Source organism: Chroicocephalus ridibundus, chromosome 12 (assembly GCF_963924245.1).
Source record: "Chroicocephalus ridibundus chromosome 12, bChrRid1.1, whole genome shotgun sequence".
NCBI lineage: Eukaryota > Metazoa > Chordata > Aves > Charadriiformes > Laridae > Chroicocephalus > Chroicocephalus ridibundus.
In genome coordinates, this window is record NC_086295.1 from 14827922 (window position 1) to 14888869 (window position 60948).

At 54.5% G+C, this 60948-nt stretch overlaps 1 protein-coding gene across 2 annotated transcripts; it reads left to right on the forward strand.

Annotated features, from left to right (window-relative positions):
- Positions 1 to 29115: 29115 nt before the first annotated feature.
- Positions 29116 to 58774, forward strand: MTCL2 (microtubule crosslinking factor 2). 2 transcript variants are annotated; one of them, XM_063349680.1, is made up of 16 exons: positions 29116 to 29635; positions 38359 to 38583; positions 40982 to 41140; positions 43820 to 43882; positions 46777 to 48009; positions 49017 to 49136; positions 49322 to 49447; positions 49804 to 50034; positions 50210 to 50317; positions 50596 to 50763; positions 51858 to 52109; positions 52284 to 52355; positions 52718 to 52788; positions 53043 to 54492; positions 54588 to 54729; positions 55738 to 58774. In XM_063349680.1, the coding sequence occupies exons 2-16, from the start codon at positions 38386 to 38388 to the stop codon at positions 55764 to 55766; spliced, it is 4422 nt and encodes a 1473-aa protein (XP_063205750.1). In that variant the 5' UTR covers positions 29116 to 29635; positions 38359 to 38385; the 3' UTR covers positions 55767 to 58774. The 2 variants fall into 2 exon arrangements, with proteins under 2 accessions (XP_063205750.1, XP_063205752.1); XM_063349682.1 differs by having other exon boundaries at positions 49020 to 49136.
- The last annotated feature ends 2174 nt before the right edge of the window (positions 58775 to 60948 follow it).

Here is a 60948-nt window from a genome sequence, read left to right on the forward strand (position 1 = left end):
TTTTTATAGGAATTTCTTAGATGAGAGATCCCTCTCCAAGATGCCATGGTCAGAAACCTATGAGATTGGCATAGCACCAATGGGGTTAGCTGACGTGTTTAATCACTGCCACCTGTACAGGCAGAGCTGAAGTAGCCAAGGTCTACCCTGAAATAAAGAAGAGCTGAAGCTCCATCCACTCTCCACTCATTTTCATTGAATGCAAAACCAGGTGAATACAGACATCGCTATTCACCTTATCTTTCTGTGTCATTTGCGTCTGATTCATTCCTGGCTGCCAGCCTGGACCCGACTCCAAACGGCACTACACATGAAGGCAAGTATAGAGGTAGGAATAAGACAATTGTGACCTCTTTATAAAAAGGATAAGATAAGAAATAGAAGTGTTATTACATTGCTTTTGTGTACCTACAGATGACAAGTAACTTTAAAAACCCAGACGCTTTACAAACGCAGAGATGAGAAGTTTCGGCCCTGGTCTCCTCTCCCAGTGCTAACTCCAGCGACACTGATGGGAATTCCTCTGCAATTACACATCGATGCCCGTCTGCAAGAATGGAGCTGCTGTTCTGAAACTTTGGGGTAGAGAAATCAAATGAGGGAGGCCAAAAGCAGTGCTCAAGTATGATCTGACTTTAACAGATAAAAATCAGAGCGGCTCCAGCCAAGCCAGGAGCAACGCACTGAAATCAGATTAGCAAGTCGGAGAGCAGAGAGTGCAGAAAGCATCCCTAGAGGACATTTCACACCACGCCCGATGCTACTTCCCCATCATTAGCCTCAAAAGCACTGCAGGAACGTCCTTTCTGGCATCGGCAGAGGTATTAGACAGCCAAGTGAACGCGGTTAGCTAACACTGTCTGGTCTTCATATTCCCCCCTCATTCGGTGGCCTCAGAGGACAGCTGATAACAGCACATGATTAGGCATGACAAGCTGAACCTCAGAGATGAACAAGCTTGTTGATAAGGACAAGCAAGCATTATATTTTAATGATGCTAGGAATTAGCATATCAAAATCTTGTTCGTTCTTTCCGCAGCCCATATTTCTGGAGAGGGAGGAAGGAGCTGCAAAACAGAGGGCTCTTTTGCATCGTAACATATGTTTGTGTCTCCGTTCGGTCAGTCAAAGTTCTTCATCAGAAAACTTTATTTGAATCCATAAGTAGCTGCAGTGGAAGAATGATTAACAGGGACGCACGGCAGCGCTTTAAGTTTGAGGATACAAACTTCATACAAGGTCTCTCCTTTCCCTTTTAATTGCAAGGTATACACAACAGAGGCCTCTCACTGTCAAGATGAAAAAAAAAATATATTAGCAATTCCTCCTCAACGTTACTGCTGAAACACCTTAGGCATGTTTCACGGTGGCTATTTCAGGGGAAGCGCAGTCTCTGCTATTTGAGTCCTCTGGCATAAAACAAAGGCTGCTGCAAAGGAACCAATCCTGCCAGCAAATATTTTTGTAACTATCACCTTTGCTTTCAAATCCTGTGTGGCATTAATTATTTGCCCATAAAAATGACACGTACAGAAGCAAAGCAGCTCTGATGAGGATTTGCTCTTTGTCTTACAAATCCAGATGGCTTCGCAGCTCCAGGTAAGTTGTCAAGGACAGGGAGAAAGAAAAATTCTTGCTTCTGTGACTTCTGCCCGCAAGAGCCTGAAGGGAGGGGAGGAGTAGGTGGAGGGAAGTTATTGGTCCCATTAACTAATCTGCCAAAACGACCTTTATTATACTTATTTTTTTACCCTCTCACCTACTCCACACACAAAACTACAAAGCTCATGTCTCACCAGCCTATGTTGACAACAGGCAACCTTGACATCCTACAAGTAATTTTAAAAACTGTTTAGAGTCAAGATTGGGGTTTATTTATTTTTAGGTTACCCATTTAAAAGAAAAAAAACCTGTGAATGTGTTGTGTTCTCCATGAAAGGAAGCTATCTGTTTCCAAGGTTAGGTTTCTGAGAACTCGGCACTAGTTGTATCCTAATGATATTTTTTAATAAGAAATGGGCGCTTTAAAGCCTGAGATCAATTCATTGTTTGAGCTAAAGCCCAGCAGCTATTGCTACCGAAAAGGAATTAATTCCATCCACTTTCAGAGGGAAGAGGTATGCCCACCCCTGTAGCGTGTTAGGAAATTTGCATTGTATGCCCAGTTGCTCCCTACCTAAAGGTAGCTTGATATATTTTATTCCTGTTTATTTAGAGGAACATCTCAAGACAGATATTAAGAAAGAGAACTGACGCACAAAGTCTGAATGTCTGTTTGGGTTGCGGTGATCCGGTGGCACCTCTTGCTGTCTGAAGGAGAGGCATGTTTTTCAGGGAGGTATACTACATCTCCTGTTAGACAAACATACATACATTGATATAAGCAAACCAGAAACACAAACCTCAAACAAAAAGTGCTATGCACAAGCCATGTACATCCCTTTCTAGCAAATTTACAAAGGCAAATGAACACACAGACTTTACGTTGTTTTATTCTAACATGGCCCTTTTCTTACCTTTTTTTTTTTAAGCAAAGGATCCAGTAAGCTTATTTACTACTGGATGCTTTAGCCTGCTGCCTGCTCCTAGCAGAGCTGGGGTGTCTGGGACTTGAACTTTAAAGCATTAATATTGCTCTCTGATATGCTGACAGGGTTCCAAAAATGTATTCTGGTGAAGGCTAACTGTTATCTGCTCAGAATTTAAACGTGGGAATCAAATGCACAGTGGGATGCACCAGCCATAAGAACTGTAGACAAATCTTTGAGGTCTTCCCCTAGACATGCTGGGAACATTTTTCCTCTCAGCCTTGAAAGAGTCAGGATTGTTCCAAGTCATCCAGTAAAGCTAAATTGTTGATCAGCATCCAGAGCAGACCTGCCTGCTCGAGGTTGCAAGAGAAAAATGGCTTTATTAGGGCCCGTCAAAGCATAAACCTGATCCCATGCTGAAGACACTGCTCACTGTCTGTGATAAAGAACCTCTGCGTAATGATAGGTTCAACCCCAGCAGTAAGATAAATGGGCAGCAGAGCTCGTCTGGGTGCTCATCTCTGTCGGTTTGCACAGGATGCGTCCTCATCAGGGAGCTGCTGCAGGGGACGCAGCGGTTTCAGCTCTCAAAGCAGCATCTCAGCTAGGGTTTTAAGCTTCTGTGGACTCCTACAGTGTGAATCTTCCCTTTGTGAACCAACACTGTGTCTTAACCTGATGTGCATGCAGCATCTAGAGGCCGCTTCAGCATACAGGAGAGGTGCACCCACTGAGTCCTCCCACAGGGAAGGCGGGCATAGGGCAAGCATCTCCCGGACTCGACCACATTGTACTCGGGAGCACGGGCAGCTCCGTCAGACTCCTGAGAATAAACGAGTCTGGGTAAGCCAGGAACCTCTTCACTTCAGAGGGGAAACATACACAAAAACCCCTGGAAACACCGCTGCCCTGCGGAGAGCAAGCTGCACTTCCCAGAACTGCTTCTTTTTCCTTCCATAAATTCCTCCGAGTAGCTTTTCTACAATTAAATGAAGCACTTCACAGCACAGTCAAGTGCTGTCTTAGAAACACATCAACTTCTGCTATTCTTCTGACTCATCAAGAAGGGAAAATTAGAAGAGCACAAACTTAGAGTTGAGAGAAATGCAAATATAACTATCAAAGCCTTGTCTTACTTCTACTGTCCATTGAGACTGGGTAAGGCAAGATGAGAGCTGTAACAGCAACCTCAGTCTTGCTTCTACCTACTGGGATGTTTGGATGGAGTCCAGACAGAGGACATCAGATCTGTAGTCTTCTTAACAGAGCAGAAATAGAGTTCAGACCATCCTCAGTCCAATTCTGCAAAATTGAGAGTCAGGAATGTTTTGCTCAGTGTCAGGTGTGCCCAAGAAACAAACTGCATGACATGCATCTATCAAACCAAAACCAGAGTTTCAAAATCAGGTCACCAAAAGGTAACCGCGTGTCATATCCCCTGCTGTTGGTGCTTCATCAGGGCATATTCTCCAGTTTTGGCAGGGAGGAATCCTTCAGCCTGGTACTTCAGGACCCAAAGGGGTGTCGAGGATGCTGTGGTGCTCAAAGTCCATCAGCATGGACAGACACAGAGATCTGCCTGCTGTCACCCTCTCTTCTGCAAAGCAGACAGATACGAGACAACTCTAGACCGGATAATCCTAATAGTCGTGTTAGCATGGCACGCAGCCCGAGGTAATATGCCAAGCCTCTCCATTTGTTCATACATTGTTTATATGCGTGTCCATAATCTTTGAATCACACCTCTCCCCCATAGCTAAAAGATCCCAAAACAGATGCAACAATAAACTGAAATTCAAGACAAACAGATTGCGAGGCAGAGAGACAAAGCAGAAAATAGTACTGGTGAATCACAAATACTGAAACAAAATAAATGAATCAGTCCTAAATAGTCTAATTAATAAAGGTTAATTTATTTATCATCCTGGCTAACCTGATATCTCTGAACTCATCTAAACTAATGCAAAAGGAACAAAGCACAAAGAGGGCAGCAGTAATTGGAAATCCTCAGTAGATACATTTTCCAGAAGCTTCTTTTTCCACTACATAAAAAGCATCCCAGGTTCATTAGTACGTGAGTTTGGTCCAGGTGCACAGACATGCTCACTCACATCCTGATTGGCAGCAGCATAATTAAAAGGATATTAATGGATTAAATCTGAGTTAGAGATAGCTCTTTCTTCTCTTCCCTTCATCATGAAAGGCATCAGAGATGGTCACCAAGACCAGCCCCACTCACACATTAAACAGTCTTACCCAAAGCAGTCTGCAGGGAGGAAGATTTCATTCTCAGTGAATCGAGCCTTACAGGGTGAGAAATAATTGTTTACTGAGCCTAACTACAAAGTCATTCCACTATAACACGCTACTATTCTACATCTGTATCTACCCCCAACCAGTACATAAAACTCAACATCTGGACCAGTGAGAACATTGTTGTACTCGCTGTCCCACAGTAATTGTAAAAGCAATTCCCTACAGAAGTGCCACACACAGTCTTCCCCAAGGCACACGGTCCCCCAAGCCTGTCACGGTCACAAATTTCTTCCTTAAGACTCAAAACTTCAAAAGATAAAGGAGTTGCATGGTTGACCAGGATGAGGGTGATGTGAGCCCTGCACTTCAGGCTGGCACAAGGGGTGCTGGGGGCAGCTGCGGGCGCCCTGTTCCTCCCACCACCTCATAAGGACTCCTACATGCACTTCACACAACAAAAATCATTGCCCAGTACTTCGATAGCGTAAAGAGTATCTAACTTTCATGCTTTCTATTACACCATTAAAACACTTCAACATGTGGTGCTAGGTAAATTCAAGGTTCCCACTTTTTAATTGGGGAACTTCACTAGATTCTTGCCTTCCATTTTGGCTCCTTTGTATGCAAGTTTAAGGCTGATTTCTAATATACTTGAACAGGAAAACAATTGCCTAGAAGGTCTACAGAGTTTCATCTTGCTAATTTACAAGTTTGACAGGGATATCCCAATACCAGTCTTCTGATGCCTGTTTGTGCTCCACATGCTGATGTACTCCATGGCTTCCCCAGGAGGTACTTCTGCCTTCCATCAGGAAGGAAAGACATGGCCCCCACTGAAAAGCTTCAATAATAACCTATGAAAAGAGGCTTGAAACATGGAATTAAAGGAATCTAATGGTGGTAAAAAAAGTATATTCTCAGATTCTACAGCAGAGCAACAGTCATAAAGTTACTAATTTTTTTTTTAGAGTCCTTCTGGATTACAGTAACCCATACACTGCAGATGGCTGTATTTCATTTCTAAAGGCATAAGTGGCCGTCACTTAAGTCGTCAGTAACTGCGGGAATGGTAGGAGAGCATGTCAAAATGTTCATTTTCAGATGGGCATGTGTATTTTTTCATTACTTCTCTCCTTGACAATTCTGTCCTCTTTCAGAAGAAAAAAAGACACTTAGACCTTTATTTTTTCTGTTTTTCAAGAGAAAAGTGCAGTTTTTGGAAGTGAAGATAGCTTCCCACTGTCTGAGCAGACCTAGGAGCTCTGATGTGTCACTGGAGAAAACAGAACAATTCTGGGAGGTTTTAAAGGTCATGGCGTAACTGAACTGTAATTGACTTTCAACCATTGATCTATTATTATTAGTGTTTGTTTAAAAAAAAAAAATCAAAGGTTATTTGATTTGAAGTTATTTCGCTGCTTTCAGAGGCTGGAAACCCTCAGTTAGACTCCACTAAATTTGATCATTCCACCAAAACAAAAAAAGAAAACAAACTTTGGAGAAGCTTTTCTTCCAGTAAGGTTTTCTTCTTTCCCTCACTCCAAACTTAACTTTTCCATACCCAAATACCTGTGGAGACTTTGCTTAGCTCTAGAGCAGGTTCTACTTGGCTTTGGCCTCTTCATCGTCATGAGTGCTAGCCATTAATACCTTCCAGCTTCTAAACGGAGACAAGTCTGGTTGGGACTTCTGGATATGGTCGGCAAGATTCTTCAGAAGTAACTGCACAGTGAAAACATCAATCTTTTCCCAACATGATTACTGGAGGTACATCAGCTCCTTTCATGCTTTCTATGTTCAGTTATATTGACCTGTGAGAGGCAGTGAGTTGCGGCTGTAGCCACCAGAAAGTTCCAGGCTTCCATCAAAAGGGTAGAAGCTCTTTCACAACTCATTTCCACTGGTCCAGGTGGCTTTATTGCTGACATCTTGAAAGAACAGACACACCACAGCCTGAGTGCCCAAGTGGGTTAGTGAGAAATCATTTCCAACTGCTCATTCATTGACTATTGCAGGGAAGAAAGCTCCAGATATTTCATTTGATGAACATCATTTAATCCTTTTTTTCAATTACTGGCTAAATAAGAAAACAGACAGTTTAAAAACTGTGTATAACTCCATTATGAATTACCAGACCTTCTTGGAATAGAATTGTGACTATTAGTCCCAATTCCCATCTCAGCCCAAGGTTGACAAAGTCAATGTCTTCTTAAGCTTATAAGAAATCCATTCAGTCTGCTGGACCCACTGAGGTTTGAGTCTTTAGGAGTTTAAGTTTTCATAACAAAAATTATGGTGATATAAACGTCAGTTTCCTTTTTTAAAAGCAGTGATTTTCATATAAGCACATGACTCCACCTGGGACTTGAAGAAAACGGTCAAATGCTGCAGAAACGCAGCTGTGAGCCACAGTGATTGACTAGAGAAAGTATATGAAGCTCCTGGGACATCATTTAAAAAAAATACAGCCAGGTATTGAGCATAATTTGTACTAACACGCATTAGTCCCCAGTGCAGGGACTGGTTTTGTTTGATTCTGCTCAGTAGCTAGCACAAAAAGGTCCTGGACCTGAGGCACAACACTAGTATAAACAATATAAGTAATTTGGGCACTGACCATATGGGACCAAACCCAAAGCTATAGCAAGATGAGTTGATCTGCTGCGGAGGATGGAACCATGCCAGCTTATGCTGAGGAAATGGCCCAAGATCTGATCATGTTTGTGGGAACCAGATGGTGTTTTATGATTATTTTTTTTGTTATCCACTTGAAGTTCCTTAGGCTGGCAAGGGGAAAGGGGAGGGAGGAATGGTGTGTTGCAGCAGGTTGGTGGGTGGTGATGTGGAAGGGAGAGGAAACTACCATTTTTCTAGCTTTGTGGAGTATGACGTAGAATGAAACAGCATTACAGACTAACCGTAATGTTTGATGCTCTTGGATATAAATATATATCTATTCTGTTATTGGATAGAAGCTTTCCATTTTCTGTTCCACTGAAGCTAACATGGGACCTGGCTGGTTGACTCCAGCTATGGGTCAAGTCTAAGTCTCCCATACATCCGCCCTGTGCCCCTCCACATCAGAGGCTACAAGGAGACTGCTAACAAACACGTGAGCCCCTTGGCTGTCCTGCATGTTGCTTCACTCAAACCTCTACCCACACTTCCTCACCTGGAAAGAGTGAGTAAAATACCACACTACTTTACTCCTACCCCTTTTTTTTAAAAAAAAGTTTTACTTAAGTTAAAATGTTGAAAAGCAACAACTACACAAAGTGCAATGAAGAGGCCAAGAAGCTATTAAAGACCTTCCCAGTACCTTCACCTTCTGGATAATCTCAATAAGCTACTAAGCAGGCAGTAGCACATGGCAATGACTTTCCAGAAGACAAAAGCTCAGCAGCAGCTCTGCCAGGCAGAAGCTCCCCTGGAGAGCTTGCCTGCTAGATGGACAGCAGAAACCTTAGTAGAGATGCTGTCAGGTCACTGACAGTCCCAGCACGAATGCTCATTTGGGCTTGTGCCTTTCTTTCTCCATATGTGTATATACAGCTATATGTTTGTGCACATATACAGACAGGTATTATAAAAATCTCAGTCAATATTGTGGAACATGGGTCTACAGACATTGTATTCAACAATTTGACAATAAAATGAAAAGCCATTTGCAGTCAACCCACTAAGGTTTGCCCAGTGATTGTCACCTAAGCATGTGCTGTGGAGGCACAGAGGTCCCTTGTAGGATAGCCCATGCAAATATTGTCACTCCTGGACAATCTTAAACTCACAAAAGCAGCCCAGGTAGGCAGAGCAGTCAGAAGTTACATCAAGACACCCCGTATAGTCAACCAACCAAAACACAGTGATCATCACCACCCCCTTTCCTGATAAGAACCAGCTGATCCTCCAAATCATTTGATTTTCATTGCTGGACTGGGGGTGGCTCCTGCCATCTCCACTCAGCAGAGGGCTGTGGGGAGCAGATCCAATTTCCATGTTAACACCCCCAGCACCCAGTTCCAACTGTGGCGAGACTTACCAGGTGGTGAAAGCACAGTGGGAGCCACTTATTCAAAGGCAGGGAATGGCATCAATAAATTCAGAGCAAGCCTATCTGCTTGCAGGGGAACACTGCAGAGACAGTGACGAAACCTCTGATACTGCTTCTAATTGCAGCTTTTGCCCCTGGGAGCCGCAGTCTTTATTAATGCAATTATGATGTAGCCAAAGGCAGCAAATGCTTCTGCTGACCTTGGTAGGGGAACAGAGGCCTTTAGTCACCACGGGAAATTGCTTCCTCCTCTGGCAAATGGCACATAACCCAGTGTGTTGCTGTTCCTGCAGACGCACCATCTTGTCATTTGACCAGAGAGTATGTAAATTGCCATTTGAAGCCACCTCCCTCACCCTCACAAATCAGAAATAAAATTTAACGATGTTCAAGTTAGTCTTTGGTTAAAAAAAAAGTAAAATTAAAACTATACTAGAAGTATACTATTTATATCTTGATTTACAAAAAGTAATAATAATAACCATTAGACTCCTAATTACAACCTTTTTTGGCCTCTGATTTAATTGCAATTTGATGCTTCAGTTCAATTAGTCTAAAGACATTCAAGATGGAGACCTGTTCTCAAAAAAAGTTTCCATACATTGAAGTGCCGTATCACAGCAAGAAGCTGCCATTAACAATGCCAATAGGGTGTTTGGGGGAATGTCTTAATCATTCAAGGATGATATTTCTGGCCACGCTCTACAGCCTGATAACCAAAGCAGGTTCTAACCTCAGAGCATCAACTACTCTCAGTCAAAAAAACATTTCACAGTGTTGCCATATACACTTTGTAAATATAAATCTGAAAGATTACCACCTGTGCTTGCATTTTAAGGGACAAGAAAGCCTCTTCTCCAGACATTAGTCCCAGCACTTTATCCCCAGTAGCTGTAAAACTGCACTGACTGCCACCAAGCTTTGCTCTATTACATGGGGAACTCAATCACAGAAAGTAAAGAACAACCCAGGACTGGACATCTCAATTTGACTACTCAAGGCAGACAGTGAGTGGAAGTGAGAACTGTTACTTCACATTAAAGATACCAAGACCTGGAAGAGCTGGATGGCTTGGCCAAGGTCATTCAAGAAATCATCAACACAATTATGGAATATCTTGGTGGCACTGGACCTACCTTTTCTAGTGCTGGCTGAGGCGTGCTAGTGGTGGCCCCAGGTGTGCCAGTCATAAGGTCTTTGGCTGGGCTTCACTGCAGAAGAAAGTAAAGCCTCCGCCTTCAGCTCTTTTCATCCCCGAAGACCCTGTTGGGGGATTTTGGGGGTCTTGTAAGCCAAGGAGACCTGCAAGATCTTTTTTTCAGAGTATCTGTAAAAAGGACAAAAAGATACACAGGGTAATTTTGCAGAAAGGCCTGAAAATTATGAAAAAAATGAATGCATGCAGAGACACAGAAAGCAAGTTGGGCAAGTTCCTTGCACCTACCCCAAGGACACTTTTTCCTTGGTGCCACTGGTAGCTAACATGGCAAGGCTCTGGGGAACTGTGTGTTACTGGCTAAAGGTCCAGAGACCTAGAGACCCTCCCATAGTGTGAGGGAATAAGACATGGACAGACACTTTTAGGAAGATGACTCATCTTTAAGAAGTCTAAGGGCCAGAGTTTTAAAAGATATTATAATGCATTAGTCAACCTGAAAGCAAAGGTTTTTGCAGACCTCAGTATCTCAAAATAATGATGCCTTAGAGACTTGCCCAAGGTTGGACAGAAACTGTGACAGGGCAGGGAAACATCCCTGGTCCTTTACAGCCCCAGACTGCCAGGCTGCCGTTCCTGGGTACAATCACAAACACCCGTTAATGAGCAAAGGGGGATTTGCATGAATTTTACTGTGCTGCTCGCAGCTCCTGATAGCTATCCATTTCGCATGATGCTATAGTTTAGTCTCCTACTGTTAAGCATGAAAAACTGCCATAAAGCAACAGCTGGTGCTAGCAGTGTCTGCTCAGTCCCTGATACCACCCAGCATGTACTAGTTCTGAATACTGATGAAACTCAACCCTTATTACAATGTAGCACAGTATGTTCCTTGCCTATAGATTCCCTTTACAGAGTTTTCTCTGTACAAAAGCCCCTGAGATGCAAAGTGAGGATCCAAACCAGGTCCAGGTTCAAAAAACCTACTTAACACAAGGTTTTGGGAAAGCACCCGTGGTAGGATCTTGATAAGGTCTAAGAAGGAGTGCTTCCTACAGCAGAAGTCTAACACAGTTGCCAAGTGAATGCAAAGTTGGGGGATGTCAGGCCTTGATCCATCTCTACTTTCAGATCACAAACTGTGGTCTTACATCATGAGTCCTGAAGACAATGGCAAATTAATCACTTCAGACCAGCAAGATTTTCCATGCACAGCAAATTTTGTTCTCTATAGAATCCAAAAGTGAAAATCCCTGTTTACCAAATTCAGTTTTTCATTTTGATGCCTTTTCCAAGTTCAAAACTGGAAACGCAAAAAACATTACGAGCTGTATCAGTCCAGAAATAGAAACACAAGTGTAAATTATAAGACAATGCTATTCCATATACAGATAAGTTTTGGAGGACTTTTACTTCTGGGAATTTAGTGAACTTAGAAGATCTATGCATCATTGATTCACTCTGGTAGAGGTCCAAGTTACACAAGATCCACATTATTAACTTGTGTAGTTGATAAGACATATTATGAATTTCCACATTCACCCCCCACCCCCAGCCAAAGAAACATGGAGAAACAGCAAAAGCAGTGCCTTGAATACTCTGGTGATCTGCAAGTCAGTAGAAGAGTCTCCATAAAACAACAAAAGACATGAAAGTCAGTGGCAGGGGAATGCGCGTGTTATTGCCTCCAGCACCCACACGCAGGGCTGGTTCCTGACCACTTGCAGTGATCACAGACAGCAGCTGAACCACCCTCTCCTGCCTTAGACCACAAACAAGGAGGGAAGAGACCTCAACAGGCCCTCCCTCCACACCGGGGCAGGACCACCTTTACACAAGCCATATCTTAATTTCCTTTTCCTACATCTTGCTTGTCCTGAAGCTTTTACACTACTCTGAGGCAAGCGAGGCCAGTACATCATTACCCTTCCTGTTGGAGAGTTGCACTCAATGTCTAAATAGATAAAACTTAAACCCTTGACTTCTCCCATGAAGAGTGGGAATGGAGAGCATTTTATTTCTCACCTCTTTGTTCAAACCAGTTTTAAATCCTAATCCTTCTCTGGCAAATTTGCAGCTGAGACCTTCTGTTTGACTTCATTTGCAAATTTAATAAGAACAATCTCATCCTCCAGATCATTAATGAAAATACTTATCAACAGTAAACCCAAGATAAACCTTTGCAGAACCCCATTTTGTGAAGTCTTCTCTTCTGATAAGAAATAACTTTTAGCATGGCTTTCCAACCAGTTTTGCAACCACCTAATGAAGATTTCTTCTAATGAGGTTTCTCTGCCTTGATTATGAAAATATAATTGGAGAAAATCAAAAGCTCTATTAATGTCAAGTTACACAATATGGACTGTTTTTCTTTTGACCATAAACCTGGATTATACTGTCACAGGAGAAAAATCAAAGTGTTTTGAAAGCCATTTGTTCTAGGCAAAACCAATGGGATGCAGCTGACCCCCTCGTTATGCACTAACAGTTTCACTATTTGCTCTAGTATTTTCCTGGCAGCTAAAATTAAACTGCTGGTCTGTACATGGACCTTCCTTAGCCCCATTTGAAAGACTTTGTTTTTTTTTTTTAAAAAAAAAACAAAGATCTCTGCCAGGAGACATCACTCATTCTTCATAAGGTCTCAAAAAGTGGTGAGCAGCTCTGACTTTGCTCCAGGCTTTTCTCTACATACCCTACGGTGATTTTTCACGCCACCTGGATGGTTTGAGAACAACAATTCACATGCTTTTTCTTGTGTTCTACTGTGCTGGCTGCCTGGTGGCAGCTGGACATTTTAGTTGAAGCTGAAGCAATTCAGCATGAAATACTAATGTGATGGGCATCGCCCATCCACAGCCTTCCCTCTTATCTGAGGGCTAAACCAATACTTTTCCATCTTCCTCTTGCATCTAATATACTTGTGCACTGGCTTCTTCTCCTCCTCTATGTCCTTAGTTCTCTCATAATTTTGTGCTTTGGCCTTTCGGTTCTGTCCTCCCAGGCTCGCACACTGGTCTTTTGTATTCCCCCTTACTAATTTGACCCAGTTTCCATAGTCTGAACCATTCTGCTTCGCATTTGTGGTGACCAAAGGCATCGTGACTTAGCAGTAATAAACAAAGCCTATTAGATGCACAGACAAAGCACACCAAAGAGATCTGGGCCACCATCCCCCCATCCAATGCACCCGATTCTGCCTGCATACTGATGTGAGAGACTTTTGCCTGCCAAAAAAAAAAAAAGAGTCAGGCGCTTCTCTGGGATGCAATTAGCAATTATTTGCACTAATGTCTCTGAAAACTGACTTATGACTCAGTTGTTCTAGACACTCAGTGTAGAGAGCAAAGAAGCCTCTTCCATGGATGATGAGGGTATCACATGCAAAGCTGATGGGATGGCACAGGGAATTGGGAGAAGCAAGAGGCAAAGGGTAGGGCATCGATTTGACCTCCTGTACACCACTCCTTCCCCCTGTGACCTACTGCTGCCTTCAGTAAGAAGGGAGAGGCAATAAGGGATCAGGGAGACTATTCCTGAGCAGCCCCATGGGCAAAAATCCCATGTCAGTGGCCTGCCTGGTGTCAAGATTTGAAGGTGTAAAGCAAGTGTTAAAGGAAGGAAGTAAAGGACCATCATGAGGAATCTAGCACGTCTTTACAAGCAGTTTGTCCAACTGTGGGAGGCGGCTCAGGAGAAGCCAAAGACTGGCACCAGGAAATAAATACACCTGAAGGGCCTTGAAGAGTGAAGACAACTGCTCTGCTGGCACTTTGGTGCTGTGACAGGGAAGGGGAGCAGCAGGGGTGCAGGCAGGGGAGAGGTGGTCACCACAGATAGGTAAAAACAAGATTCTCAGAGAACAGTTTGAACTGAGCAGAGCAGGAAAGGACAGCATTTGCTGAGGCCCAAGGCAAGGGCAGGGCAGCAGCAGAGATGAATTCACATTCCCAACTTCATGGCATGTCTGAGTTTACCTAACTGGGGGGAGTCCCATCTGAACAAAAAAAAATATTGATGGGGAAGAAAACAGGACTCATGGTACTTTTCCACATTTTCTATTACTCTGGAAGCTCAGTTAAAGTGGTAATTGGGGTTGGCTTAAAGGTATGCAAAAGCCTGCCTGTGCACAAGAAAATCTCCAGCAAACCCACAATAAGTTGGTGAAGCGCCAGACCCACTGCAGCTATCAAAGTCTTTAATACCTGCCCCTGCTCTGTCTGTACCTGGTAGCACCAGAAGGAACATATGAGCCCTAGATAAGATAACAAGCACGGACATCCTACCTGCATAGATGGATCAGAAGGGTTGAATTATAGAAGTGTTAGGCAGAAGGTCTGTAAAATTTAGATGTAGCTTCAACATCAGGACCCGGAGGGAAATCTTAGTCAAAGGCAGCAACAGGGAGCTGACCTGAATGATAATCATGGTATTGGCAGCAGATCAAGGAGGAAGATGGAGGGAAGGGCATGGAAAAGAGACTGAGAGCTCTCAGGCATGTGGAGATTGAGTTGGTGGTTGCATCTCCAGAGGACCCTGAAAAGACAGGCTGAGATTTTCATATGGGCAGAAGGAGACAGTACTGGAGTGGTCAGGCAGAGATTACGAGTCACCAGTACAAAATCAGGAGCTTCTTTGCAGAAGAGGCTGTTCCCAGGTAAGGTCTAAGGAGAAGAATGTGTGAGTCAGAGGTGGCTGTCATGACTACAGAAAGTCAAAGGAGGCAACTCCACATTGCAGCCTTGGCCCTGGGTCATGCTGTTGCCAAATAACCCTGAGCCAAGAACAAGAGCCCAGCATGACCAAGTTGTTCCACCAACAGCAAGTAGCAAATCACCATAGTCTTAGAGCAGACATGCTTACTGTCACAAAACAGTTCATTAAAGAAAGTTCTGGGGGAAGACCACACCAGAATGACTGGGTTAGAAAAAAATATTAAGAAAAAACAATATTGGTGGAAAAACCCTTATCTCTCCCTAATACTGTAGAAGCAGAGCTTAAAATCAGTGTTTGGGTAGTATCGAAGGGCCCTGCTGATCAACATGTAGCAGGAAAACCACAGATTTTTGTTTTGGCATGTTACAGAAATAGACTGCAACTTGTGCTACACTTGTTACCTGGCCAACCTATCGCTCAGAATAAAAACAAACAGAGAAAGACAAATTCAACTAGCTGAATAAACTAATTGCACCAATGCAACACAGGACCACCACGTTGCTGCTGGCAGTCCCCAGTAGCTCTCCTGGGCACAGAGACACAAGCATCACTGGGTGAGAGCACCCATCTCTGCTCATTGCCTATTTACACCCAGGTGGGACAAATCCCACACCACTCCCACGGTGGGAGCAGGGGCAAAACCCAGCAGCTGCCACAAATGAAGGTTTTTAAGCACTGGCTGAGCAGCTGCTGGACCCAGCCTGCATGTTGGGAGCTGAGGGGATCTCTGTATTCATGGACATCTCAGCACACCCTTTGGCTCACAGCATGTTTGGATCGCAAACACACAGCAGTGGGAATTTCTGACTAAATTATTTAGCCTCTCTCAGTCCAGTATTAACTGTTACTGAATCACTTTGAGGAAAAATCTTCCTTTGACTTCAGAAGACTCCAGATCAAACCCCAGTGATGCTTTTATTTCTAGACAGAGAGGATCTGAAATTAAAAATAAAAACAGAGGTTGGCATGGATTTCGTATTTTTCTGTAATATTTTGCTTTCAATTGAAATAATCCAGGTGTTTGCTTGGAAAGAAAGAAGGAAGGATCCCTGTGGCAAATATTTGTTCATTCATTCACTTTCTTTGTAAAACACCAAGTCTTCTAAGAACTTCCCACACTTTCCATGGCACTGATCAAAGGTATCATTATTAACGAAGAACATAATTTGACAGAACATGTTCAGAAAAAAACCATCTTTCCCCTAACAAGACTCCCAGAGTTCAGGAGCTCAGCATCAAAAATGCCCCAAACAGCCCTCCTGTGTGTGAAGCATCATAACTGGAGGGGAAAGGCACTGGAAGGGCTGTGGGACAGAAACCCCTCACCTTCTCTCCAGCGCCTACATGGGCAGGGTAACCACATACCCTGTAATACAGTACTGCCATCACCAGCAGCAAGCCATAAGCTTTGTGCCAAGCTTGCAAAGTCTCCAGACTGCAAGGAAGCGGAGACATGGGAGACAGCACGGAGGCGTGCAGGTGTGGGGCGATAAGAGCTGGGGGCTGGCCCTGGGGACCCCACAGCTATAAACTACTCACTAATAGTCAGTTAAAGAAATGCAGACCTGGAGCTGGGCAAAGTTGGTTTTAGGTGTGACAGAACACAGAAGCAGAATGTAATACATGAAAAGGCCACTGAATATGATAAATTTAGACATAACACAGCACAGACCACGAAAAAAGAAGTGATAGTGTAAAGGCTTCTCTGCTGAAGAAAGCGCAAAGGTGTAAAGGCGTGTTAGCAAATATAAAGAAGTGACACCAAGAGGACCCTAGAGCGAGCAAACCCAGATCACCACCAAAAGTCTCATATTCTTACCAAAGGACTCACACTGACACCTTGCTGTACTATCCCCCATCACTTCCAGAATGAAAACACCAACCTTAACAGCCAGGGGAGCAAAAACCCTCAAATGAGCATAGCCCCCAAAAAGGGGTAGAAACAAAGTGCGTGTGTAACAGTTTTAATTCCATTATTTCTTTTTCTGCAACAACCTATCTTGTTCAATAACTATTAAACTCCTTAGCTATTGTAAATACCAGCAATATGTTCTTGGCTTTACTTACTATTAAGGTGTGTTTCCTTTTTGATCATGAAGATTTTAAACATAACATCAGCAACATTAATTTCTGAGTGAAAAAGGCTCAGCACAAGTTCTCATTTATGCATCGTTTAATGGGATTTGGTCATTACTTTCCCTCTGATGGGGTTTTCCTATGGAGGGGACTCTCCCAGCTGCAGCTGATGTCACTCACTCCCCCTCTGTGCTCCCTGAAGAGACCTTTGCAAAGACACTGCGAGAAATTCTCATTCCTCTACCGAAGCCACAAATCAATTTTCTGTTCTACCCAGAGCCACGAAGCAGCAGCAAGGGCCCTGTAGTGGTGTCTCGGTGGCGGTGTCCCCTATCCCACAGCACCACCTCGTGGGCGGCTGCAGTTTGCAAAAATCCACCAGCAAAACCACCCACTTGGATTAAATCCACTTCCAAGAGTCCCATCGCACTTCCCACAGCTTCAAATCCCTGCAAGAAGCTGCCATGGCCCAGCAGAACAAGCACTGCAGCTTTGCAGGGCTTCCACTGCCTCCCGAGTGCAGCTGGGGCAGCCAGGAGTGACAGGGAGCCCCCCCATGAGTTTATTTTTCCAGGAGGAAGGAAAGCATCCTGCATCGCATTGCAAAAGCCATGCCATTTAACATGCTGAGAAGCATCAAGGTTCAGCGTAGCAACTATTTAGCCCACCTATGAAGTGCCCTCTTGCAATTCTCTCCTTCAGAGAAGACCTTTAATTATTGCCTGCTCAGCTCTCGGGACATAATCAATAGGAGGAAAAGCCCATGCAAGCCCCCATGTCACCTGGTCATCTCCAACAGGTGGCAAAGCCTCCAACTCCTCAACCCAACCACCTTCCTCAAACTCCAGCCAAATATCCCTGAAAAGTCTCCCCAGACGAAGCTGTTGCATAAAACCTGTCTTTGGTCAGTCTGGGAGATCTTAACAGTGGACCCAGAAGTATATACAATTTATACGTCTCAAGGTTACAGAAGAAGTCTGGCACAGAGAAGTTTTTCATCCTCTCCAAAAATGTTTATATTTGTGGTTCTGTTGCTTGCAGGCCATGATTAAAGTGGACCAGCTGTTGCTTGAGTGATTCCCCCCCCCCCCGAACAGGCCTGCTGGATGCCAAGGAAGAGGGGAACCAGACGAGGGTCCCACCCAGAGGCTGTGCCAGGCCCTTCCTTCCTCCCAAGGTTTTTCTGGAGAGCATGTTGGAGGGTGGAGTTACCACCTCTCAGAGAAACAGAAAAAAATAAATGTGTGAAAACCAGGTTTTGATTAACTTTGACTTATTTTCTGCCAAGGTTTATGGAAAAAGGATGACTTCTGTCTTAGGCACCTGCCTACACCTGCACACAGTTCACTGGGATACAGAAAAGCCAGACAACACAGCACCCCTGGGCCCAGGTGCTGCAGGCCACCAGCTGGGTCCCACCATGGGGCAATGGAGACACCCAATGCTTTCCACCTTCCAGAAAGGCCTCACCTGAGGCCATTCCAATGGCACCACTTTTCCTGATGGACATCCACACCAACTCTCCTCCCCACAGAAACATCTCCTGCTGCCTTTTGAATAAAAATATCACCCTTCTTAGCCAGCACCGCAGTGAGGAAAGAGTAGGAGTAGCAAACAGCTGCTATCTGCTACAAACATTTGACAAAACGCATATTAAATTAGCTCTACAACTCAGTAGCTAATGCCTCATACCTACAGAGCTCAGCAGTGCATCGCCCTCAGCCGTGTGCTGGGAATCCCCTTTGGTGAGCAGCAACCTGCACACGAAGGCAGGACACCCAGATGTTTGGCCACGTCTCCCACATGCATCCCCCAAAATGAGAATTTAGCCTCCGGCTTGCAACTGTAGGAAGTTCAGTGCTTCCCATTTCTCTAGATACCAGCCCCAAAGGGTTATTAATGTGCCCAGTTTAGACCAGCACATTGGAAATGTGGTGAGTCAGGCATCTATTAAGCTTTCAGGTGTCCTGCTGAGCTAACATCCAGGCTGATTTATTTTTGCAAACTGAGTGAGAACTTGGTGATGGGGTAAGCACTGCACACACTGATCCTCCAGCCAGTATGGGGCTACAGGCAGCAGGGCAAGTACCTTCAAGCGCCCATTTTGACCTTTCTGAGGAAGGAGCCGGAAGACAGAGGAGTTTGTGGGGACTTTATCCATCCTCACCATCTTTGCTAGATGCTCTTTGCACTGCAGTGACTCACAATGGCTGCAAGTCCAGCCCTGCAGAGCTCAGCAGCACAGAAACTGAGGTTCACCCTGCTGCTTTGTCCCTTCCCTTAACAAACCAGCCCTTGCAGGAAGGTTCTATTATTTCATATCCTGGAGCCTGTTTTGCACAGATTTTCTTCTTAGCCATGAACATTTTGTGCTCTCCTACCCAGGAAAGGCTGACCTGCCCATACAGAGAGTGAGCTCCAAGCTTAAACATCCTGAAACATCCCAAGAACCCACTCTTATGGGCTTTCGCCAACATTTATTAGCCTGTATTGTGCTATCAGCCCATCATCTCCCCAGTGCTTCCATCCTCAAACCCACAAACCCTGGCTCATGCTTTGTTTTGTGGGAAGAGTGGTTAAGGGGCAAAGACGAAAAGGATTTGCTATCAGCATCCACACCTTCAGGAATTCAAGCCCAACACAGAAAAGATTCAATCACATTTCAAAGCCTGCTGTGATCAAGTGGGAGACTAAAATTTCTACCTAGACTGTAGGATTTGCTTAGAGCTTTCTAGCAGGGGCCAGATTAGAGATCAGACCCTCTGTTGCAGAAGCCTAAATTCTCAGCAATTAAACTGAAATAGGTTTTCCATTAATGAGCAGTAATTAGGGCTGCTGCTCAGAGCCAAGCAACTCCAAGTCCTTCCAAAGGTGGTAGCTGTGCTCTTGTGCACTGGCCAACTCATTACAGGGGCTTTATTTGCTATCTTCAGTGCAGACTGCATTGAAGGCACCTTACCCCATCCCTCCTGTCACCAGCATCGCTGCAACATTTCCCACACTGCACAGAAAGGGTGCCAAGGGGACAGGATAGAGTGACATGACTCAGACCACCAATCTAGGGTTCAAGATACAAGTGAACTGGGAATCTCCCTTATATTAAGTATCTGTTTCTTTTTCACAGCACCCACTACATAAAAGTTGGTTGCATTTTGCTGACATCACGTGCTCTGAAGGCTTTACGATGCCTAAATCTTTTAAAAAAAATCCCATTTTATTTAAGCTCTCAAGAAAGAGCGATGCCTATGTAAGTTTTATTTCTGAAGAGGCACTCCTCTAAAGAGGTCCTAACACCTTTCTTTAATACTGACCTGACGCAAAGCTGCTGGGCTTGGGAGAGAGAAGGTGAGAGCATGGGCCAAGAGGCACAGCTGCAGGGACAGCAGTGTTTCTAGCATTGCTCCTACGCAGCTGCAGTACCCACCTGCCACAGAGGAGAGGGAGAAGAGGCACAACTCAAGCTGCTAAAGATGGGGCCTTCCTCAAGCACTTTTGGACACTGAGGCTGGTCAAAACTTGAATTCAGGGGGATTTTGTATGTGGGTCATTCTGTTTTGGTTGAACTAAATCCCCTTGAACTTTAAGGGCTTGGTCTCTGCACTGGCTCTCATCCGGGTTTTTGCAGCCTGAGCTCCACTCTGCTAATTAGAGCAGCTTTTAAAGATATGAAAGACAAGGAAGAAATGGTAAATCCAGGGCATAGGGGATGGAGCAGTGCAAGGCTCCCTCACATCAAAGAGGCCTGCTTACTGCATTTAAAATTTAAAACTCATTTAAAGTTGTTAAATCACTTCTCACATATAGCCAGTCTTCCTCATACATGGACTCCCCCACTCTTCCTCCTCACAGGGAGCTGCTGCCCCAGTCTTTATCCCCAGCCCTTTTCCCTTCCCACAAGGGAACAGAAAGTTTCCTCGTTGAGCCTGATGAGCAGTAACTGCCCAACAAACAGCTTCACACAGTGAGGCAAACATCCAACATTAACACAACAGGCAGAGAAAAACATATAAAATCATTTGCTGCTTCTTCCAAAGCCTTAGAGTTCACATCCATGTTTCCCCCAGAGGAAACCCATGCTAAGCAAGGCTCCTGGTCACCCAAGCTGACGCTGAGCCAAAGCAACCAGGGCTAGTATCACAGCCCCACAGGGCACATACCCCAGCAGGTCACAGGGCTTGCTAAACAACAGAGAAACAGTGCACCAGCCACTGAAAGTTTCCTATCAAAGGTTATACCTCCTGGTAAAGAAAATACCCCTTGCAAGGCAGCTCTTCCATTGGGCTTTCTACCCTTAACACAAATAGCACAGGCACACGCTGCCTTAGGGCTAGTGGCCACCCTTAACAGCTGCAACCATTTTCTCTGTACACAAAAGTGGCTGCTCCCAAACCAGGTACTGGACTGCAGAGCTGTTACAACAGATCTCACACTTACCATCTTCTAGAAGAACAGCAGAAGTAGATGAGGGCTACAGCACAAATTCCCCACAGCATCACCTCTGAGAGGCTACAACAGACCACCCCAGGAGGTGCAACAGCTAAGGACTGAGAGGAGCCTTGAGTCCGAGCTTAAATGGAGCTCCAGAACCACAGGTGCAGTGTGTGAGTGGGGCACCAGGTGAGGCTCGTCAGGGCTTCAGGTTTATTAGTGCACTCAGGGCACCCTGCCAGGGGCTGTTTATGCAGAAATACTAAGCTCCTTCTAGCCTAGCTCATAGAGAGTATCAAATAAAGTATGTTGGAAGACACAAAAAGGGAAGGCTAAATATGGGCATTTTTCCTTTGTTACATTTATCTCTTGTTTCTACCTTCCTACTAAATACCAGCCTGATGCAGCTATTTATAAAGATATAAAATGCAATTTTAGCCTTTCTTAGAACACCTAAGCAGTGGTGGCTTCTGCAGCCTTCTTCCTTGTTGCTGTTCAAGGCCCACCCTGTGCTTGTGGCTATGAAGCCCTCTCTAGAAGGTGAGTACAAGTATAGCTCTTCTTGTGTTATTCTGAAGCTTTAAGCTGTGAACGCTTCAGACCTTGCTGGCTTTCTTTCCTCCTCCTCTTCTTACTAGACTTTTTTAAGGCTAAACATATTGCATTACAGGCTTCCTAAAAGCCAATTTTTGTAGTCAGCACATCAATGTAACTGTCTAACACTAAAAAATTTCATATAGCAGGAATAGTTTTTTCAATGACTGAGTTAAGAAAGGAAAGAATGTGTTTAGGCTTTTCCTTATGCATTTTTGCTCCTTCAGTTGAACTGTGAAGTTGCTGTCCCTCATCCCTCCCCAGCCTGGCCCTATGGCTGAACATCCTCAGTTGTCTTTGGTGGCTACGGAAGAGTATGGAGTACCGTGTCCAGCTCTGGAGCCCTCAGCACAAGAAGGACATGGACCTGTTGGAGCAGGTCCAGAGGAGGGCTGTGAAGATGATCAAAGGGCTGGAGCCCCCTCTGGTATGAAGACAGGCTGAGAGAGTTGGGGGTGCTCAGCCTGGAGAAGAGAAGGCTCTGGGGAGACCTTATAGCAGCCTTCCAGTATCTGAAGGGGGCCCACAAAAAAGCTGGGGAGGGGCTGTTTGCAAGGGCATGTAGCGATAGGATGAGGGGCAATGGTTTTTAAACTAGAGCAGGGCAGATTTAGATTAGATATTATGAAGAAGCTCTTTACACTGAGGGTGGTAAAACATAGGAACAGGTTGCCCAGAGAGGTGGTGGAGGTCCCATCCCTGGAGACATTCAAGGCCAGGCTGGATGAGGCTCTGAGCAACCCGATCTAGTTGAAGATGTCCCTGCTCACTGCAAGGGGGTGGGACTAGATGGGCTTTAAAGGTCCCTTCCAACCCAACACATTCTATGATAAACCAGTGCCCGCACCCGTGCTCTCAGCTCGGCCTTTGGGCTGAATGTTGCTGAGATGTTCTGCTGGGTATCCAGAAAAAAAATACTGCATGAATAACCAGTATCCTTTAAATACTAGCTTAGTCTTTGCAATATTGCAGTTTCTGTATGTACCACCTCTTCATCAGTGAGATGTGAGTAAAAGGATGAATTTTTGTCTTGATGGCCTGTTGCTGGTAGTGTCTGAAACGGGATGCCAGTGCTCCAGGCAGTGCTTTAGCAGAGCTGTGGTCTCTGCCCTCACTGCTCCCTGGGAAAGGCACAAAGCACCGAAGGTATCGGGCATGAGGGTGCAAAATACAAATTAAAAAACTGGATGAAGACTGAAGCAACTTTGTATCACATTTACGTATAAATACAAACATAATAACACTTATATTTATAATGGCGTGTAAGTACCGCTGTCTGTGCGGGGTATTGAGAAGTGTCGCTTCAGCAATCTGGTTTTAAGGAACTCATTTCGCTGCTCTCTGAAGCAGCAGCTCAAAGGCAGCTGCGCTATTCCTCATGGTCACCAGGTGGCAATGCAGCCCCGCAGCTCCCTCGGCCGGCAGGCCAGTCAGAAATGGGGCAGAAAACACCCATTTGGATGTTTATTGCAGACCTCTGCCTATGCTTGCTAAGGACCTGGGCTTGCTTTGGGGTGTGGGGCCAGGAGAAGGCTCCTAGGTGGCAGGACCTGCCTGCCCATGGTGATGTCTTTGCCCAAGTCCCAAACAGAGCGTCTGCTGTGAAGTTGAGTTGGGGGAGCAGGCAGCCTGGGAGATGCCCTCAGCAGCTTGGAGGACCACTCTGATGCCCCAAATCCCCACAACCATTCCTGGGCCCCGGTAGCCATCTCCAGGCTGGGAGAGCCAGGCTGCCTGCTGGGGTCCTGGGTCACAGTGCACTTGGTGCCACGGGGTAAATATGGGTGATATGTGATGGGTGCCGCGTTGAGCTTTTGGAGCAATTTCTCCTTGTTGCTCCTCATGAACATCCCCACGCTGCCACACTGCAGTGTCACCAGTGTTGGGGACAGCCAGCTCAGTGTGCTGCCTGTATCTGGCACAGGACTTGACCTTACACTCCTGTGCTGCTGCCATTGCAGAGCCAGATTTCTCAGTGTGTGGGAGAGGAAAGTTGTGCAAGGGGAGCGCAGCCTGGACCTGATTGCAGTGGCTTGGTACCCTGAAAGCAAGAACCCCCAAAAAAATCATCTCTCAGAAGCATTGAGCAGCAGCAAAACAGCCCAGAGCTCCCCTGGACCATGCCTTAAGGAGAGGGCAGGCTGGGGGGAGGGTGGGACCTGCACCAAGGGCAGACTGAGGAACCACGGGCATCACCAGTGATGAGAGGAGAGCATGAGCTGCAAAGTCCACGATGCTGGAAGGTGGGATTGGCTCAGGGAGAGGCTGTGGTGCTAGTGGCCAGGCTCAGCTGGGGCTGGACCAGTGGGTGCCACAACTGCGGCAACCCTGGCACTGGTTGGCACAGGAGCGGGTACAACTCAGGGCTGGGGAAGGGGAGTCCAGGGTGCAGCTCGTGTTTGGTTCATCTTTGCATTTCTTAATACCTTCCTGCAGGTCAGTGAGATGCTGGTGGTGTGCCGTGGAAACCAGGTGCTGTCCTGCTCCCAGGGTGCCCTCAGCATCAAAAGGGCCGCTCTGACACCCTAAATCCCTGTGACCATTCCTGGACCGAGGGGCCCCCATCTCCAGACCCCAGTAGCTATTTCAGTGGGCGACACCAGTTTGCTCTGTTGTACAGCTGCTGTCTGTTTACAGGTTGCTACCAGTCACAGAGATGTTTGACTGCTTGGCTTCTCTTCCTCTTGTGGGATCCAAGCTGTCGGTGTAGGTAGGCAGTGCTTCCACCCCACTGATGCTGGATGCAGAGATCCAGGGTTTGGGATGCGACTCAGGGCTCAGTGGAGGCTCAGGCTGGTGGGGGTGCCTGGAGCCTGCGGAGCTGCTCTCTGGGCCCAACATCCGAGTCCTCCCCTGACACGGGACAGCAGAGCCCGAACCTGGGTACCTTCCCCAGGGGCAGATCAGCCCCTCCCTCCTGCCTGGCCAGAGGTTTTTGCTGGCGTCTCTCAGGCAGCAGCAAATTTGGGAGAAATCAGTATCACTTCTGCTGGGAAAGGTGGAAAACCAAGGCAGCCCCGTTGCTATGGTTGCCGCAGACCATCCTTGACGCAACATCATGTCAAGCAGCTCTGCAAGCAGATGTGCCACAGCTGGAAAGCGGAGTGATTTCCCCAGGTGTGGGCGTGGCATGGCCACACACACTGTCCCCTCTGCTCCCATAGCCTCCCCTGGGATGCTGGCTGTGCTCTTGGCTGCATGGCCCCATCCTTGCCCCTACCCAGGACCCTCCCTGGCAGCAAAAACCCCATCAGGGAAAGCAGCGTTGGGGAGGGGGAAGCATGGCACTTACACTAGCAATGCATGCAGGTGTTTAAAAATAACACAATCAGAATATTTGTCATTCAAATAGCGTGTGTATATATATAAGTGCTTAATATCAGATTCAAATGTTTGAGCAAGGGGGATGCTGAGTATTGGCTAAGCATTATAACCATTTCTAAATCCATTTTCACTAAGAAATTATAGGATCATCAATTTATGGGGTTTTCTTGGCTTTGGTCAATGTGGCTTGGGCCAGTGTGCGGTTCACGGGGTTCTACAGCAACTTTGGAGGCTGAGGGCTCAGGCTCTGCCTCCTGCCACTCTCCAGGGCTCGCTGCTTTATGCTTTGTAGCTCTTTGCTACAAGGTTTTTAGCATCTTAAGGAAAAATGCACCTGACAGCCTCATCAGAGGTCTGGAGCGAAGCCAGTGCTGCCACTGAGAGCCGAAGGAGAAGGAGCAGACTCTGCAGAGCCCAGGGCCTGGTACGGAAAGGTGTTTGGGTGTGAAGACCTGCTGCTGCTTCCCAGTGCTCACCCAGGCTCTGCCCTTTGCGCTCAGGACACATAATTCTGAATACATTCCCCTGAACCCCTGGGGTGCTTCTCCCCTTGCTCACGCCAAGCATGGTGGGATGGACTCTAGCGCAACCCCTGTGAGGTGGTGGCCAGGATCTGCAGGGTTGGTGTCCCTGTGCCAGGACCCAGCACCCCCCAGGGACACTGTGTTGTGCAGCCGGGTGATATTCCTTCTGGCCACCTCACCTCTGTCGCTTCTCCCAAGACCTGGTGGCCCCTGGGAGGACCAGGTGGGACTCCTGCCTTGCCCGAGCCCTGTCTCCAGCGGTGCAGACACTGATGAGCGGCCTTTTCCCTCTGCACTGCTCAGGGATGTGCCGAATCCTGGCCGCGGCTGGCTGCCAGCCAGACCTCCCGAGGGCCCAGGGGGCTGGTTAAGCTCATTGCTTTTCTTTCAGAGGCTTCAGAAAGCCGCCCGCCCGCACTTAATTCAAATTTATTGAATAATTCTCCTGGGAGCAGCTAGTTCAAGACCAGCCACTGCAACAGACCATCAATGAGATCAGTTGGCACGGCCCCGGCCATGGAGGGCTCTGTGTCCTCCAGCGCGTCTCCATGGCCGTGCCAAGGGGATGGTGAGCGCAGGACCAGGCGCCTGGCCCAGGGCAACATTGGCTCAGCTCTAAACCTGGCTGCCTGCGTTGCCTCCAGCCCCAGGGGACGTTTTGAGGTCTGTTAATATCCCTCCTGCTTCCACCCCAAACCTGTTTCTGCCTTTGAGCAGTTGTCCCCCAGGCAGCTGTCCCAGAATGGGGCTGGCACAGCCCTCGCCTGCCCCCAAAGCCCGTTGCCAGCTCGCTGTGCTGCAAAGATGCAGAGATGCAATATTCCTGTCATGGGATGCACATGCACCACTGGATGCACGCCCTACTGCCATGAGATTCACATCCACCATTGGGTGCGCAACCTGAGGGCACCCGGACAGGAGTATGGACAAGCCAGAGCCAGGCTGGGAATGCAGGGATGTGTCTCCAGCTCCAGTGAGGGGGTGGTGGGTGATGACACCAGCCAGATCCTGGGAGAAGGGCTTCCCTGAAGGAGGCTGTTCTCCAGGAAAGCCATTTTACTCTGTGTTCATCCCTGAGCAGTTTTGGGAGCGCATCATGTGCCCCATCCTTATGTCACCCTGGGGGCTGTCCCTGGGGATGATGAGGCTGGGGACAGGCTGCCTCCATCCCTCGCTCCCCTGCTGCTGTGCAGCTCCACGAGGGCAGCCCATGGGGTGCTTTGCATTACGCAATTAACCACTGCTCGGAGGAAAAATAATGATCTTCATTAACAAGCGCAGCACTTGTTGGTCAGGGCCTGACGTGCCGTACAGGGGCATGTGCAGTCATGCAGCAGGGCTGAATCATAACTCCGCTAACGATGCTGCGAGGGCTGTGGGGAGAGCAGCCTTCCCGTTAGCTCTGGGCACACGTTGCTCTGCAGCATGTACAGAAAGGCAGCTCCGCACTGTCCTCCCTCCATCCCTCTTGTCCCAGGCTGCAGGATGGGTCCTGTGACAGCCCAACCTGTGTTCCTCCAATGGGTGGGATCAGGCGATACGCCAGAGCCTGGAAAACAGACCATCTGTGGCTGTGATTCAGCCTAGGAGGGGCAGGAGTGCCCGGGGGCCTTGCCCCAGTGCAGTGGCTGTGCTGCGGCATGGGGCCAGGGCACAGAGCCCCCCTCACCTTCCTGGGGTCTCTTATTCCACCCACATCCCCCTTGTCACAGTTATCAGCCCTTGACCAGCAAAGCCATAGCAGGGGCTCAACCAGCCGTGGCCAGAGGCACCCACCCGATTTATAGCTCTTGCTCAGGCCATGAGCAGCATGGAGCTGTTTCTGCAATAAAAGCCTGGGTTTGATGTACAATCCTGATTTTCCTATGCAGGATGCACGGCTGGTTTAGGGCAGAGCGGGAGGTGCAACCCCACCCCACGTCCCAGAGGGAGCCTGGTCCTTGGGGAGGGTCCCTGGGGAAGGCAGGGGGCTGGGTATTGGGCAGGGAGGGGTGCTGAGCAAAGCCATAATAAACCTCACGTGTGTTTATCTCAGGCAGCAGCTGCCCAAGGCGTGTGTGGTGGGCTCTGTACTGCCGCCAGGCTCAGGTTTGCCCCCAGAGAAAAGAAGCTGTCGCCATGGGGTCACGCTGCCCAGCATGAAAAGCTGAATCTGGGGTAGGGGAGCTCTGTACCGGGCGGCAGAGCTCCGTTTGCTGCTGCGAGGCTGCGACTGGCCGCGCTGCACAGGGGCAGGCACAGAGGAGCATTTTTCAAACCCAGCCTTCGGATGCTGGCAGTGGGTTTGGGGCTGGGTTGTTAACGTATGAGAGACGCGGGCTGGTGGGTGGGAGCAGACTCGCACAGGCGCTCGCCGCTGATGGCCTCCCCCCGGAGAGGCACTGTGCAGGGCTCCGTGCACCCCGACAGCTTGGCAGGCAGCTGGAGCCCACCCCGGGCAGCGTGGTGTCCCAGGGGACCTCCACCCATGGGGTGCAGGGGACCTCCCACGCCCCAGGGGATCCTCACCAAGAGGGGCCCTGAGGACCTCCCACCCATAAGGGACCTCTGTCTCTGAGGGTGTCCTGCACTTACAGGAGTGTCCTGGGGGACCCCCACCAACGGGGGTACCCCAGGGACCCTTACCCACGGGAGACCGGGGCCTCACCCCCGAGGCTGCCCCAAGGGACCTGCTCTTACAGGGACTCCCAGGGGACTTGCACTGCTGAGGATGCCCTGGGGACACCCTTCCCCACACCTGCCCGGGGGGACCCTTACCCTCAGGGGCGTCCCAGGGACCCCCACCCACCGGGATGCCCTGGGGTGACCCTCCCCCGCAGGGATGCCCCAGCGACCTGGGGGATGCAGGGGGACAGACAAGGGGACCCCTGTCCCCAGGGATGCCTCGGGGACCCACACCGCGCTGGGGGAGCGGGGAACCTGCACTCCCAAAGCTGTCCCCAAGAACGAAGATGCCCGGGGGACCCTCACCCACGGGGGGTCCCCCCCACCCCCGGGACGCCCCTCATCTCTCAGGGATGCCTCTGGGAGCGGGCGGCGCGGCGCTGGGCGGGCGGAGGGGTCGCTGTTGCCGCCAGCACGGCCGCCCCCCCGCCTCTCCCACCGCCCCCCCTCATCACCCCCCCCTCCTCCTCCTCCTCCTCAGCCGCCTTTTGTTCGCCGCCCGCGCTCGTCCCCGCCCGGCGGCGGGGCGGGCGGAGCCGGGGCCGCAGCCGCAGCCGCAGCCGGGGCCGAGCCCAGCGCAGCGCAGCGGGACATGGAGGCCGCGCCGGCGGAGCAGGGCCCCCCCGCACCACCGCCGCCGCCGCCGCCGCCACCGCTCCCGGAGAAGAAGAAGAAGCCGCAGCGGGCGCCGTCGCCCGCCCGCCCCAAGGAGGTGCCCGGCTGGTCGCTGGCCAAGAGCCGGCGCGGCGGCGGCGGCGGGGGGCACCCGGGCGCGGCCCCGCGGCTGGCGGCGGGGGGCGCGCACCCGCGGCGGGCGGGGGGCGGCAAGGAGGGGCGGCCGGAGAAGCGGGCGGCGGCGGCGGCGGCCCGGGCCGGCGGGAAGGGGCCGGCGGGGCGCGGAGCGGCCAGGGCGAAGGGGCGGTGTCGCGGGGCAGAGACGGCGGCCAGCGGGGCGAGGCGGCCGGCACCGGGACCGGGAGCGGTCGCCGGGTCGGTGGCGGGGACCAGCCTGACCGACAGCAGCTCGGAGGTGTCGGACTGCAGCGCCTCGGAGGAGGCGAAGCTGCTCTCGCTGGAGCTGGGGCTCAGCGGCAGCGATGGCGAGTCCCCCGGCAGCGCCCCGCCGCCGCCGCCCTCGGCCGGCGAGGCCTCGCCGCTGCCCGAGGAGCCCTCGGCCGCCTCCGTGGCCAGCAGCCGCCTGCAGCTCAGCACCTCCCTCGCCTTCTCCGACCTCACCGAGGAGCTGCTGGACGCCGGCACCGACGGGCTGCTCCGAGAGCTGGAGGACCTGCGCTCCGAGAACGACTATCTCAAGGTGGGCACGGCACCATGGCGCGACATCCCAGGGCACGGCTCGGTGGGGCATGGCATCCCGGGGCATTAGTGTGGCACAGGATGGCATCCCTTGGCATGGGTTAGCAAGGCTCAGCATCCCTGTCCATAGTGTGGTTCAACATCCCTAGGCATGGCATGGCATGGCATGGCACAGCATGGCATCCAAGGGCATTGCTCAGCATGGCACAGCATCCCTGGCCGTAGCATGGCATGGTGTGGCATCCCAGAGCATGAGTCAGCATGGCTTAGCATCCCTCGGCACAACACAGCATCCCAGGGCAAGGGTCAGTGTGGCATTGCATCCCTGGCCATGGCGCAGCATGGCACAGCATCCCTGGGCATTAGGACGACACAGTGTGGCACCCCAGGGCATGGGACACCATGGCTTGGGATCCCTGGGCACAACACAGCATCCCAGGGCATGGTGTGGCACAGCACAGCATGGCTCAGCATCCCTGGGCACAGAATGACGTCCCAGGGCATGGCACAGCATCCCAAAGCATGGCTAAGTGTGGCACAGCATCCCTGTGAATGGCATGGCATGGCATCCCAGGGCATGGCTCAACATGGCAGAGCATCTCTGGGAATGGCATGGCATAGCATCCCAAAGCATGGCAGAGCATCCTTGGGAATGCACAGTATGGCATGGCATCCCAGGGCATGGCTCAGCATGGCACAGTGTCCCTGGGCAGTAGCGTGGCTCAGCATCCCCAGGTCAGGCACGGTACAGTGCAGCATCCCTGGGCATTGCTGGGCACAGCTCAGCGCAGCTCTGCCTGGCTCAGTTGGGCAGCACGGTATGGCATGGCTGGGTGCAGGACTCGGCATCGCTCAGCCCTGCATGGCGTCACTGGATGTGGCCTGGCGTGGTATCACTGGGCTCAGCTTGACGCAGCATGGCATGGCTGGAGATGGCCTGGGATGTTATGGCCAGGCTTGGCTCAGGTCAGCGCAGCATGGCATGGCTGGCCGCAGGGCATGGCTTGCCTAAGCCTGGCATGGCCCAACTCGGCATGTCCCAACTCAGCTTGGCCCAACGTGGCCCAGCTGGGCATGGTCCAGCATGGTGTGGCACATCTGGGCACTGCTTGGCTCAGCATAGCATGGCAGGCTTGGTCACAGGACGTGCATTGGCACAATGTGGGCCAGCTTGGCCTGGCATGACCCAGCTGGGCATGGCCTGCCCTGGCATGGCATGGATGGGTGCAGGTTGGCTCAGCACAGCATGGCCAAGCCTAGCACAGCCCCAGCTTGGCATGGCTAGGCTCAGCACGGCCTGGGCTGGCACAGCTTAGCAAGGCACAGCTCAGCATGGCACAGTTTGGCTCAGGCCAGTTTGGCATCCCAGAACACAGTGTGGCACAACCTGCCCCTGCACGGTTGGGCACAGCTTGGCCCGGCACAGGGTGGGATGCTCCCCGCTGCCCTCCCTGCCTGCCAGACCCTGGGGAGATTTTCCAGCTCGCTTCTTTCCGCCGGTTCCCATTCTCCCTGGGGCTTTTTTCCGGGTGCGCGGTGTGGCTGCTTGTTTCATGGGCACGTGGTGAAGCCAGGACAGATGTGCCGAGCTGTTCTGCCTCTGGTCACACACTGACCCGACGCACCTTGATATGTGCTGCCTGCTGTGGGGTGGGCACAAACACCCCCCAGGTACCACATCCCGGTGGGCTGCAGGCATTTTGAGCTCTCTCCTCTTCTTCAGGGTGGAGCTGTGGATGAGATGCTTGGGCAGTCCCCTGCTGGGGGGTTCAGGGGAAGGTGCCGCATCTCACTGGCTGCTCTTCGGATGTCACAGGTTGGAAATCAGGCCAGCTCTCAACCCCGGGTGCCAAAGTTTGTAAATGCGTTGGGATTATAGCTACGAGGTGGGAGCTAAGCATTGGGTGACGTGCCTGAAGATGCTCAATCAGGCCCTTTGTCCATTAGCAAAGCCCTGGTTCACAGCTGGTGTCCCAACTCCTGCCAGAATTAGCAGCAAGAGCTTAAGGGCTTTGATTTACTGAGAGCTGGAAAAATACAGATGAGGCCTCTCCCGTTCCCAAGAACGTGCATGCGAACGCTGCTGTTCTTGTGGACTCCACGGTTGCTTCCTCCGTTTCCATGTGATCCGTTTTCCTGGCAAGCAGCAGGTGTGCGGGGTGCGAGTATTTTACCCAGCCATGAGGGGTGGCAACTCAAGTCCCCGCCCCAGGTGGGGAAAGCAGAGAGCTGCTGGTGGCGTACAGCACCATGGGGATGCTGGTGGCATCCTCCCTTCTTGGCCATGGTGTCTCCTATGTGCGCTCGCGCCAGCGCGTGCGTCCCTCTGCGTACACCTCCCTGACACGTGCATCCTGCTCGTAACCATGTTTTGGTGTTGTAGCTCACACCTCCTGAAACTTGAGCAGGAGACCGGGGTGGTACCCTGGCTCCAGCTGGGCAGAAGCCGCAGCCAGGTGCCTGCCCGCCCTGTGCTCCAAAAAAAGATGGAAGTTTTTGCCTGGTTTTTCCAGCAAGGAGCGGAAAACTCTGCTGGGCTGCAGCAGGGTGCTGGCTTGTGCTGTCTCTGCTAAAAATTCGGGGATTTGGGGCCTTACGACAAAAATAAAGCCCTAACCCAAGCAATCAGCATCACCCGCCTTGACAGGCAGCCCAGGTCGGTGACCAGTGTGCGGGGACCCTGCAGAGGTGGCCCATGTCCTCGGCAGCTCCCCTCCCCACGGGTATGGATGAAATCACACTTATCAGAGGTGACTTATTTCCTAGGACTCACCCAGATAACTGCAAAGGAATAGTTTTTTTATGTATTCATCGGAGCCGGGTAAAACCTGGTGTGTTTTTAAAGAGAAAGGAGGATTTTGGGGGGCGGGAGGGTTTTGGCGACGTTTTGGCACGGGCCAGGCGTGCGTGGTACTACTACACCCGTGTGATGCACGCTGGGTTTTGGAGCTTCCCAGCAGAGCGCATCGCAGCCCTCTGTAGCGCTGCCAGCTCACGTTGCTGCTTTCCTCGCCTGCCATAATAAAATCTACATATTTAAGCACGTTTCACCCATTTCTCTTTGCAACCTGTATTTTTGCAATGCTCTCCCTTCCTCCTCCTGCTCTGGGCGCAACGGGCTGGTGTCTCCTCTTGCCCCCGCTCTCGGGTGCATCCACCTGCTGTGACACGCCCCCCCCTCCATGAATAGGTTATTTTGAGTGTTTCCCCCCAAAAAGGGCTGTTTCTCGTGCCCAGGTTGGCAGCCCAGGGAGGGAGGCAGTGTCTTGGGTGTCCTTGCCCCGTCTCGCTGTTGCTGAGCCGTGCGATGGCGAGCAGCTCCCGGCCCTGCTCAGCAGGCTGGAAAATGTGAGATGCGATACGGCAGCAGCTGCGGAGGGACGGGCAGACAAAGAGTGGGCACGGGAGAGGGTTTGGAGCAAGGGGAGGGGATGCCTGGGCTCCTCTCCGCGGGGAAGGGACTTAGGCGTAAGGCCGGGAGCGCAGCTCGTCCTGCCCCGTCCTGCTCCCTGCCCTGCTCCAGTCACCCTGTGTCCCTCAGGGTTTGCGTGCGTTTCCCAGCTCTGTGGAGAAACACGTTGGGTGGGTGGGTGGCTTATTTTCCCCGAGGCAGCCAGGGACTGGTGCACGCCACCAGCGAGGGCTCGCTGAGAGCATCCTGCGGAGGCGCCCGGGGCTGCGTGGGGGACCCGGAGGTTGCATTTGGGCAGCCTTTGTTGGCGCTGGGTCCCAGCTCTGCTGCTGCTCAGGTCCTGCTCAGGTCCCCAGGGGTCCCCGTAACAGTGGGCAGAGCCGGGGTGCCCGGTTCTGCCGAGTGTGACCCCACCAGCAGCCACCCTGGAAGGGGCTTTGCAGCCTCTTGCCTTTTCGGATGCTGCGTGACGTGGGTTGGGCTGCAGAGAGCCCCCAGCTGTTTGCCTGTTAATTTATGGGGGCAGGTGTAAAGCTGAGAAATGTTGATTTTTCCCTCGCCGACGTGCTGTGCTCTCTGCCGAGCAGGAGCTGGTGTCCCGGCCAGGGGTAGGGCTCAGCACGCCGGCTGCTGTGCTGAGCTCCAGCGTGACATGGAAGGAAGGATGGTGGATGTTTACTAGCGGAGCTGGGCTAGAGCTGCTGTTAATGCAGCTAAAGAAACCCCTGTGTGTGACACATGGGTGTTCCTTACCCATCCTTCCACCCATTGCACCCCGGCGTGGGCTCGGGGCGAGCTGCATTTTCTGGGATCCCCTTGCTAGCAGGGGACGTGCCTGGGCACCCTGGGCAATTTCCTTTAGAAATCCCTTCTGATTTTATTTTTTCCCCTAGCAAATTCAAGCATAATTCCCTCTTCTGGCTGGTGGGGGCTCAGAGTTAATTGAAAGCTGCCGCTTTTGTGCTGTAATCTCCGAGGAAGCGGGGCTTGTTGCTCCTGGATGTTAATCCCCACCTTTGCAGGGGGGATTGCAGGCTCTCCCCCCGGGGCGTTCCTGCTGCCAGCGTCGCCCCGCACAAAGGTCTCAATACAAAACATCCCGGCACCTTCCACCCTTTCTCCTCTTCTGCATCTTGCCCTGAGGTTTGGGGGTGCGGGTGGAGGGGGGGGATGCGGGCAGGGCTGGGTTCCCCGAAGGGCTGCCTGCCCCCCTCCACGGGCAAGCGGCTGCTGCTTGGCTGCGCCCCAAAAGCCTGGGGCTGCCAAAGCCATAGGCGTATGTGCTGTCGGCAGCACGACAGCCAGCCATGTCGTTATTTGCATGATCCTGTTTTGTATCCGTTGCTGCTTTCTGCTTCTAAGAGATAGCGGAGCCTGCTGAGGAGCTGCGAGCGTTGCGCAGCGCGAGTCCCCTGCTCTGCTCTGAGCTCGCTGCATTCCTGCAGGCGCCTAAGCCAGCGTGAAACTCCCCTTGGACAGGAGATCCGACGATTTAACTCTTCTGCAGCAACCCACGATGGGTCTGATCTGCATTTTGAGGTGTTGTCTGCCATCACCCGAAAGCTCAGCCCCTTCCAGGTCTTGTCCTTCCTGGAGGAGCTGATGTCCTGCAAGCAGGCGTGCGGACATGGCTGTAGCTGTTACCTTCTGCTCTGAAAATGAATGTTTTTTTCTGAACAGGAACCAGGCAGTTTGTACCCCACCTTGCCGCTGAGTTTCCTTAATAATCTCCCCAGGGAGAGCCAGTTTCTCTGAGGTTTGCTCAGAGAAGGTTGGAGGTGTGTATTGTCTCTTGGGTTCCTCCATCGAGCGCAACCCGGCTCCTGCAAACACAAGTGGGGTGATCACTTCTGCACACCGTCGTCCCTCGGGCATTGAAACAAGTCCCTCTGGACTGCAGATCCCCAGCGTCTTTTCCAAGCCAGATGACTTCTGGCCTAAAAAAAAATTGTAACCTTTGCTTCTGCAGAGGTGGGGTGAGCATGGATGCACTGGAGGATGGAGGGGGTGAGCAGCCCATGGGTGCTGGGAGGCTGTGATGCCACGTAGGGGTGGGTGCCTTTTTGTTTATGGGACAAGTGGCTGAGCCTGGCAGCCCTCATGGGCAGTTGTGTTGGAAAGAAGTGATTTATGTCAGTACAAGAAGGATATGGACCTGTTGGAGCGGGGCCAGAGGAGGCCACGGAGATGCTGGGAGGGCTGGAGCCCCTCTGCTGTGAGGACAGGCTGAGAGAGCTGGGGGGGTTCAGCCTGGAGAAGAGAAGGCTCCGGGGAGACCTTAGAGCCCCTTCCAGTCCCTGAAGGGGCTCCAGGAAAGAAGGGGAGGGACTCTGGATCAGGGAGGGGAGCCATAGGATGAGGGGGGATGGTTTTAAACTGAAAGAGGGGAGATGTAGGTGAGATATTAGGAAGAAATTCTTAACTGTGAGCACGGTGAGACATTGGCAAAGGTTCCCCAGAGAAGCTGTGGCTGCCCCATCCCTGGAGGTGTTCAAGGCCAGGTTGTACGGGGCTTGGAGCAGCCTGGTCTGGTGGGAGGTGTCTGTGCCCAGGGCAGGGGGGCTGGAACGAGATGGTCTTTAAGGTCCCTTCCAACCTAAACCATTCTGTGATTCTATGATCTCGTCCTCAGTGTTGTCCACGTCATCTCCATTTCACGCTTTATTTAGCATCGCTTATGGTGCTTCACGCTCTCAACGCCGCCCCTGAATTCGGGATGTTTCTAGGGGGTTCCTCCCTGCTCCTGACTCTGCTCTCACCTTTATCGAAATGGATTTTTTGCTTTGATTTTGGTAAGTTGGGTATCGACACCAGAAAGCGTGCCGAGGCAAAGGGTGAGGCTCGGTGGCTGTCATGGACCCCCAACACCGTCAGGGGACCTCGGTGCACCCCATTGCGCTGCCTGCAGGACCTGCGGGGCTCTTCTACCCCCTGCAGCCCGGTCACGGAGGGGATCAGCTTTGCCATCCTAAGCTCTCTTCCAGTTTGCTGGCACTTTTCTGCTCTCCGATCCTAATCCAGTTATTATGGCTTAGCAGCATGGCTTGCCTCTGAGGGGCAAGCTCGGGGCTGGCTGTGAGTGGGTTTATTGGCGTTACAGGGTGTGGGTGAATTCCTCTGGCCGCTTTCCCAGCCCCCCCAGTGCCAGCCCTGCTTCCAGCCCCCCCCAGCCCCGCTTCCCATGGGAGCACCCTGTGAAGGAGCAGCTCTGGGCTGTGCCACCGGGCTTTGCCCCGGCAGCGGCTCATGCTGGACACGGCCTCCCCCTAAAGTGCTGGTTGCTACAACCCGAGGCGTAAACAAGCAGGAGCTCTTAGCATGGCCAGCCCAGGCTTCCTTCCAGCAAATGTAAGGTTGGGTTGGGTTTTTTCCAAGGTCTCCGCTCCCTGCCCTGCATGGCAAATGGGAGCCAGTATGGTCAGTGCTGGAGCGGGAGGCAGGCAGCCCCCAGTGCCTCTGCAATCGTATTCAAGCCATGATTCACCCAACTTTGGTGGTGAAGGGTTATTTTCCACCACCCCGTTGCAGCGCGCCTGCTCTGCTGCGATGCATAATGCATTTTTCCCCATGACAGCTCCCAGGGAATGGATCCCATAAACCAGCTCCCCGGACTGGTTTGGCTTACGGGGTTTTTGCTGGTGTCCCCAGGTCGGTGGCACTGCCGTGTGGGGTGGGCAGTGCTGGCAGTGGGTTTCCGTCGGGGTTGTCACTCCGGGGTGCATTGCAGGCACACGCAGTTCGTCCCTGGGGGGTTTCACGCCTGATGCCCCTTCATGGGACAGTCTCTGGTTGTCCCTGGAGCAGGCCGGCCGGGTGTCCCTGTAACACCCCGCTGACCATCTCAGTGCCTCGGGGCTGTTTCTGCCCGGCTCTTGTTCTCGAGACCCCCCAGCAAGAAGCAGAGTGGCAGAGGGTGGCAGGATGCTGGTGGCCACGGTGCTGCTGGGCTCTGGCAGCCTGGGCCGGGAGATAATCTGGGATTGTCTAATTGGCGTTCCTTATTTATCACGTAGTGTTTAAAGCCAACAGTGAGCGACTGTGACTTGTCCCTGCAGCTGCCACCCCCCCCTCCTCTCCGGGCTCAGCTTCGCCTTTCGGGGGAATTCTTGCAGCTGGGGCTTTGTCCAGGCCGGGCGAGCGCAGCAGCGAGGGTGCCAGCGCCTGGCAGAGCCGGCGCGGTGCTGCTCTCTCGGGCTGTAGGACACTGTCACGGGCAGTGTGGGGAGCAGCGGGGTCCTGTCCCCCTCTGCCCGGGGTGAATCGGGGCTGTGCGTCCCCGCTGCCTGTGTTGGATCCTCATCTTGTCCCTTCCCGGGCCATGCCGCGGTGCAGGCGGCAGCGTGAGACCTGCACATCTCGAGTTGCATTTGGCAGCGATGGGATGCGTTTAGTGGCAGGGGGTTTTTGGCAGGAAAGCTGATGCTCAATCCCTTCCCAGGTGCAGGCTGGGTGCACCGGGTCTTGCTGAGGAGGAGAACAACTGGTGCAATGGCTGGAGTGTTTGCTTGGAGGATTTGGGTTGAGACCATGTTCACAGGGATGTGAGAACAGCTTTGGGCAGCCCATGTGGAACCGGAGGGGACAATCCTTGAGTATCCTCAGTGGCCACTGGATGGGAAGGTGGCACCAGGGCTGTGGCTGGTGCAAGGGGTCCCACAGCGGTCATGTGCTGCAGACCCGGAGGAAGCTTTGGGTTGGTGCTGGTGCCAGGGGGATGTCACCCCTGGCCCTGCCGTGACAGCGACGTTGCAGCCCCGCAGAGGCTCTGCTGGGCTGGGAGAGGCTCATCATTGTGAGAGCTGATGAAACTGGGAAACAGCGGAAGGGGGACCCAGCCTGGTGGTTGCTGTTTGCTGGCAAAACAAGGGGCAACCTCAGGTCCCTGATGCTGGAGGCATCTTGCTGTTGTCCCCGCGTTGCCTCCCCTGTCCTTGCCTGCCGTCTCCTCCTTCCCTCGCCTGCCTCCCTGACACATCTTTTCCAAAGACGACCTACATTTTTCTTGCCGTGGCTGCCGCCTGTACTGCTTCTGCAGCTCCTCTCCCTCCCCCACCTTCCTCTTTCTTTTACCACAAATATTTATAGGCGCCCATGTTGGCTGTTCCCCCCCACCCAGGGTGGGTGATGGTGCCCTGCTGGCTCCGAGCCCTTTTCCTGCAAGGATGGGGCTTAACCCGAGGGCTTGAAGGTCTGTGAAAACAGCTCATGGGATGGAGAAGGTCAGGGCAGCCACGGTGGGGAGGTGTCTCGGGGGGAAAAGAGGGGAGACCAAGCTGCAGGGTCCACCCTCTCTAACGTGCATCTCCCCACAGGATGAGATCGAGGAGCTGCGCGCTGAGATGCTGGAGATGAGGGACGTCTACATGGAGGAGGATGTCTACCAGCTGCAGGAGCTCCGGCAGCAGCTGGACCAGGCCAGCAAGACCTGCCGCATCCTGCAGTACCGGCTGCGCAAGGCCGAGCGCCGCAGCCTGCGCGTGGCACAGACGGGCCAGGTGGACGGCGAGCTCATCCACAGCCTCGAGCAGGACGTCAAGGTGAGACTAGGAGGGTGACGTCCCCATCCAGGCAGTCCTCAGGTCCCCCAAAGTGGTTTTTGGTGAGATGTGGTCGTAGAATCACAGTATCATAGAATAGTTTGGGTTGGAAGGGACCTTTAAAGGTCCTCTAGTCCAAACCCCTGCCATGAGCAGGGACATCTTCAACTAGATCAGGTTGCTCAGAGCCCCGTCCGACCTGACCTTGAATATTTCCAGGGATGGGGCATCTACGACCTCTCTGGGTAACCTGGGCCAGTGTTACACCAGCCTCATTGTAAAAAATTTCTTCCTTATATCTAGTTTAAAGCCATTACCCCTTGTCCTGTTGCAACAGGCCCTGCTATAAAGTCTGTCCGTATCTTTCCTGGGGCCCCTTAAGGGACTGGAAGGGGCTCTAAGGTCTCCCCGGAGCCTTCTCTTCTCCAGGCTGAACCCCCCCAGCTCTCTCAGCCTGTCCTCACAGCAGAGGGGCTCCAGCCCTCCCAGCATCTCCGTGACCTCCTCTGGCCCCGCTCCAACAGGTCCATGTCCTTCTGCTGTTGGTGGCCCCAGAGCTGGAGGCAGCACTGCAGGGGGGTCTCCCCAGAGCAGAGCAGAGGGGCAGGATCCCCCCCCTCGCCCTGCTGGCCATGCTGCTGGGGGTGCAGCCTGGGACGTGGTTGGCTTTCTGGGCTGTGAGGAAACATTGTTGGCTTGTGTTGAGCTTCTCATCTACCAGTACCCCAAGTTCTCAGCAGAGTTACTCTCAACCCTTCATCCCCCAGCCTGTATTGATACCAGGTGGCTGGTGAGGCACGAGGGGGTGGCAGGGGATGTTGAGATGCAGGGAGCTCCACAGGGTTGTGCCATTTTTGGGTGCAGCCCCTTAATGGGGACATCATGATTTTCCAGTGGTGGCAGTGGTACGAGAAGTGGGGAGCAGCGCTTTTGGGTCACGGGTGGTTTCTTCGTGGGGGCATTTCGTGGGTTCTGTGGGGCAGGGAGGGCCAGCGTTGCCCGAGGATGGGGGTCTTAAAATGCCATATGCGAGGTTCATCCTGTGCAGGCTGGAGCCCAGCCTGGCCATGTGCCCTGGGGTCGAGCCCCCTTATCCTGCAGCGATGGGGGCAGGACGGGGCCACCACCACGGGCTGGAGCAGCAGGAGTGCGCAGGGAGGGAGCAGGGGGACCAGGACCCTGGGGACCTGGGAGCTGCTCCTTTCAGCCATCGGGAAAACCTTGCAGAGCCACGGGCATTGCGGCAGGCAGGCTGGGGCAGGGACAAGGGGATTTCTTTGGGGTGACGTTGCCTCGCCGTCGCCAGCCGCTGGCCCTCAAGGAGCCGTCGGTGCCAGTGAGTGTTTGCCGAGGGCTCTTCTCTGCACCACTGCTGCCAGGAGAGAGGTGCGGTGGCAGCCGGAGACGGCTCGGCGGGGACAGGCGGTAGCTCAAGGAGTAATTTAGTTTTTTGAGCAGAAAACAGCCTGTCCCAGAGTCAAGACATGCCACAAGTGCAGGGCTGCGAACCCGCCTTGGGCTGCCCATCCCTGCTGGGGGCCTGACCCCCTCTCCAAACCACCCAGCAGCCCCCAGCTTGGGGTGCTGCTGCCAAAAATGCCCCCCTCAAGCTTCTTGCTTTCTGGGAAAGAAAGTACAGCCCATCCTCGGGGGCAGCGGGAGCCCGACCCCCTGGCCTGAGCCCCCCCCCCAGCCCTGCAGTGGGGCTTTCTGCTGCCTCCCCAGCGCTGGTACCCTGGGTTTAGCAGGGGGCATGGGGGACTGGGGACAATTTTTCCCTTCCTACAGCTGCAGGAGTGAATGCTTTGTGCTGTTAAGCTCCCTTTATGCCGGGGGCTGCTCCCTTGCAGTGATCTGGAGAGGGGGGCTCCAGGGCTGTGCCCGGGATGGATGGAGGCACCCTTCACCCCGGGGGCAGCTGCTGGTTTTTTTCCGTAACGTGATGCAGCAGCTCGCCTTTCTCCCAACCCACACAGCTGCTGCCTGTGGTGAGCGCCTGCCTGCTCTGGTGCTGCCCGATGGCTTTTCCAGCCTTGTGATGGCTTTTCCAGCCTTATGGGGGCTTTTCCAGCCTTGCGGGGGCTTTTCCAGCCTCGTGGTGTGGAAAAAAAGTATGAAAAGGTGATGAGCATCCTGCAGCATTGTGTTAGGGCTGGAGAAGGCAGGGTTTGGTCAGGGAATGGGGATGTAGGGTAGCCTTGTGGCTAGTGAAGGGGGAACAGTGGTCACAGGACTCGAGGGACACACACAGGGGCCAGGGTGTCACCCAGCACAGTGTCAGCTGCCAAGGGTCTCAGTAGCAGCCTGATGATCTCTGCATGAGGATTGCAGGTGCCCTGCACCCCACGGCCCCATGCACACTGCACCCAGCTTGATGACAGCCCCATTGTGTCCCCAGGTGGCCAAGGACGTCTCCGTGCGGCTCCACAATGAGCTGGAGGTGGTGGAGAAGAAGAGGATCAGGCTGGAGGAGGAGAACGAGGACCTGCGCCAGCGGCTCATCGAGACGGAGCTGGCCAAGCAGGTGGTGCAGAACGAGATGGACAAGCTCCGAGAGGTGAGGAGGACACGGAAGGGGGGACAGGGAGGCGTCCCCAAGGCTCTGCCCGTAGCAGGTGTCCTGGCCTTGCACCACGGGGTCCCCCATCCCTTCTCGCGTCGTTGAAACCCAAACCGTGCTGCAGATGCTTGCGAAACCTGAGCAGCGCTTGCCCTCAGTGAGGGCTTCATCCCACCCTGCGGGCACTGCCTGGCTCTACCCAGTCCCGGGGGGAGCTACGGGACGTACTCCCTGCACTAGAGCCACTTTATGTGTCCTCGGCCACTGGCTCAGCCCTGGGCCATGCCCAGCTCCCCCCGGCCAAAGCTCTGCGTGGTGTGTGGAGTCTGCTGTGTCCCTGGCACAGTGCCCGGTGCTGGCTGTATCCTGACCACATGCTGCTGGTTCAAACTGTGCCGAGCCATGGGCCTGCATGGCAGTAATGTCCCAGTGGTGTCCCAGGGGTGTCTCAGTGGTGCTGTGGAGCCAGGGGGGGTGCATGGTCCTGTCTGTGTCCTGGGAAGCCATGTGCCATGCAGGTACCCACATGGATCCGGGGTGCTCTGTGTCATGCTGGGTTTGGAATCAGCTCCCGGCCAGGAGCGGTGTCATCCTCGGTGACAGGAAAGGCATCCCCGTGACAGTGTGGGCTTGTGATCCATCACAGCTCTTGTAACCCACTTCCCTACTGCCCGGGATGCCTTCGGTCCTCGGGGAGCCTTGGGAGGCGTCGCTGGCGGAGCATCAGGGCAGTGCGTGGGAGGAGATGTGCTGTGGCAGAGCTCTGGCCCTGATCCCATCGAGGACGGGGACACGACACAGGGAGGGCTCTCTCTGTCCCCAGCCGTACTCCCCTGCGTGGCAGGGCAGGGAGCCAGCACACGGCTTGGGATCCCCGGGACCGGCTCCGGTTAATGGCGGGGCCAGGTCCGGGTGAGCCGCAGGACCCGGCTGTGGTCGCACCCATCCCCTCTGCAGCCACCTTCTCACAGGGTGGCACAGAGCAGCGTCACCCTAGAAGGGGTGTCTTGTCCCTCCACTGCGCAGCCTCCGCTAACAGGCGTGAAATGGGTTTCCCTGCAGCCGGGGAACGCGGGCTGAATAACAAATGGCAGCAGCAGGAGCTGGGCTGGAGGACTCTCGCGCTTGAAAAACAGGCAGAGAAAATGGTTGCGTGGTCGGTGTGCAGGGAGAGCTGAGCGCCAGCTGCTGCCTTGCCCTGGCGAAAGAGTGTGGGACAGGATGCGGCCCCTCTCTGCAGCTGCAGGAGCCCAAAGGGGATGCTGCTGCTGGCATGAGACCTGGCACAACTCAGAGCACACTCCCGAACTCCGGATGGCGTGTCCCCAGGCTAGCACAAGGGCATTGGGGTTACTCACTGATTGCACAGCGCTAATTAGACAATGAGTGAGTTAACAGCCCTCCTCCACCTCCTCCCCGCTGCTGGAGGGCGCATAGCGTGGCAGAGCTTGTTAGCAGCCAAGCCAACGTGGAGCAGAGGCTGCGCAGGGCTGGGCTCTCCCCTCAGGGCTGATCGTTTCTCCTTTCCAAGAGGTTTCTCCCGTAATTGGATAATTGTCAGGATGGGCAGATCATCCCCAAAGGCATGTGTGTTTGCCCCTCCAGCTTTACCCCTCCGCGGCATCTCCTGGGGGGGCAGGAGAAAAGTGGGGCTGCTCCAGGTACCCCATGCCAAGCCTGTCACATCGAGCTCAGCTGTGATGGGACTCTGAGGGCACAGTCACCCCAGGGGATGCGCCCAAGGTGGACCGATGACAGCCCACGTCTGACCTGGGGTGCTGTGCTTGGGGCTGTTCGGGGCTGGGCGATGCCCTTTGCCGGCCCCTGTCCCCAGCACGGTGGGGGCGAGGGATGCCGACGTGGCACAGCCAGCCCCCGGGAGAGGCTCTGCAGCAGCAGCTCCAGCGATGGTCGTGGCCTTAATAGGAAAGCCTGGAGCCCGGCACCTTGGCACAGGCAGCAGCTTACATTTCACAGCTGCTTTCTTTGGCTGCTGGGCCTCAGCGCCAGCTTGGAAATAGGTCCAGGGCGGCCGCATGGATCGTCCAGTGCTTATGGGGGGCTGTTTTTAAGGGTTTTCCCCTAGTTCCTTTCCCCACGTAACTGACCCTGCTCTGGGAAGCTGCTTTTTCCCCTCTTCCAGCCTCCCTTGTTGCTCTGTGTTGCCTCCCCATCTGCCAGCTGTCCTCACTAGCCTGGAGATGGTCCCTTGTGTCGCCAGAGACTCCGATGGCAGAATCAGCATCGTCCTGCTGAGGAGCCCTCCCCATGGCTGAGTGACCGGGACATGTCCCTTGCTTGGGGAAGAGGCGATGAAGGAACGTCATCGTCTGCTGCTCTCACACTGGGATGCCCGAGAGCTGTCCCTTGGCTTGGGGATGGATTCCCTGCTCCATCCAGCCCTGAGGGGACCTGACTCAGCCTCTCCATGGCTCATTTCCTGCTCGCTCCTGCTCTCTCACTGCTCACTTGCCTGCAGGGGGAATTTCTGGCCAAACCTCATATGATGCTTGCCAGTCCAGCTCCCCCAAAGCAAAGGGTCTCAGCCCAATGGGGCTCTGGGGTTCACAAGTGGCTGGAGAAATCGGTGTCGATGTCCATCCATGCTGGGTCTGTCCGTCCGTGCCAAGGTGCTGTGCCGCTCCTGTGGGTAACAGCTCTCCCTTCTCTCTGCAGAATTCCCTGAAGAAACGGGGGTCTCGCTCCATCGGGAAAACTGACAAGAAACCATCAGTGCAGGTATTGGTGCCGGCGCGTCTCAGACATGCTACAGTGGCCCGCTGGCACCCAAGTCGTGGTGCCAGCCGGAGACTATGCCTGGCCCAGCAGTAAATGTGGGCATGGCAGCGCCATCCCCTCTCTTGCAGGGCTTTCCTGCCTTTCAGAGACCCTGCATAAGGGAGGGATTGATGTGCTGGGGCCATCCTCATTGTCCTCAGCCGCTCCCTTGTCTCATTTATCAATGGAGCATCAGTGGCCAGCCGGTGGCTTTAACCCTTTCCGTGTGTTGGGACTGCAGCAAGGAGCTGAAGGACTTTGGCTTTTACATTGCAAAGCTGCTTCTGCTCTTCGGTCGCGGCTGTTGCAGCCCGGGTCCCTCCTGCCTGTGCCACCTTGAGAGTGGCCCCGGAGCCCCGTGGGGTTTGGGGGAGCTGAGGGTCCCCGTGGGGAAGGGCTGGAGGCTGAGCTGTCCCTGCCCCATGCCAGGCTGCTGGGGCGGCGCAGAGGAGCGGGGATTTGCCGGCGGCGGCAGCAGCAGGATTTCAGCTGTCACTTGCTGTTGGGCTGAGCCCCTGTGACTCGCTAATGCTGTTACCGGGGCTCGGAGGGGCAGAGCTGCTGTTGCAGGAATAGAAATGCAAGTGTTTTAATACTGGAAAAATCCTCTTTCAAAGGCAAAAGACCTGAAAGGTTTATTCTGGGGGGTAGATCTGCCCCCCCAAAGCCGGGGCAGGGAAGGAGACCCTGTAAAGCCGCTCCTGCCGTGCACTGCTGAGAGCGTCTCATGGTGGGGACACCAAGCACCCCGAGGGTTTCTAGGTGGCCTGTGTCATTGCTGGCACAGCCCACTCTGTGCAGCCACGGGACGGGGATCCCCAGGCCCTCAAGGACTTTCCCCTTCGATCTTTTATTTATCGTCTTCGTTTAACTCCATCCTTGAGAGCCCTTTCAGGCCAGCTGATGGTCCTGCTCCCCGTTTCCCCAGACAGCAGACTGTGGCTGTGCGGCTGGAGCCACCTCCACCACCCCGCTTCCTGAGGCTGAAATACCACCCCTCCTCCACCTCCCCCTGGGGCAGAAAACCCCAGCCCTGGACTGCAGTAAACCCCCTGCCCCGGGTCTGCTTCCCACACCCCTGCAGAGCCAAGACCCCCCAGCCCAGGGGCGTGGGGCTGGATGCAGTCCCAGCTCTGTGGTGGGACCGATGCTCCAGGAAGGAGCCGGTGCTGGAAAACAAACCCCGAGATTCCTCGGGTGCAGTCACCCCTGGACATGACCCTCCCTGATGCTCCCTCTCCTGCGCAGCCATGGCCTGGTGGCCCCGCGGGCACAGATGCTCGTGACTCATCGATGGCTTCCTGGGCCCCTTTCCTGCCTGGCTGCGCCGGGCAAGCATCGGCACTCACCAAAAATGCAGCTGGAGGGGACAGACACAATGCTGAGGTCTGCCCCGCACCCCAGGAGCCCTTGAGGGGGTCTTGGGGACGTGTGTGTCCCTCCAGCGATGCCAAGGGGCAGAGGGACACGTCAGGCTGCTGCTTTTTTTTTTTTTTTTTTTTTTTTTTTTTTCCCCTGGAAAAACAGGAACTGAGGTCATGTCTGCCCCGGCGGGGAGGGCTGCCCGCGCTGGCCCTCCCCTAATCTCCGTGGCTAATTAGGGGGGGGCACAGTTTTAACGCGCCTTAGCGAGGCCGCATCTCTGCGCGCGAGTGTGGAAGAGGAGCAGGGTGGTTCCTGTGGTCACAGTGGGGCGTTTGGGGAATAAAACGGCACCCAAAACTCATGGGAAACCCCCCCCCGCCCATCATCCATGGCCTTGATATGAGCAGCTTGGGAAGTCTGCAGAGTAAATGGGTGTTGTGGGGCTTGAGGGGGGTGAGCATGGGCACGGCTGGGGGGTCAGGAGCACTCAAAGCTGCGGACAGCTTGTTTCTCCCAGCCAAGGAAACAGGGAAGGGGGTGCGTTCAGCCAGGCAGAGGGATGCCGGGGCCAGCAGCCACCCGGCCAAAGGGCTCGGCCACCTCCAGCACCCACCTGGGTCTCCAGCGGGTGTCGCAGGGCGAGGGTGGCAGCCCGGCAGGTCCCCTCATGGCAGTCACCGCGCCAGAGCTCGGAGTACTCAAGTGACCCCACAGCACGGGAAGCTGCGAGCTGGACGTCAGGAAATCCTGGTCCTCTGTCCAAAAAGCTTTCCAGAGCAGAGAAACGGTCTGCCTGGGCAAATAGCCGAGATCCTCACTGCTAAATTAAAAAAAAAAAAAAAAAAAAAAAAAACCCGAAAAAACGTGGAGAAACAGTCCCAAGAAGCAAAGGGGCTTGGGAAGGGGCTTGGGAAGGATGCAGGGGTGTTGCCTGGGTTTTCTGTCCCCTGGCAAGGTGGTGGCAGCAATGACAAGAGCTGGGTGAGGGCTGGGAGGTTTGCAGCCAAAACCGCTGCTTCTCCGCCCCGTGATGGAGCGTTTTGGGCTGAGCGGGAGGAGCAGAGCCCCAGTGGGGGGGGTTGCAGCTGCAGCAAGCGCCAGTTGCTTCAAGGCTTGCCAGCTTTCAGGAGGAAACCTTGTTGGTGGCTTTTATTTTGCTCTGCCGAGTCTGACAGCTTTCCCTCCCCCTCCTCACCGCGGTGGATCGGGCTGTGGCAGGACTGGGCTTGGTCCCTTTGTCCCCAGCGGTGGCTCAATGTCCTTCCTGTGGCCAGAGCCACGGGTCTCCTTGTCCAGGCGTCCTGCCCTGTGTCCGGGCTCTCCCTGAAAGCCTCCAGTATGGATCTCAAAGTCTTTTCCCCTCCATGAACAGGGGCCGCAGCTTCCTTGGGATCACGGGAGTGGGAGGGCGGCATGTCCCCAGGGCTCGCTCGGAGCCACCATTGCCCCTGGGAGGGCTTTTCTAACGCCCGCACCCTCTTGGTCCCCAGGAGGATAGCGCGGACTTGAAGTGCCAGCTGCATTTTGCCAAGGAGGAGTCGGCCTTGATGTGCAAGAAGCTGACTAAGCTGGCCAAGGAGAACGACGGCATGAAGGAGGAGCTGCTGAAGTACCGGTCCCTCTACGGGGACCTCGACAGCTCCCTCTCCGTGGAGGAACTGGCCGACTCTCCCCATTCCCGAGAGGCCGAGTTGAAGGTCCACCTCAAGCTGGTGGAGGAGGAAGCCAACATCCTCAGCCGGAGGATAGTGGAGCTCGAGGTGGAAAACCGCGGGCTGCGGGCAGAGATGGACGACATGAAGGGACAGGGGGACAGAGAGCTGCCGGGGCAGGACACGCGGTTCCTGGCAGGCATTTCTGGCTGTGGGGACGCAGGGGACACTGTGGCAGAGCTGCGGCGGCACCTGCAGTTCGTGGAGGAGGAGGCCGACCTGCTGAGGCGCTCGCTGCTGGAGCTGGAGGACCAGAACAAGCTCCTCCTGAACGAGTTGACCAAGTACAAGTCGGACCACGAGCTGGACGTGACGCTGTCGGAGGACAGCTGCTCAGTGATCAGTGAGCCCTCGCAGGAGGAGTTGGCCACAGCCAAGGTGCAGATCAGTGAGCTGAGTGGCAAGGTGAAGAAGCTGCAGTACGAGAACCGTGTGCTGCTCTCTAACCTCCAGCGCTGCGACCTGGCCTCCTGCCAGACCACCCGGCCCATGCTGGAGACCGACGCTGAGGCCGGCGACTCAGCACAGTGCATCCCCACCACCGGCTGGAGGGACGGGGTGGGCAGCAGCGAAGCCGATGGGCAGGACAGGTTGCCCAGTGGTGGGAAGGTGCCTGATGGTCCCACCAAGCTGCTTAAGGCCAAGGACCTGGAGACCTTGCTGGGCATCCGGGATCAGGCAGCACTTGTCAGCAAAGCGATTGACATCTTGATTTCAGATGCCAACGGTTTCACCTCCGGGCTGAAGGCTTGCTTGGACAACGAGTGCACGGGGGGGCTGCTGGGCGAGGCGGTGGGTAGCGGCGGCGAGAGCCCCAGCGATGCCAAGCTGATGAACGTGCTCCTCATGCGGCTGGGTGTGCTCCAGCAGGACCTGGGCTGCTTCACGAGGAAGGTGGACCACTTCACCAGTGGCCTCAAGGAGCACACGGACTCTTTCCCCTTCTCTGGCCCTGGCAGCCATGACACCACCAAAGAAGGGCTGCAGAAGGAACACGCCTCTGACTTCCAGGTATGGGCATCTTCCCACGCCCCCCACAGCAGCTGCCGCTTTATTTGCCGCCCCGTTTCCTCCTGCTTTAACAGAGCAAACCCCAATCCCCAATGTAACCTCCCTCCAGCCTCTCCAAGAGCAAAACCCAAACTAACACCTCGCTGCATGCCAGTGGCACCGGGGACAAGGTAGGACTCTGCTCCAACAGAGTGTGCCCAGGGTGGGAGGCGGTGGCATCCTGGTGCATCCTGGCATGGGCTGGTTGTGCCGAGGCTGCCCTGCTCATGGCCGGGGGCTCTCAGATGCGATCCCACCTGAGCAGGGGCCAACGTTTCGGCTGCTCTCCCCCAGGCTCAGCCCGACATCCCCAGCTCGGAAGCTCTTTGCTTACTGGGGATGAGCTGGGTGGGAGGGGAGCAGCCTGCAGCCTCCTGAAAGCAGCCCAAATTGCTGGAACCCTCCGTTGTGAGAAGCCTCAGCCCCCAGTGGTACCCAGGCAGGGTAATTTGGAGGGCAAAGGCTCCAGGGCATATCTGCATCCGATGGGGAGCACCTTTGGAGCAGCGGAGAGCAGCTCGTGCCCTGCCGTCCCCCTCCTCTCCAGGGGACCCAGCTCATGCCGGGGGCCAGGGAAGTCAATGGTGGTTGGGGCCACGGGCACAAGCCCCTTTCTGGAGCACACTCGCTTGTTCAGAGTCCTATTTTTCTGCATGTAGTCCCACCAGCCCCAGGTCCCGGTCTCCCCCAGTCACTGCATGGCACCGTAACTGGTGTTTGCACATTTTTTCCCTCTTTCTCTCTTTTTTCCCCTTTCCCCAAACAATCCAGGCCACGTGTCTCCTCATCCTGTGTTTCCTTTTGGTTTCTGCATTGTCTCCCGCCATGGTGATGAAGCTCCTTCTCCTCCTCATCCTTTTTGTTGTCTTGTAGTTCTTTACTGTTTCGGAGACCCATTGTTTTGTTTTCTGGCTTTTTTTTCTTCCCGCTCTTTTGGTTTGTTCTCATTAACTTGCCCACGCATGCAGCAGCCTGATTTTAGGGACGCCGACCCTTACCGCATCCCCCATGCCAAGGACACGGACCCCGCGCATCCCCGGAGCTACAAAACCTGCCGGGCTGAGGAGAACGACTCCTACGCCACCGAGGTAAGACACGGGCAGGGAGCTGTGTCCCCTGGGCCAGTGGGGTTGGGCACAGGGCTGCGGCGATGGGGCTGTCCCTCTTGAGAGCCGGGGACAAGGGAAGATGCAGAGCCCCACTGGGGAGGGACACGGGGAGGTACGGCCAGGTCCAGCCCGCCATCTCCATTCCCTCCCCTGGGCCATTGCAGATGAAGGAGCTGCAGCTGGTGCTGTCAGAGGCCAACGAGAGTCTGCGGGGACTGCAGGAGCAGCTCTCGCAGGAGAGGCAGCTGAGGAAGGACGAGGTGGACAACTTCTCACAGAAGATCTGCCAGGTAAGCAGGCAACCGCCCCGATCCCTGGGATGCGGGTGTCCCCATGCTCGTGGCTGTGCCACCTCCAGCCCCAGGCTGACAACGTGCCTGGGGACCTAGTGTCACCCCGGACCACACACAGCATGTCCCATCTTCAAGGGCCACAGGGGTTGAGCACAATCCTTGCACATGGGCGTGCAGCGACGCAGGGCTTCCACCCATGGCGATGCCTTGGTGGCCCCGCTGTCCCCAGCATGCTGACACAGGGTTGCAGCTCCCCAGGGGTGTTAAATACGGGGCTGGCACCAGACCCTGGGGTGGAGGCACCGCATTGCTGCTGCCAGCCCCTGTCTCAGAGCCCACTTATCTCTCCATAGCTGAAGGAGGACCACCAGAAAGCTCTGCTGCGGCGGGAGTTCGAGCTGCAGAGCCTGAACTTGCAGAGGAGGCTGGAGCAAAAGTTCTGGAGCCAGGAGAAGAACCTGCTGGTGCAGGAGTCACAGCAGTTCAGGCAGAGCTTCCTCTTGCTCTTCATGAAGCTCAAGTGGTTCCTCAAGCGCTGGCGCCAGGGCAAGATGGTGCACAGCGAAGGCGAGGACTTTTTGGAGGTACTGGTCTGAGGGGCTCCCACCTGGGCTGCCATGGAGGGGGCACCATGCTGTTGGGCATCCCCAGAGCTGTCCTTCATGCCTACATGTCCCACCCAGGGCTGCTTAGGTGTCCCACATCCCTGGCTGTGGGCTGTGGGTCCCCTCATCACCACAGCCATGGTGTCTCCCACAGGTGAACAGCATGAAGGAGCTGTACCTGCTGCTGGAGGAGGAGGAGCTCGCCCCACAGCAGCAGGCAGACAACAAGACATGCACCGGGGACCCCTGGACCCCCAACACGGTGAGCGGGGTCCCCAGGAGCCCAGGGGATGGGTGGGATCTCCCCCACTGCAGCTGCATGGCATGGGGTGGACGCTTCTCCCAGGTTGCGTGGTTGGGAGGGGATGCTCCCCACTGGCATGTCACCTCCAGGGATGGTCCCCTGCCCTGGTAGCACCCCCTGTCCCTCACCCAGGGAGTGGGCATGCAGAGAGGGCAACTCCCATGGGGTCCCACCCTGTTTGATCCCCTCTGGCATGGCGCCCCAGCTCCCTCTGCTCACCCCCGATCCCCTGGCAGCCCAACGAGTGCATCAAGACGCTGGCAGACATGAAGGTGACCCTGAAGGAGCTGTGCACGGAGCTGCGGGAGGAGCGGCGCGGTGCCAGCGAGCTGCAGCAGCAGTTCACCAAGGCCAAGGCTGCCTGGGAGATGGAGCGCGCCGAGCTCAAGTGCCACATCGCCCAGGTGGGAGCTCCGCGCACCCCATGGGCTGGGGGAGCTCCCCCTTGCCTGGTGGGGACGTGGGGATGGGGGGCTGCCGGTGCTGTGTGTCAAGCGCTGGCTGTTGGGCAGGGCTGGGAGGCAGGGTGGCACTGTGGGAATCTCAATTAGCAGCCGCTCCAGCAGGCGAGTTTCTATAGCAACGGGGCTGGCACGAAAATGTGACTGTGGAGCAGCAGAGGATGCTTTTTATTCCTCCGCCGGGTTTGTCTGGGGTGGGCAGGATGGTACCGGGGCTCAGCATCCCTCCCCGGGACAGGCAGCTGGGAGCGGCATCAGAGCCCTCCTCTCCTCCCCGGGGTCACAGCATGGGTGGGGGCTCAGCACCCCCACGGATGCTGCAAGAGGGATGTATGGCTGCGGCGAGGGCAGGAGGTTGAGGAAGGGGAGCCTCGGCACTGTGGGAAGCTCCTGCCCACAGAACCAGTCCCATCGGTCCCCCAGCCCTGCCCTCACAGTGATGAGGGTTTTCCGCTCCCTCGCACCGTGCTGGCAGCAGCCCATGGTCGTACATCAGCTCCACTTCCCCGGGGCGGGGTGGTGCCAGCACCTCCCAGGCGGGATTTCTCCAGGCAGAACTCAGTGGTGGTTCCTGATTCGCCTCTGTCCCCCCAAAAAAGAGAGCAGAGCTGCTGCAGTGGCAGCACCCCAGTCTCAGGTGCCTTCCTGACCCCCAGCAGCAGCAGCATCCTTGGGGGCGGCTGTGCCAGCCTCGCAGGAGGTGCTGCCCCTCACCCGGAGCCGGCTCCAGCGGGCAGAGCTACAGGCAGAGCACAGCCGAGCAGGCAGGACATTCAGCCCACGTCCCACTGGGTGACCGTCTGCCGGGCCGTCTGGCATGACATGGCTGCAAGCCAGGGCCGGCTGCAGCTCGGCCGTGCCCGCAGGCGAGCTGTGCTGTGTGACACATGGCCTTGGGGACACATTCATTGCCCAACCTGGGCAGCATGGGAGCTGCACTGGGAACCGGGATGCCCACAGCCTTGCTCCTTTGCTGGGGATGTCCAGCACCACGCTGGAGCCATGGGTCCCCCACAGCCACCAATGTGTCCCCGCAGCTGGAGTCGAAGGCAGGCAAAGGGATCGCAGAGCGCACGCTGCCAGACTGGAAGGTGGCGTTGAAGAGGGAGCGTGAGGAGCACCAGCATCTCCTGGCCGAGTCCTACAGCGCCGTCATGGACCTCACCAAGCAGCTGCAGATCAGCGAGAAGAACTGGAACCAGGAGAAGGTGGAGCTGCTGGCCCGCTTCAAGGAGGAGCAGCAGCAGGCAGAGCAGCAAGCGAAGGACCTGCAGAACAAAATCAACCAGGTATGGTGTCCCCAGTTTGTCAACGTGTCTTCCAGCCTCTGCCGCTTGCCCCCCATGCGTGCCCCCAGAGCGTGTAAACGCTCTGGGGGCACGCATGGGGGGCAAGCGGCAAATGCTTTTGCTTGCCCAGAGGGGCACATGTTGCACACGTTGAGTGACCGGCACGTTCTCCAGTTGCAGAAAGGAACCAACCCGTGGGCATTGAAGCACTCTGAAATGGAGAAGCACGGCAGCAACTGGAAAGAGGTGGGCAAGAGAAGGCGGAGGGCTCTCGGGGTGCTCGTTGGGCTCGGGTCTATGCTAAGGGCTGGATGGGAGGTTGTGTCAACCCCAAATAACACCCCCTTGAAATGAGGTTGCAAGGGGGAGCACCAGGGATTGGGGAGAAGGAGGGGGTGGAGAGTGTGGCTGAACCCCAGGGGCTTATAAAAAGTTGATTTAAAATAGATGTGGGCACAGGGTGCCTTGTGTGACCCTGGGAATGGGATGGGTGCATGGGGGAAGGTGGTAGTTCTGGAGAGGAGCAGGGTGCAGCCCCTGCTCCAGCCCAGTCCGTGTACTTTGGTCTGTGCTTGCTGACACCAGAGCTTTCTTCTGTGTCCTCCTAGGCTCTCAATGAAAAAATCACAGACAAAGAGACAATCTCTGAAGCAGAAGCCAAGGGAACCAACCTCAAAAGGTGAGTGCGTTGGTCCCTTCGTGGTCCCCTGGGCATGGAGGAAGCTGTATGGGGCTGTCCCCGAGCTTGGCAGCCCTAGCAGCTGGGGGGAGATGCAGCCATGGTCCAGGGTTGTCCTGGAGGCCAAGGGCTCCCATGAGGAGCAGGACTGGGTGCCCAGGAAGGTCGTGTTGGAGTGGGAGCAGGGTGCTTCCAGCTGCCTCCCAACCCACTGCCCTGTACCCTTGTGAGCCCTGTCCTCTCTTCTCCCACAGGACCAAGTCTGTTTCCTCCATGTCAGAGTTCGAAAGCTTGCTTGACTGTTCTCCCTACCTCCCTGGAAAGACTGCGCCGGGGCTGGGTGACCATTCCCGGGGCAAAAAGGCATCCGCGGCTGCCCAGCTGTTGCCCAACGGGATCCGGGACAGCACTGGCGTTCCTCCCTCAAACTGTACATATGTGAATATTGAGCAACCTGCCCCTGACAGCCTGGCCAAGGAGAAGCTGGGCATCTCCTCCTGGGACTACTCGCGGGCAAGCAGCCTCTCCGGGCATGATCAATCCCAGAAGCAAATGCAGAGGAGCTACACGGCACCCGACAAGACGGGGATCCGCATCTACTACAGCCCACCGGTGGTGCGGCGGCTGGAGGCACCTCTGGTGCACAACAAGGAAGGGAAGATCATGATTGAACCTGGCTTCTTGTTCACCATGGCCAAGCCGAAGGAGCCGGAGGAATCAGCCAGCGCTGAGAGCACCTACAGTCAGTGGCTGTGCAACTTCTCCAAGCAGCAGCGGGAGCTGCTGGATGGTGGCACGGTGGAGAGCGCGGTGCCGCCGGTGCCCCGCTTCCCCTCATCACTGCACGACCTGGAGATCTCCGGCAACATGAGTGACGACATGAAGGAGATCACCAACTGTGTGCGGCAGGCCATCCGCTCCAGCTCGCTGGAGAGGAAGGTGAAAAGCACCTCCAGCCAGACGGTGGGACTGGCCCACGTGGGGACGCAGACCATCCAGACGGTGAGCGTTGGCCTGCAGACCGACCTGCCGCGTGGCAGCGGCATGCATGGCAAGAGTTGGTCCCCGCGTAGCTCCTCCCTTGTGTCTGTGCGCAGCAAGCAGATCTCCTCCTCCCTGGATAAGGTCCACTCCAGGATCGAGAGGCCATGCTGCTCCCCAAAATATGGCTCTCCAAAGCTCCAGAGGAGGTCTTCCTCCAAGCTGGATGCCTCCAAGGACAGGAGCCTCTGGAATCTGCACCAGAGCAAGCAGAATGGCTCTGCCTGGGCCCGCTCCACCACCACCCGTGACAGCCCCGTCCTCAGCAACATCAATGATGGTTTGTCCAGCTTGTTCAGCGTGGTGGAGCACGCGGGCAGCACCGAGTCCATCTGGAAGCCGGGCTGCTCTGAGAGCAGCCGGGCCAAGCCTGAAGCACCCAAGTACGGCCTCGTGCAGGAGTTCTTCAGGAACGTCTGCGGGCGGGCGCAGAGCCCCACTGCCCCCCCGGAGAAGAAGGAGGCCACCGGGGAGGAGGGCAGCAAGAGAGCTGAGCACCCCAGCCTGGCCACCCACCACCCAGCTGAAAACATCTCCCGTGTCTTGAACAAGAAAGTCCTCAAGCAGAGCAGCTGCGAGGACCCCAAGCCCTCGTCCCCTGGCCAGGGGAGTAAGGACGCAGCCCTGCGGGACCCCGACCTTATCTCGGCCATAGCCAGCGAGGTAATGAGGCAGGGTGCCCCCCGGGGTGTCCCACTATGGCGGGGAACAGGGTGGCCGACCCCTCTAACCCCCCTGTGCCCTGTCTATCTTTGCAGGACATGGCGTGTGACTGCAGCTCCCAGTCCCTCACCTCCTGCTTCGCCCGGCCGTCCCGCTCCACTGTCCGCCATTCCCCCTCCAAGTGCAAACTGCACCCCGCGGACCCCCCCAGGGCGGAGGAGAAGCCGGGGGCCTCGAGTGAGTGAGGGCGGGGGGCCAGGGGACGCAGCGTGCCTGCTACCCACTCTCCTGCTGGAAGAGCACCCGCACTGACGCCCCGCGGGGGCCCCTCTCAGAGGTGGCGCGGGCGCATCTGTCTCCTAACTGTCCCCTCGCCCCTCGGGGACGCTTACGAAGCAGATGTGGAGCCGTTGGTGGAGGCTTCTGGCAGCCCTGGGGTGCACGGGGACATCCCGCCGGGGTGGCCGCTTCACCTCCCTCGGAGCCACTGCTGGCAATGGGGGATCCTCACTGGTGCCCACCACCCTGGGAATGTCAGCTGGGACCCTGCCATGCCGGGGGTCCGAGAAGGGGAGAGGGGCTGGGGGTGGCTGCTCATGTAGATAGGGCAGGGCTGGGGCGAAGCGCAGCAGGGATGCCGTATGGATATGATGGATGGAGGCGTGATGCCGTGTTGGCCCCCTGCGGGGGTGGAGGGTGCTGGCTCCAGTCCCCGTGGCCGCTGCCAGCGCTGCCCGCCCTGCCCGAGCTCCAACGCATCCCTGCCAGCCCCGATTGCGGCACGGTTGCATCAGCCGCGGGGCCGCGTGTGCTTCCCCGGGCAGGAAGGAGGCGGGGAGGGTCCTTGCGGTCACCCAGGCTGGGCTGGGCGTGGGGACCCTCCCGGGCCACCCTTCTGCTCTGGGTGGGGGGGGGCTGCTGAGGTCCTTCACTGCTGGGAAGGGTCCGGGCGGTCCCCCCAGCTCCTCCAGCTGCAGAGAGGGGGTCGCTGGGTGCAGAGTGTGGGGTGAGACGGCGTGTGCGTGCGTGCCTGTGTGCACACTCATGTACACACGTATCTCCTGCCACCATCCCGAGGGGCCGCGGATGTGGTGCCCCCCGGGATCACACCCACCTCCCTGCCTGGGAGCCACTTGTAGTTATTTGCTCCTCCAAGTGCTGAATATACATATTTCTCTTTTGTTTTTCTTTTTTTTTTTTTTTTTTTCCTTTCTTCCACTTTTGGCTCTGCCCAACTCCGGACAGCCTGCAATGTAAAACCAAGTGCATTTTAAAAATACCGAAATGAGCTACATTGGAGATGCACCAATTGGATTAAGAGATTGTGGTTGGGAGGCTGCAGCGTGGCCTGCGGTCTGCGCCACGCGGCCCTCGGTCACCACCAGAAAAAGCCTTATCCGGGGAGGGAGGGGGGCAGCGGCCAAAACCCCCCGCGGCGGTGCAGAGCTCCCAGGGCTGGGGAGCTGCGTCCCAGCCCCATGCGGAGCAGCGTTGGTGCCCCTGTGCAGCCCCAGGAGAGGAGAGCGATTTTAAAGGAGGCTGCCTGACCTATTTTTGAGCTGCCTGCCAGGGGCCAGGCAGGGATTCACCCAGATGGAGCTGTCTGCAGGTGCCTGCGCCTCCTGGGGCTCCATGCCTTGCTCTGGGGCTGTGTACCTTGCTCTGGGCGCTCTGTACCTTGCTCCAGGGGCTCCCTGCATCGCTCTGGGGCTCTGAGCACAGCTCCAGGACCTCCGTGCATTGCTCTGGAGCTGCATACATCGCTCCAGGGGCTCTCCGCGTTGCTCTGAGTCTGCGTACGTTGCTCCGGGGGCTCCGTACACTGCTCCAGGGGGTCTGCGCATTGCTCTGGGGCTCCGCACACTGCTCCAGGGGATTTCCGTGCGTTGCTGTGGGGCTGTGTACACTGCTCCGGGGGCTCTGCCCGTTACTGTCATCTCGCAGCTTCGCTTAAAAAATGCTCCTGCTGCCGAAGCTGCTGCCCCCTCCCGTCCAGCCGCACGCTGCCCGCAGCAGCCAGGCTGCATCACTGCCACGTCGCAGCCTCCGTCAGCATCTCCGCGACGGCCGCTCACTGCCTGTGTCTCCGGACACACCAGCATCAGCCAGGGCCCAGCAGGCCCAGCACCGGTGGCCTTTTGCTCCTGCGGCGCCTGGCCGGCCCCACGGGGACCGTCGTCACCCGGGTGCGGGACGTGCGGGGCAGGCGCTGCCCACCCTCACCAGCAGCCAGGGACAGGCACCATCCCTGCCTGCCACCGAGAAGTTGGGTCCCCGCACCCCGGCAGGCACAGCGCTGCCGCGGGCAATCTCCTGCTGTACATAGATCCTTTCGGGGTGGTTTTTAGCATTTTCATTGATAACAGGGGTTTTGGTTTTGCTTTGTTGTTTTGTTTTGTTTTGTTTTTTTAAAAGACTCTCTACTTTTGGAATGTGGTTTCTCATTTTTACAACTGCCTTTTAATTATTTGTAATATTGGTCAGTTCTGTCTTACTCTGTAAATAGCGGTGCGGGGCATTTCCCGCGGGGCCGGGGGCTGAACTGATTTGGGATGATACCCCTGGCAGGGGATTTGCAAAGGCAACGGGGAAAATCTGAGCTGTGGAGGTGGCTGATTCAGCCCCGGCCCCCGCACAGCCTCTGGCCCTGTTCTCCCGTCACGCCAGCGCCCGGCCCGGGGCAAAGCCCGAGGTGCTTCGGGCAAAGCCACGCTTGCCCCTGCCCTGTCCTCCTGCTTCCTCTTGCCAGGTCGCATGAAGGGCACCTTCTGCCCCGATGACGGGCCCCCTGCCCGCCCCATCCTGTACCCCTGTACCACGCCTGCTTGTCCTGTGATGAATAAAGGCCCTACAACCCCTCACCCACGCCCTTGGTGCTGCCTTCCCGTGCTGCGGTGGGGGGGACCGTGATGCCTGTCCTGTCTGGGGAACCGATGCTGCTGCGGAGGGGAGTGTGGGGTGGCTGGGGCACCCATGGGTGGGGAGATGCATCTAGATCCTGTCCCTCTGTCCGTGCCATTCTGCCAGCTGCCCAGCCCACACATGGTGTCCCATCCTCTCCTCATCCGCCTGTTTCTCCCCAACAGCACCCCCATGTGCTGACCCCAACTGTGCCATGCCACCAGGGCTCCTTGTCAGTGCCCATGGGTCCTCCATGGCCTCACTGCCAGGGCTGTCACCTCACACCAGGCTCCTCTCAGCTCTGCATTGTTCTTGTGATGCTGGTATTTCTCATGCCTCCCCTGTCCCATCCCATCCTGCCCAGCAGCTCACACCAGCCTGCACATGGACCCCACATCCCCTTTCCCACCATTACCCGTGGCTTACTGCCCTTGTGCCCCTTATAACCTGCAGGTCCCAGCTTCCTCCAGGCTCACTACATTAAACTGTCCCTCCCTGAGGTCCTCCATTGCTCACCATGACCCACCTCTCCTTCTTTTGCTCCTCCATCATCCTTCAGGTCCCATTCCCTTATATCCCTGCTCTCTGATTCCCCATGCTCCAGCCTTCCTTTTTGTTATCCTCCATGCTCAATCACATTCCTTTCTTCCTTCATGTGCTCTTACATTACCCACCATATCCCATCCCTCTTTATTATGCTCTTTCATCACCCACCTAACCCAACCCATCCCTCCTTCCTGTGCTCCTCCCATCACCCACCCATCCTATTCCTCCTTCCTATGCTCCATCACCTACCATGTCCCATCCCTTTTCCTCTCTATGTCCATCTTTCATGTCCCACCTCTCCTTCTGCTGCTCCTTAGCTGTCTACCCATCCCATCCCTTCTTCCTGTGCTGTCCCAACCACTGGGTCCCATCCTTCCTTTCTATGCTCCTGCACTGGCCACTATGTCCTGCCCCTCCTTCCTGTGCTCCTACATGCTCCTGCATCCTCCATCATGTTCTATCCCTTCTTGTACTCTGCCATCACCCACCAGCTCCCATCCTTCCCTGTTTTCCTCCATCCTCTTCACATCCCATCCCTCCTTTCACAATCCTTCCAGAGTGTGCTGTCATCCACTGTGTCTCATCCCTCGCTGCCGTGCCATGCTCCTCTGTTACCCACCACGTCCCCTGCCACCCTCTTGTGCTCCTGCATCCTACATTAGGTCTTATTGCTCCTTATTGTTCTCTTCCATCACCCAGCATCCCTTCTTCCTATGCTCCTCCATCACCCACCACCTCCCATCCCTTCTTCCTGTGCTCCTCCATTGCCCTTCATATCCCACCTTTCTGTATTCCCATCACACCTGCATCCCATCCCTCTCACCTGCTCCTCCTTTATCCACCCCATCCCATTCCTTGTTATTTTCATCCACCTCCCACCATCTCCTCATGTCTTCTCTTCCTTCTCCACTTCCACCCTGTCCCATCCATCCTCATTCTGCTTTGCCTCCAGTTTCTCTTTTCCTTTCATGTTCCTCCTCATGTCAACCTCTCACCATGCCTTCTCATCCTTCATCAGCTCACACGATCACTGTCCTCCTCTACATCTTACCATCTTCTTATCCCTGCTTATTCTCCATTATCTCCCACCATTGCCCCAGCCCATTTTGGCCTCCTCCACTTCTCGTCTTCTCCCCATCTTTCTTCATCCTCTTCTGCCTCCTTCTATTTCCTCATCCCCTTCATCCTCCTCCACTTTCCCCATCCAAATACCCACCCTCACCTCCCACTGTTGCTCCATCCCTCCAGCTGGCAACATCACCCAATCCCTCCTCCTCCTCCTCCACCCCAACATTTCCAGTCCCCATCTCGTGTTTCTCAGTTTCCCACCATCTCATTCAACCTTCTCTGTTGCCCTCCAGTCTTTGTCTTCTTCTGCCCTCCAAATGTCTCTCCATCCCTCCTGTCATCCTCATCCCTCTCCCACTGTCTCCTTATCCCTCATCTCACTGTCTCCTTATCCCGCATCTTCTTCCTTCATCTCCATCTCCCCCTCTCTCCTTGTCCTCCACCATCTGCCATCTTATCTCTCATTTTCCTCTTCCATTTTGCCCACAACCTTCATCCTCCTTCACCTCCCACTGTCCCTCATCCTTCCCCATGCCCCAACACTGCCCACTGTTTGCCTGTTCTTCCTCATCCTCTGCTTCCTACCATCTGCCCAGTCCTCCTCATCCTCCTCCAACCTCTTTTCCTCTTCATTGTCCTTGGCTTTCCACCATTGCCCATACCTCATTGGCCTCCACTTTCCACCGTCTCCCATACCTTCTCCCTCATCTTCCGTCTTATACCTCTTCTTCCTCTACCTCCGTCTCTCTGTCTTCCCTGTGAACCTCCACCTCCCATTGTTCGCCATCTTTTTTCATGGTCTTTCACCTCTTGCCCTCCTCATACTTGACCTCTGGCTCTCTCACCTTGTCATTCGCCTCCCACAGTCTCCCTATTTCTCCTTATACTCCTCCACCTCTCCCCATCTCTCTATCCTTATCCTCCAAGTGTCCCACCTACCTCACAGATTTCACCTCCACCCTTTCCTAACCCTCCAACCATCCTCCCTTACCTCACACCTCTCTCTCTCACTGTTCTTTCATTCTCCTTTACCTCCCAACTCCATCTTGACATCCCATCTGACCTCTCCCATTCACTCTTGCCTCTGTTCTCCCTGTACTCTTTTACTCCCAGCACATCTGACTCCTGCTGTTATTTTCTCCTTCTCTTCCTCCTTCCCCAGCCTTGTATCCCATCCCTTACCAGCCCAGGAAAGCCACCACCAGCACAGCCATCCCTGATGCAAGCAGTGTTGGGGATGAGGTGTGGGGCTAGGTTAGATGGAGAACCAGCCTCACACCCCATCCCCATTACTCAAGGCACTTTCATGGTAGAGGTAACAGCCACAGCTTGCAGGCAGGGACATTCATGTTGGACATCAGGAAACACTTCTCCCTAGGGCTAGTGCAGCTGGAACTGGTGACTGGGGGAGTAAGAGGATCTCTGACCTTTGCCGGTTTCACAACTCAACTAGATAAAGTCACCAATGTCCTGATTTAGCATTAGCAATAATTATTTTGGAACATGGAACTTGACCAGATCCCTTCAAATTTGCCTTTTGGAGACTTCTCCGAGCAGTGGAGGATTTCCAAGAGGGGCAAGGAAGGCCAGACATGGGTTTGAATGCAGTGCTTGGGACGCTGCAGGACTTGAGGAACTATCCCTGCAACTTGCAGCTGCTCCATGGTGCTCAAGCAAGACCACCCCATGCTGCTCAAGCAGAACCATCCCATGCTGCCTCAGCAGGACCACCCCACACTGCTCAAGCAGGCCACCATATGCATCTTGAGCAGGATTACATCAGCCTGCTTGAGCAGGACCATCCCACACACTACTTGAGCGGGACCACTCCATGCTGCTCAAGCAGGACCATGCCATGCTACTCCAGCAGGAGCATGCCATGCTGCTCCGGCAGAACCATCCCATGCTGCTTGAGCCGGACCATCCCACGCTGCTTGAGCA

Coding starts and splice junctions, on each gene's coding strand:
- MTCL2 (XM_063349680.1), top strand. CDS start 38,386: ATGCTGGAGATGAGGGACGTCTACATGGAGGAGGATGTCTACCAGCTG. Junction 38,584..40,981: donor GCCTCGAGCAGGACGTCAAG/GTGAGACTAGGA, acceptor TTGTGTCCCCAG/GTGGCCAAGGACGTCTCCGT. Junction 48,010..49,016: donor AACACGCCTCTGACTTCCAG/GTATGGGCATCT, acceptor CCACGCATGCAG/CAGCCTGATTTTAGGGACGC.